This window comes from Stegodyphus dumicola, chromosome 11 (genome assembly GCF_044657685.1).
Source record: "Stegodyphus dumicola isolate Sdum_Otavi_A_Nest chromosome 11, ASM4465768v1".
NCBI lineage: Eukaryota > Metazoa > Arthropoda > Arachnida > Araneae > Eresidae > Stegodyphus > Stegodyphus dumicola.
Window position 1 is genome coordinate 95,602,827 of NC_140778.1, and position 72,089 is coordinate 95,674,915.

At 34.7% G+C, this 72,089-nt stretch overlaps 1 protein-coding gene across 1 annotated transcript; it reads left to right on the forward strand.

Moving 5' to 3' along the window:
- Nucleotides 1-33,961: 33,961 nt before the first annotated feature.
- Nucleotides 33,962-35,248, forward strand: LOC118192945 (uncharacterized protein F54H12.2-like). Its single transcript, XM_035363963.2, has one exon. It carries the CDS (start codon nt 33,962-33,964, stop codon nt 35,246-35,248), a length of 1,287 nt encoding a protein of 428 aa, XP_035219854.2.
- Nucleotides 35,249-72,089: the final 36,841 nt, after the last annotated feature.

The following is a 72,089-nucleotide window of genomic DNA, read 5'->3' on the forward strand; positions in this document are numbered from 1 at the left end:
TATATATATATATATATAATCTTTATATATATATATATATATATATATAATAGTTATATATATATATATATATATAAATAGGTTGAAAGGAGAGGAGTATATGTACACGCTGTCATTGCAAAAGGCAGTGTTCCACAAATAAATGCTGTTGTAAAAGCAAGCGCCTCTTGTGCAATTGAAAGTGTCATAAGAGTTTAAGTTTTTGCAATAAATAAGATTTGAATCAAGTAATTTAGTAAGTTTTAAACTTCTATTATTTTCCTTTCTCATTTTGAATGTACAGTGTGTTTTAAGTTCTTATATTCCTAAGTTCTTAATTTAAGTGCGTTTTTTCATGACCGAATTACGGAGAAAATATTTCGGACATACAACAAGCGACTATGTGAATGTTGACATTCACCGGTGAAAGTCGACATTCTCCAGATTTTCACCATAACATATATACGATAAACGTATATATATAGATATATATGTATATGTGTGTGTGTGTGAATTAATGTTAGGAATTCTGATCGCACATATTGATCTATAATACAGAGCAAATTTGGCAGATGAATAATATAAAATATTCAGATTTATTTCAGTTCACATTTGCGGCTCCAATTCATTTGAAATTCTAAACCTACCTATTTCTAGAATATTTATATTTCTCATATTGTTGAAATAGAAAGAAAGTAGCACGACGTCGTGTCAGACGTGACAGAGATAGAAAAAATGTGCATAGTTCGACAATATTGTTGCTTAGTAAGAGAAATATTTGATTCAGGAAATTTTATATTCCCAGTTAGCTAGGTCATCATCTTTATGTAAAAATCACGTGATGGGTATATATATATTTACATAAATATATTTTAATTAATTAATTTTTGTTTTTTAATTTTCTATTAATTCAAAATTATTTAATATTATACATTAAAAAATAATTGCATGAAAAGTTGGAATCTCGAAATTTTTATTATGTTTGATAAGTACATTCTCAAAACTCGAGCTAAATAATATTATAAATATCTGTAAATCTAGAAATATATAGTCTAACAGAAACAGATGAAGAGAACAATTTATATTAGATTTGTTCCGAATAGAGTATAGGATGGATTTCAGTGTTTACTTAATTTGTTTTACATACATATATATTATTATTTATAAACATAAAGTCCTTTTTGTCTTTGTTACTCTAATTATATCAACTATTTGACATTCAACAACTAACTTCATAACAACTTCTCATTCACAAATTTTACAAACTGGCCGTTTAAACACGTGTATTTTGTATATTAGCTTTCTGTTTAGATATTTCATTAGTTAATGCAATAACGTTTCCTCATAATCAAAAGGTATGACAATAAATTTGAATTCTTCACAATATGATTTTCCAACTTAAACATTTATAATATATTTTTGTAATGAAGGAATGAAAAAAACATTAAGCATTATAAATCTGAAAACGTATTATTTTCCAGACCAGCGTTTTTGTCAAAAAATTATTAAATGTATAATTAAACTGGACCTGAAACATTATGTTTTGTTTTATTATTTTTTCCGAAAAGACTTACGTCTCCGACACGTATTGCAATCTTAAACATTGGGGATCCAATTCTTCTAGTAGTTGTTCGCTGTAGTATATTTCTGCTTCTCCTTCTTCTTCTTCAAATAGACGTCGATAATTATTTGCGCTGAAATATTTTTATTTTATAAAATATATATGTTCATATGTTTGAATTCATTAATTTAATAAATGATTACTTATACGTTTTTTGTCAAAAGTAGTAAGTTACAGTTTGCGAGCATTTTTACAGATTGTCAAAGATTTTTAAACGCTCAATGTTCCACGAAGAAAATATCTTTACTTATTCAAAATCTTTTAAAAACAATAAATATGGAAATGAATATTCCTCTTATTAGCCTAAATTCCATTATTAGAATATACAGGTATAAAAGGAAATGAAGCTGCTGGCACCAACAGCTCAGGATGCCATATTAAAAGGTCTGATTGACATCTATCATCTCAAATCAAACCATGCAATCAGGAAAAAATTTTCCATACACGTTTTAATAAAATAACAAACAGGATGGAACGAGACAGATACAAGAAGATTGCTCGACGGTTACCTCCCGCAAGTATCCCTATAAAGAATAAATTTTTTTCTCCAATTAGATTGGCAACAAGTCATGGAAAGTTCCCATTTTATTACCAGAGATTCTTAAGAAGCACGTAAAATGCGAGCGCGAAAAACCTGCAAATCTAGAAAACCTAAGCTTTAAAAATGGCACTCTTCCTTACTTTCCCTTCTTAGAAAAAATAACCTGGATTTGCATCAAAAATTCCAGAGAAACGTGTTTCTACAATATAAAGTGTGTTGGAATGATTCTTAAATGATTTCGACCTACGGCTCCTAATGACGCCGAGGAAAACTTGCGCAACTGTGACAAAAAGAAGATTTTAAAATACAATAAAAGCTTGAAAGCTAGGAAAAATGTCTGAATTTAATTTCCTTTTGTTTAAATGAAGCTTAATGTTTTTAAAGGAAACTGAATATAACGTCATTGTATGTCGAAAATCTTTCGTTAATATCAGTATTTTAAATGAATAGCTGCTTTTGGCAACTTTTATGTTTCACCTTTGGATACGTGACACGATATGCTATCGCTACGTTAATTCCTTTATTGAGATTTTGAAATTTTGTTATATTGAAATAAATTTAAATCATAAACTCTAATGTATTACCTGAAGTGTCAAAGGTTTTTGTTTCCTGAGTTGGCAAGAAAAATTTATTTACGAATCGCTGGTTGCTTGGAAAGAATGAATACATTTTCTTCATAATGAAATGTTTCTATGCAGTTTATGCTATTCTAATTTTATTTATAAAAATTTAATTTCTTTTATTGTATAGTTCCTTTCTGAGTAGAAGTTTAAACTTCTGTAGGTATTTAACGTAATTTAGATGCAATGTTACTTTACTACAGTTACATAATTTTTTTTTCAATTTACTAAAATGCCTGAACGCAAGAAGACAGCACAAATGTTACAGCGAGCTACATAAAAATGAAGTAAGAAACACTAGGAAACTCAGCAGGCAAGTACAAGAAAACTTGCGAGCTTCAAAAATGAATGAAGATACAACTAGAAACTCAGCAGGCAAGCATAGTGACAAGAAAGCTTACACATTCAAGAAAGTGAAAAAGAAACGGATAGGAGTTCCAGCAGACAAGCAGCAACTCAAGAAACATCGCGTGCTAAAACTGTATCAGAAACTAGTAGAACACACAAAAGACATTCAGAAAACCAAGAAACACTGCGTGCTCCGGAAAGGGAAGCCGAAGCGAAACGGAGGCCCATTAGATAAGTAGAACGTGAACAGAATATGCGCGATGAAGAGAAGCGATGAAGATAAGTTGCGCGATGAAGATACGTTGCAAGTAAACGAAGGATACAAGACTCTCCGCGTCACCGTAAGATTCGACAGGAAATACCAGAACAGCTCAAGAACCTGCATAAACAACTCAAGACGCTGCAGATTACGAACAATTTCGGTTCGAAGAGGCAGAGCTTGTACGAGAAAACCAGCTTCGCAAGAACGCATTAAGACATACACGTAGTACTCTTCACAATGCAGGAAGTTTACTTTGAGCAACACACTGTATACATAGAACTGGTAGACATATATAGTAAAGATTTTGCTTTGGCAACAGCCCCCTAGTAAAATGTATGATGTTTATATTGGTATCTCACAATACCTGAACGAAATTTTTCTATTTACTTCTTCATTTACTATTTTCTTAAATTTTTTATCAGTAATCCTGTCTATATATTATAGATATCAAAATCAGAAAAATTTAATTAATTATCTTTAAATATATCTAAGTAATGAAAACTTCGCCCCTGTTCATACCGAAACAACACGATGTAATTGTAGATAGCTAGAAAGTAAAATGTATTCAGCAGGCTGTACAGCAAGCGACATGTATAAATGGTGATAACACAAGAATGGTATTTAATGTTATATACTGGCAGAGTTTTAAAATAAGAACATATACATCAGTGTTTTAAAAATACGAATTTTGCATCAAATTGCAAAACAAATATCTTAAAATCTGCCTTTTCATGCATAAGAGTTCAGCATTCGGAAAATTATATTTTCGTAAACGGTTTAGCAAAAATAACAAAAATTATTGCCTTGAGAAATGGATAATCTTGGTATGAATCCGAATTACGCCAAGACTACCCGTCAATGGTTGTTTTGAACACGCCCTTAATGTATATATATATAACCCTTAGAAAACGTAAAGTGAGTGAACCTACTATCCGAGTGTGTAATAGTATGATAATGCTATGTCGTATGAACATAACTTCTTGCATTGTAAATAATCTGTAATAGTATGATAATGGTATGTCCTATGAACATAACTTCTTGCATTGTAAATAATCTGTAATAGTATGATAATGCTATGTCCTATGTGTTGAAGTATGTTGTAACAGTATGTTGCGCTATGTCCTAAACGTTGTTAGTGCTGTGTCCTATGTTTACTGTAATCAGGTCCCCTGTGTCCAGAGAGCTAGTACATGGGGGCTATACCATTTTTGTCAATGGCGATGGCGTGGTGCCCCCTGTACTTGTTCCTGTCCTGTCCTGTCCTATCCGAGTGTGTCTTTATGTCTTGAGAATTTAAGAAATAAGAAATGCATTTATCAATCTGCATAAAGCTAACGCTATTTCCCGAATAGCAACGTTTATTTAACACTTGATATAACCAATTTCATATACATCTTGAAAGAAAAACATAAAGTTCCTAATCAGATTCTACCAATTGCAGAAAAAAGACAGAAATAATGGAATTTCTAGTAACACTACAAGTAACATACCGAGGAATAAATTGCGCGGCAAAACTGATGCAATCTACAATATGTAAACCAAAAAATTTAGGTTCCGCTATAGAAATGCAATAGAATGAGAAATGAAACTATGATGAGATTTATAATGAAAAATTTACCATAAAGTATTAATATATGATATTAGTAAATATATACTTTTAATACTACTGATTTAAATATGCTGAAACTTTCATAATATTCATTACTTACAAACGCTTTTTCATCCATCGAAGCATAGCACAAGCCATTCTCAATTCAGTGCTGGTCCACGTCAATAAAATAAGGATAAATCCAAATTTTTACAAAACATCAATCGCTTTGACTCGTTTCTCAAAAACGTTTACCTACAAATGCAGTATTAATATATCACATCAATATAATTCTGGATCATAAAATCTCCAAACAACGCATTAAACGCAAAAAATCGCATTAAGGCAGAATGAAGAATTTTCACTCTTACAATGGCTTTTACAACAATATACAATAGAATCTAATTTCTAAACTAAGTGTTCATTGTTACACCATATTTCATTTTTGAGGAATCTTTCATGGTTGTTCAGTAATTCTAACTGTTAACTGGTTTAAATCGAATTATGATTTCATATATATGCACAGACTTATATATGTATATATTAATACGTATCTGTAGTAACATACATCATCTTATTATATGTAGGCGCATAATTCTAAATTAATTATACTAGTCAACATAATTTATATATTGATAGCATCAGAATTTAAAAATTATTTATTACTATCTGCTTGCTAACTATTATATAATTACGTACAGTGGTACCTCGACATACGAGTTTAATTCGTTTCGTAACCTTGCTCGTATCTCAAAGCAATTTTCCCCATTGAAATAATTCGAAATGCCATTAATCTGTGCCAGCTCTCAAATCAGGACCTCAGTTGTTTTTGTTAAGTGTTTTCGAATAAGGAAAATGTATTTTCTTATTCAAAAACAAGAATAAGAAATATGTATTTTCTTATTCAAAAACAAGAAGAAGCAATTATTTATAAATAACAAATACATAATCTATAAAAACATAATTAAAAGAAAACGTGAAGTGCCTACGGAAGCGCTTAATTTTTGTCTCTGGTCTTCGCTTTTTTCGTCATGCTCTGCTCATTTTCACCCGCAGATCGTTTAAAAAACTGTCGAAGGAGGTTTGTTTCTTCCTCCGTGTCAAGGATGCACGACTAGTTGCAACGTTTTCGCGTTGATTTTTATCCACGCACTCTACAACTTTCTCCCACATTCCCAAGACCTAAGATCACACTCTCTAGAAGAATTTCGGCTCGACAGCAGTTGTCGCCCAACAGTGGCGGAGGGGTAAAATCGCTGAGCACTGGTAGTTTCAAACTGGTTTCGATTCTAGGCGAATAGGTTGACTGAATGGGACGTTTCGGAGTTTTTCCTATGTGTAACGTGTATATTAGCCAGATTCCCTTAGAATGTTCTCCACGAAGGCATCCTTCATCCTAGGCAGATAGCGCAAGTGTGCTTCGTTATAATCAACTAAATCAAACCAAACACCAGAATTGCCTGTGTGGCACAGACAGACTAAACACTTGTCGAGCACCGAAGCTAGAATCCTAAGATTCGAGGACGAATACGAAGGTTGTGGAAACCGGCTTTCCTATCTCCATGCCAGAAAACCGCTAAGCGGAAAATATTTTCAAGTTTTTTGTGGTGAGTAGGCGAAATAAAGCAGGATTACGATTATCGTAGGAATTACGTTATAATCATGATGGTAAAGTGATGTAATTATACTAAAATCATGACCAGTATATGAAATTATTGGTCAAAGTTTTGGACTGATTTTGGTATATATGGTTCGAAGGTAGCATTTATGACATTGAAGCATCCTTTTTGAATATTTATATAAATATGTCGCGAGACTGCTCAACTAAGGTGAGATCGTTATAGTCAAGGTCGATTATGCTGACATTTTCTCAAGTCAGTAAATTGACCAAAGTATTATACTTTGGTACTTTAGATTTACACTAATGTTGAGAGGAAATAAATGTTTCTTTGCTCTTATCTGTTCCGTAATAGAGTTCCAGGTAGAGTGTGATATATGTAGGGATTATAGCGATGTTCAAAGTAAAAGGTATACAGGAAAGAAAAGTGACAAAAAGAAAAATGTGCCTTAAGTTATAGTTGATTTCTTTCTTTCAGCAAATCATGTATATTCTAAACGCGATCGTCTAATACTATAACCAAAATTTATCAAAACATCGCGGCATAAAAATACATAGCAACGAATTTTCAAGCATAATTTTTTTTTATAAACTGACTAACATATTTACATTTTTGTGAAGTAGCATATTTACATGTATACGAAATGAAAAAGAGATATGAGGTAATAATAAAAAACTAAATAAAATATGCTCCCAAATAAAGACGTTAAGGCAATAATTGCTACACAAAGACAGAAAGTTGGTAACTAAACTGAGAACTTTTACGGCGAAGACATTTATTAGTTCAAAAATCTATAAATATGTCAAAATAGAATAAATTCTATGTAGAAATGTTAGCAAAGATACTGTTACGAATTTGGTATTTAAAAAGCTAATGTTAGTTCAATTATAAATTAAATGGTTTTATTTCTCGCGCAGTGCAGCGCGTGACGAATATTAAAAGAAAGCTAAGCAGGAAAATTGAAAATACAAGAGCGCGTGCATTAAATAAATAAATATCTCTTTTTGATTTCGAGAAAGTACTGGAAAATTCTAGCGCGTGATTTTAAAATCTTTTAAAAGGAGGAAAACATCTCAGTTCGCAGTAGTTGCTTAGTTTGTTGTTGTTTAGAAAACTGCTCTTGTTGATTGTAGCGAATTCGCGGATTAGCGTTCTTTAGCTGTTTTGAATTACGTTCTATTGGACATTTGAGTAGTTAAAAGATAACTACTGTGAGATATTGTAATACTGCATGATAATTTGAGAAAATTTAAGCATTTTTGTTGTGAAAAAAATAAATTTTTGTTCATTTTTCATCGGACTTGTGCATTCCTTTCATAACGAACTCGTACGCACGCAACAATTTTTGGTGTCAGAAGTGGGATTTGAATGCCAATAACAAGAGCGATGGAAGAGCAATTAAGGCAGTTGATCTCAGCCTTTACCTCGTTGAAAGAAGATATGAAATCTAATCAGGAAAGGATTGAAGCGGGACAAGAATCCGTTAAGGAAGAGATAAAGGCCATTCAAGCTGGTCAATTAACTTTTAAAGACGAAATAAAAGCCGTACAAGTAAAGATTGAAGAAAGTCAATACGAAATGAAAAGAGAAATTGCCTGCATAATGGAAACCGAATTCGATGCTATGGAAGGCAGAATAGATGTGGTTGAAAATAAAGTTGGGCAAATTGAAGAAAAAGTTTCTTCCGTAAAAGGTCAAATTGAAGAAAGAGTTTCTTCGGTGAAAGAAGAAATAGAAGAAAGAGTTTCTTCTGTAAAAGACCATATAGAAGAGCGTGTTTCTGCCGTCGAGCAACAAATTGATGATAGGGTTTCAGCCGTTGCGAAAAAAGTTGACACTTTAAAGAAGAGCATAGCGAACGAAAGAAGCAATTCTGAGGGTTTTAAATTCTTACCGATGCCTGCTCATCCATCTCTGAAGATATCCACATATGATGGGAAGACATCCTGGCAAGCGTATAAAACACAATTTTCTATCGTTTAGGATGCGAATGGATGGGATTCCCAAACTAAGGCCTGCCATCTCGCCGCTTCTCTGAGAGCAGACGCTGCGGATATCCTGCAGACGCTTCCAGAAAACCAAAGACTTGACTTCGAAGCTTTACCCAGCGCATTGGAACTGCGCTTTGGCGAGAAATGTTTAAAAGACTACAGCAGGCTTCAATTAAAATCCCGTCAACAGAAGCCCACCGAATCACTCAAGGAACTCGCCACAAATTTTGAAAAGCTGTCCCACCTCGCCTTTACGGAGTGCCCGAGAGAAACGAGGGAAATTCTGTCCCTGCAGTACTTTATCGATGACATCCGGGATCCCGAAATACAGAAGGCTCTACGAATGGCGGATGTTAAAGATTTGAAAAGCGCTTTAGTGTACGCCATGAAATTCGAGGCAGCCCAGCAAGCCACTCGTCGAGACCGCCACCCCGTGAGAGCTGCTCAAGTCCAGCAGCCAGAGAATCAAGTCACTGCTCGTCTAGACGATTTAACTAGACAACTCAACGCCTTGAGACGGAATATTGGTGATAAGAAACCGACCGTTAAGTGCTGGAACTGCGGTGCTGAAGGACACATACGACGAAACTTCAGAACACCCCAGGGCACGGATGTTAAGACCGCTCCTAGCAAGCAGCAGGGAAACTAATTAGTGGCCATCTCGTGGGGCGGAGGTTGCCAGATAATGAAAATCCCCAGTTTAAAGCGCTTCAGATTTCTGCAGTGAGAGGCGGCAGTAATGGACTTTTTGTAATAGGACATATTAATGGAGTTCCCTGCAATATGACAATAGATACAGGAGCCAACGTTACCATCATCCGAAAAGATTTGGCTCAACAATTGGGAAGCAAACTTATCTGGACGCCGCCCTGCGTTACCCTCCAGACTGTGTCCGGTGAGAAGATCGATATCGCGGGGAAAGTGAACGTTAATATCAGGTTTGGAAGTGCCGCTTACCATCACATAGCATATGTAGCAGACGTTACAGATCCTTGCATACTCGGATTAGACTTTTTAAGGAAATATAATTTTTCCTTGGACTTTAAAAATAATGAATTGCATTCTGCGTCTGAGGACATAACGTTATTTGGAATTAATAATGCAGAAGTTAAATCTGTCCACAGAATCATAGCACAAGACAATATCACAATACCGGCAAGAACAGAAATTTTACTCCCTGGATCTATAGCCGAAAACAGAGATTTTCGCTACGGCATCATAGAATATCCCAATAACTGTAATACCCCGAAAGGAGTACTAGTAGCTTCAACACTCGTCGACTTATCGAGAATGGTTATTCCTGTGAGAGTTGCCAATGTAACTGAGAAGGCGAGAGTTATTAAGAAAGGCGACGTGGTTGCAGCATGTACTCCAGTAACCAGCGTTGAAAGAAAGAGCAACATCCCAGAACCCGTGTCCTCAGAGAGCATTACATCGGAGTTATTGCAGAATGCGCAATTAAACGATGAAGAGAAGAATGCTGCCGATCGCGTCATTAAAGATCTTCAAGTTGCTTTCTCCCACTCGTCTTCTGACGTGGGTCGAACTAGTTTGACGCAACATAGAATCGATACAGGCGATCATCATCCGATCAAGCAACATCCAAGACGCCTACCGTTTGCTAAACAGGAAGAGGTACGAACACTTTTAAAGGATATGGAAGAAAGCGATGTTATCGAGCCTTTAGCAAGTCCATGGGCATCTCCCATCGTTCTTGTCAGAAAGAAAGACGGCTCAACAAGATTTTGCGTTGACTATCGCCGGTTGAATGAGGTTACGAAGAAAGACAGTTACCCTCTTCCTAGAATTGACGACATTTTGGACACTCTTTCTGGAAGCAAGTGGTTCTCAACACTTGATTTAAAGAGTGGGTATTGGCAGGTAGAAATACACCCTGATGACCGAGAAAAGACGGCATTTACTACGGGACAAGGGCTTTGGCGATTCAAGGTGATGCCGTTTGGACTGTGTAATGCGCCGGGAAAATTCGAACGTTTTATGGAGACTGTTTTGAAAGGCCTTTCCTACGAAGCCTGCCTGATATACCTGGACGACATCATCATCGTCGGAAGGAGTTTTGAAGAACATTTAGAAAATTTTAGGAAGGTGCTTCAGAAACTGAAAGAAGCCAATCTGAAGCTGAGTCCCGCTAAATGCAAATTGTTCCGAAAGGAAGTGACTTATCTGGGACATGTCATCTCTGCAGAAGGTGTACGCACGGATCCTGAAAAGGTATCAGCGGTTAAATCCTGGACACGTCCCGAAAATATCCATCAGCTGAGAAGCTTCCTAGGGCTTTGCACCTACTATAGGAGATACGTGAAGGACTTTTCTTCCATCGCAAGACCCCTTCACAAGCTGACAGAGAGCAAGCAAACGTTCTTGTGGACAAAAGAATGCGAGGATGCATTTAACAACTTAAAGCAAGCTTTAACATCTGCTCCAATCCTGACGTATCCTCAGCTCGACAGACCATTTATTCTCGACACGGACGCGAGCAATGAAAGTGTCGGTGCGGTTTTGTCCCAAGAAATAGACGGCCAAGAACGTGTAGTAGCGTACTGGAGCAAGTGCCTGTCTAAACCGGAGAGGAATTACTGTGTCACCAGGAAAGAGTTGCTCGCCATAGTCAAAGCTGTAGAACATTTCCATCATTATCTATACGGCAGAAAATTCCTCCTCCGCACGGACCATGCCTCATTAGCCTGGCTTTTAAATTTCAAGAATCTTGAGGGTCAAATAGCCAGGTGGATACAGAGACTCCGAGAATATGACATCACTATCCGTCATCGAAAGGGATCATCACACGGGAACGCCGACGCCCTTTCTAGAAGACCTTGCCCAGAAAGCTGCCGATATTGTTCCAGGGTGGAAGCGAAATACGAGCTGCTGACTCCGGTCGCAAGACAAATTACAACATCAACATCGGCTCATCGAGACTCGTGGAGTGATGATGAAGTCAGGAAAGACCAGCTGGAAGACCGTGACATTAAACCCATACTTGATTTAATAGAGTCATCAAACAGAAAACCTACATGGCAGGACATTTCTCTCTGTAGTCCTACAACAAAAAAATACTGGGCACTCTGGGATTCACTTCACATTCACTATTCCCCATCACAGATGCTCTTCGGTTGTGACCTTCCTCTGCCTTGTGATCTATTGTTTGGTCGCCCTCCGGATTCTCCTTCATCGTCTGAGGAATATATTCAAGATCTCCAGGCCCGGTTTGAAGTGATGCACAACTTTGCACGAGAGAGAGTCAAATTGGCGACAGAGAAAATTAAGACCCGCTACGACACAAGAGCTACTGAACATCAATTCCACGAAGGAGACAAGGTGTGGTTGTGGAATCCGACTCGACGGAAAGGACTTTGTCCGAAATTACAGTTGGGATGGCCCGTACACAGTCCTAAATAGGTTGAATGACGTCGTGGTTCGGATTCGTAAGTCTTCGAACTCTAAACCTAAAAAACCTTCGAACTCTAAAGTCGTTCATTACGACAGGTTAGCTCATTACTATGGCCATAGTACGTAATGTAAATAATTGTAATTAGTATAAGACCATGATCCTTTTTGTTTTTAAATGTATATTTGATTTGATTTGTATTTAGTATTTGATTTGCATTTAGTATTTGATTTGTATTTGATAGCATTTGATTTGTTTTATTTATTGCATTTATTGTTCATGTTGTTCATTATTGTAATGTAATGCTTATTAAGGCATGTATGCCACAGTTGTAAGTTTAGCTTCCTGTCCAGGGATTGTACTGCCCGGGACGTGCAGTCCTTGGGAAGGGGGCAGTGTTACGAATTTGGTATTTAAAAAGCTAATGTTAGTTCAATTATAAATTAAATGGTTTTATTTCTCGCGCAGTGCAGCGCGTGACGAATATTAAAAGAAAGCTAAGCAGGAAAATTGAAAACACGAGAGCGCGTGCATTAAATAAATAAATATCTCTTTTTGATTTCGAGAAAGTACTGGAAAATTCTAGCGCGTGATTTTAAAATCTTATAAAAGGAGGAAAACATCTCAGTTCTCAGTAGTTGCTTAGTTTGTTGTTGTTTAGAAAACTGCTCTTGTTGATTGTAGCGAATTCGCGGATTAGCGTTCTTTAGCTGTTTTGAATTACGTTCTATTGGACATTTGAGTAGTTAAAAGATAACTACTGTGAGATATTGTAATACTGCTTGATAATTTGAGAAAATTTAAGCATTTTTGTTGTGATAATAATAAATTTTTGTTCATTTTTCATCGGACTTGTGCATTCATTTCACAACGAACTCGTACGCACGCAACAATACATTACTGAGAGCCTGCAAACACAAATTGTAAAACAAGTTTTCGAAACAGTACAGTGGTTGGCTTGTTTACACTTAGATGTCCATTGCAATGAAATGTTTCCATGGCGTATTTGAAGGGCTCGATTTGCAATAGCAAGAACTTGGCATCCAAAACATATCCTCAGCAATCATTCCGCTAATGTCAATGGCAAGCAACTTAATAAGAGAATAAAACTGTGTGCATAACATTTGGCCCATTTCACTTTGGCTGCAAAGAAAGAAAAATTAAATGTTTACCTAACAAACCTAACGGTTTTTATAATTGCATGACAAATAAATATTCACTAAAACTCGAAAACTGTTTTAATGTTTGGCTCTGAAACCGCCGTTCGTTGACAATACGCTCGATTTTTTAATATATGTTGCGGTCACTTTAAATTAATATCTGTATGAGTTAAAGAAATGTAGAAAGCAACGAGCGAATGAAGGACAAGAATCGAAAGATAACTTCTTTGTAACCATTTACAGAAAATGTAATAACTGGTTTAATTCGACTGGGTGATGAAAAATCTTCCATCATTTTCATATTTTGGTATATTGGCTTTAGAGCATGAAATAAAGCAAGCTCAAAATATGACCTAAACGTATTTACTCATGTCATCAACAGTAGCAGTTAGATACTCACCTCTCGGAAGTTATATCAGAGCGTGAAATAAATGAAGCTGGATGTATATAAATTGGCAAGATATAATATCGTTGAAACAAACGTAATTTTCCGGGAAACTTTTATTACAGATCAGGTGGCATGGCCAATCCAATGTAATTCTGAACCCAAATGGCTGTCTGAAAATGGAAATTGTCAGATTCTCGGAAAGAAGAAAAAACTGAAGTCAATCATTAAATCAAGAGCTAATTTTTTCTACATCAAAGAAAACTTTTGACCTAATCTGTAAACGATAGAATATAATCTGTTAGATATAGTCACTTTGTCGACATGGGATTCGGTAAAATAGATGAAAGTTGTCAAATATTTATTCATTTTAATTTACCAGGTATTTTATGGTTACGCATCTTTACTGTGAGTTCTCTCGTACCTCTGCCCTGTCAAAATGTAAACCTTAGTTCGTGCGTATTTAAATGAGGTACAAAAAGGTAGTATTAAGGGAGGTTTTAGACTAGAACGTGTACGGCTTGCTGAAGGACACATTACCAGTTCAAATTCTACGATAGCAGTCTGTCTTTATTGTTGTATATTCTTGGCAATAGTACTTGTCCTCCTCGTATATGATTCAGTGAACTTCGCGTTAATAATTTCTCTGCAGCCTTTGGGCTAGCTTAATATTTAGCTAATTTTTTAATAGAAATACCTTACTTTTAAATTGCAAAAAAAAAAAAAAAAAAATATAAAAACATGCGTTTAAAAATCGCGATGCAGTCTTAACTGGTGGCATATATATATATATATATATTTTTTTTTTCATTTTTCTATTCAGTCGTTTTTCAGCTAATCACCTCAACGCTCAGTTTTCTTACTAAGATGGCTTTAAAAACTTATTTTGCCTTCTTAATATTAACACTCTGTGCGTTTACTTTATTTATTAAATATGATACTTTTTGCCCCTTAAACCACCTAAAATTGGATTCAACTACAAAATTACAATATATTTCACAGCAGCATAAATTTAGAATATCCGATAAACGGTCTCGCGTGCTGGAAATAAAAATGTTTTATTCGGTACAGTGTTGCCACTGCTCGCTGGGTTTGTTAATAAAAAATTTGTTTTACAAAATATGAAATAGGTAATAATTCCAAATTCGGCTTTCCATGGGGCCTTGCTGGGGTGAAGGGCAGCGCTACTCTAAATCTGATGGTTATCGGAACAGTTGTTTCTTCACAGTGCGGAAAACCTACGTACATCCACGCAGATTCTTCTTATTGAATTCCTTTAAATAAAATACAGTGCGATAATATTTGGTGGGAATAATCTGAAAACTGATACAGCGCATTTAAATGTTTCGAATCAAACTGTCGTTTCGAGACTGATATCCCGTTCAAGATAAACGTCCATTTTGGGGTAATAAGTACAATATGCGAAACAACTGCAAAATTAACAAAAAAAAGCTATTGTAGAGAATTCAATCGCAAAAAGAGAATGATTCAATCGCAAAAAGAGATGACACCAAATTACGTGTAATTACGGAGGAGGTGATTAGGCTACAGGCGAGGTTGAGAATGTTTTGACTTTTATATTTGAAATGGTAAATTTCCTTTATTAACTGTTATTAGCTATTGTTGTATGTATAATATCCAATCTGTACAAGCAGAATTCGTAAACAGTGCAAGAATGCATTTAATCATTTAAACAGTCCCTTGTGTCAAACGACTCGCAAACATTTTACCAATAAGTTAAGTAATTTCGGAAATATACGAAAAGATTTTTGGTATGAAAGTGTTTCTTCAGGAAAGGGCTCTTTCAGTTTCACAAGAGTATTTCTTGACTTGCAAGTCTGATATCCAAATTAATATGGGTTTCGTAATACTTAATAAATATTTTTAGAGCCACAGCGCATTTAGAGAGGGGCCTTGCAAAGATCAACATTAGAATTATACGTATCGAGTGCTCTTGGAAAAATTAGTAGCCTTCAGAGATGCTATTTTATAAATGTTTGTAGCAAAGGGGAATTAATATTTGTTAAATTCATTTTATGGTTTAGGCTACTAAGTCGATATTTTAACTTTTTCCGTTTATTAAGGTACTGTTAAATAGTTTAAATTTTTTTTCATTTTTCATACTAAGCCGCATCATGAAAGAAAGAGATTGCTTACCAGTCGACAATGCATGTTTTTAATTATTTTTCCTTTAATGATCTTTTTTAAAACTTTTGTATGGGAACTTATATTATTTCATTAAAATTTTTTGAAATAGATTTGATAAGATCGAATGAAGTGTCAAGAATTTAAGAAAATGCTAAACACTTCTCTGACTCCGATAAAATTAACATTTAATTTTCATTTCTCATATCGAAATTCACAAATAGGAAACCAGGCATTGTTCTTTTTCATTTCATGGTGTTCTAATTTTTCCACTTCAACTGAACTTTATCAGAAACTAGATGATGATGCAATAAATCGATGTCATCGAAACGACACTACTATATTAGTAGTGTTCCTTTATAGGAAATTATCAATATTATAGGTTTTTATAAACAAGATTTTATGCCTCTGTTTACATCAACATCCACACGTTTGATATTTTAATATAAATATTTAATTTTCCTTTGCAGTTAATAACAAAACTTTTGCCTTAGTATATGGCTCTACAATTGCATTGCTCTTATTTCTGAGAATGGATATTTTTATAGTTATTATATCCAGGCTCACCCCAAACCCAAATATGGTAATTTAAGTAAAGTGTCCGTGAATATCTGTAGGTTGATGTCGAAGAATATAAAGCCGTAGTTTGCAACACAGGGAATTTCTGAAGACAGCGTAGACGCATTGTATTTTAATATTAAATAAACAAATCTTGTACTCTATATATAGAAAGTATTGCCCGCTTATTGCATACCAGTTTTCTCGTCCGCCTATACGGTATAAAAGTTTGTCTCTTTCTTGCTCAGGACACATTGAGTTTCTAAGTTTAGTTGTTTTACTTTTTTGAATGAAACTGCATTGCTTCTTAGATGTAAAGCGGTGGTTTTGTAATGTCTTGGTGTGGAGAAAATGTTTTTCCGTGATTACTAATTTTAAGTAACATATATCCGAACTTGTTGGAAAGGTGAGTGCCGACATTTCTCCTGTTAGTGTTACATGTGTGAACTTATAAGAAACTTCCGAAATTCTTATCTAAGGAAATTTTTCTCAAAAATATGGGTAAACCAGACCGGCTTCATGAAGTAAAAATTTCAGCAATTTGAACGTTTTATTGCGAAACGTTCTTTCCCGGAGGACATTGCACCAAGCTCCAGTTTTTTATTGTTCCATTTACGGGGATTAAGAAGGCTAATGAGCACGTAACCCAGTGAACCAGCTGTTGTGTCGATGGCGAAAAGGAAGAAGGCAGACAATAAATTGCTATAAAAGTTGCTTAATTTTGAACTCTCCACTCCCACGATTTAGACTCCGTGCTTGTTCTTCCTTGCTTATTGACGCTGAAAAATTAAACTGTGTAGATTAGAGATGATGGAATGAACATAAATCTGAATAAAATTACATGAAAGAGGGAAGCCGAATAAACAGTGAAAGATTCCTTGGGAGATGTGTTGCAAACGGCCTACTTCCGTTTACTAGCGTATTTTTGACATCTTCGCTGACATTGAATTTACAGATGAAACTCCTACTAAATTTCTTTAAGAATGCTTTACTATTCCCAAATTCAGGATCCCGGTGCAGTTATTTATTGCATAATTCAGCAAACCTGAATTTTTTATGCAAAATTCTAAGTGGGAGAGCGAGCAGGAATTGTGCAGAAAATTGATGTAGTTTTATTCCGGGATAAAATTTTCTTACAAAGTGAAATAGCTAGTACTATTACACTTTCCAGTTTCCTCCTCTCGTATTGCAGTTTTAAAGCATTATTTTTATTCCTTCCCATTTCAACTAAAACTGTCAGTGAAATTCAGTCACTTAACATTGTGGTCGAGCGGAAACAAATAAGAAAAGCTACCTTCAATATCGATGCAGTGGTGAATAGGAAAAATTTGACAGAAGCAAAGATTTAGAAATAAAATATTTAGGAATGAGATTACTATGAACGAGTGCTACTTCAACGAGTGTTTCGTAAAGTTAATTTAAAATAAAAACTCGGATGCAAATTTAAAGGTTCAAATCCCGCGAACGGGCTGGCTTCATGGGCGTTTTCGTGGTTTTCCCTATGTGTAACGTGCATACGAGCCAGTTTCCCTTAGAAAGTCCTCCACGAAGGCATCCCTCCCTTTAGGCAGATAGCTCTCGTGTGCTTTGCCATAATTGAATAATCCAATCCAATCCAATCTGAGAGCAAATTTGAGAGCAAAATGTTGGAAACGGCTGCTTCGGACAGACAATTACGGATGATCTGCTCGGAGGATTCGACAGAAGGAGAGAGGCTTGTGACTCGATTAGTTTTCATTATTATCATTTTTTTCTTTTCTGCGAACAAAACGGGGAAATCCCTTTTTATGTCTATGTATAAATTAGAGTAATGTAACATTTCCACTTGTGTGAAATATCGAAAAAGATCTCGACATTGAATGATCCGTGCTCCGATTATTTCAACAGTAACGTGCACTTTGTAACCTAGTGGGTTGCAATATATTGAATCTCGAGAACATAGAGTCCGCGATTTTATTTTTCGTTAAGTACGGATACCAAAATTTTGAAAGCAAAACGAAAGTCGCATTTAGGGTACAGAAATAGCTCAGTCGTATTTAGGGTGCAGATTTAGAATAAAATCGCATTTAGGTTACAGATATTAGTCGCCCAGATATAGCTCAGAAGATTGAAAACGAAAGTTTTAAAAGTGACGAAGTCAGTACGTTGTTTAAAAATTTCAGGACAAAATTCGCACGTTTAACAAACAACTCAAGAATAAATTTCGAATTCGTTGCTAAATGATAATACGCTTCAAGATGAATATTCCGAAGAACTTTCGAAAGTGGAAGAATACCGAGACAAATTCTGTTTAATTCGGTTCGCTGTTGAAAAAATGCAAAGAAGGGAAATTCGGCTACGGAAGGAACAAAAAGCGAGCAAAAAGGGAAATTCAAACTTCCGAAACTAGAATTGAGGAAATTTAGTGGAGAACCGAAAGACATTCTTGCCTTTTAATCCAAGTTTGAAACAATTTCACAAAGATGATGCTATTGTGGATTAAGACCAATCTCAATATCTGTTACAATGTGTGGTAGTAGATCTTAAAACGGCAAGATTGGTGACAAGTTTTCCGCCAACTAATGAAAACTATTCAAAGATAATTGCACAACTTAGAGATGGCTTAGAGAGAGATTAACTTTTGGTTCAGATTTATGTACGGGATCCATTTTCCATGGTAACGAAAAATGCTGCTGGTCGGATTAAATGAGATTTAGCTGAACTTTATGATTTACTTGAGAGCAAGCTCATGGCCCTCGAAAGCTCAAAGTTAGAACTAAGGAAGAATTTGCTGAATTTTTGGAGCCACTTGTTGAGTCCTGCTTACCAGAAACTGTTCAATGGATGATACTTCGTCCCAGCAAGATAGTGCGGGCTCTTTGGATAAACGTTTGTGCTTTCTTCGAAACCAAGTGCAAAGGGAGGAAAGGAATAAGCTCGCACGTAACCGGGTCGGGAGCTTCCCTTTCTGCTCATTCACGTCCACATTCTGAAGTTCCCTATTGATCTACAGCTGCTGCCTTCGTAAATTTCCAAGGCAATACAGGTCGGCATAATTTAGGTTGTATTTTTTGTTAGAAATCCCACAATTCACGAGGTGGACATAGCTCACAGGCCTTCAGAAAAAAAGTAAAATGTTTAACATGTGTATAAATTTCGCTATACCAATATGTGCTCTAATAGCGAAACTGTAAAGCGAAATGAAACTGAAAGTGCTGTTTTTTCAAGTAATGCATTGTCTAATCAGCCAACTGTTAATAAAAATGTGTATTTGCAAACATTTGATTTAAAAATAGTTTTCGAATGTACACAACTTACAGTTCGTACGATTTTCGACAGTAGTTCACATAATCTTATCTTTCAGAAAGGGTCATCACGTTTTTGCAACTGCGTCCCAAATCGAAACAAACCATTCTTGGGGAGAGAGAGACAAGTCCTAATTGCCATTTAGTGTCTGATGTTAATTTAAGAAATTTTGAGGGAACGTATGAACATAACTTTGAAGTACTTACTCATAAGAAAATATGCGAATCTGTTCCAAAAATAGTTGATCACAATACCCTAAATTAAAAGGTAGAAATATCACCTTGTCTGATTTGCAAGCTAAGGAATATAACATTGAATTACTCGTACTTTTAGGAACAGATGCCACCATCCTTTAAATTTGAAATTCTGTTACCTAACAATAAGTCTATGACCTTTAAAAGTCACAAAAGAATGTGTCGACGAATTAATGAGAAAATCAGTTAGGTGAATATAAGGTAGTTTTTGAAGCAACGGGAAGATCTAAAAGTAATAGAAAAGAATTTAGTATGCTTGATTTTTTCGCCATTTATTTTAACAGAAAGTTGCTTAGTAAGATTTTGTCCAGATTTATTATTTGTCATGATTCTAGATTTAGAGGATGAAATTTCAAGTTTAATTTTCTTGCATTCTTGCTGGAATATGGCTATTATTTCTTGACAATTTCTTCGAAGGATTAAATGGGACCTTCCACTCATAACAAATGCGACATCATCGGCGAAAGCAGTAATTTTAGCAAAAGGAAGCCAAGCACTTTTTATAATTTTATTAAATGTAATATTCCATAATTCTGCGCTTATACATGCGCCTTGTGAACATGCACGAACTTTTTTTCTTCTGATTAAAGTATTATTATATAAAATGAGACTATGCCGATTATCAAGGAAATTATTGATAATTTAATAGATATTATAAGTACATTCAATATTTCTAAGTGCTTCTTTAATTGAGGCCGCCATAATGAATCAAAGGCTGATTTGAGACCTAAGCTGATTATTGCGGAGTGTAGGTTATTGATTTTATTAACATGGATTTGGTTTAGGACTGCACTGGTTGCATGAATGGTAGATTTTTGCTGCCTAAATCCACACTGATTTTCATTAATGAATTTATGATGGTGAAAATGGTATTCAAGTCTTTCTATAATACAAATTTTAGATTTTCTCCAAGGGCTGGTAGAAGGTTAATTGGCCGATAGGAATTAGGATTTTCATGAGCTTTGTTCTTTTTGAGGAAGAGTATGATTTGTCTTGTTTTATAGCAGTCTTGAAAAATACCAAGTTGGAGACATTTATTGCAGATTAGAATTAGCTTAGGATTACTTTCATGTATAATTTGATAGCAGATTCTATCTGGTCCAGGAGCATTTTCGTTATTGAGTTTTTTAATAAATAGATTGAGTTCCATGGCTGTAAATGTGTTATCATTTTCTTGGAAGTAGATTACAACGAATTAATCTTTGTTCAGTTAAATCATCATATATGTTTTCTTTTGGTAGAATAACATCTAGAATGTTTTCTAAAGTGATCTTCGTAACATTTTTATCATTATTTCCCCTATTAGTGACTGTAAGTTGCGTTGGGTGGAAGATTTTGTTGGTTTCAATTTTGTACAATGAGCCATACGTATACTGGTTGTTTGAACAATAGTTGCACCATGCTTAAAGCTTTGCAGACATTATTTGCTTTTTATATGAGGCTTTTCGTTTTTTGTGTTTTTGAAGTATGTTGAGTCGTTCTTCATCAGTTTGCGATGATTTCAGTTTTCTTCGTAATGCTCGTGTTTTGTGTTTGACTTAGCGGAGTTCTTTCGTCACCAGTTGATTTTTATAATGGGTATTGATGATCTTTTGAAGAAGGTACGTTCGTAGGTATCTTGAAACTTTCTGATAATTTCCTTGGTAATATTATTAAGTTCTGTTTTGGTTGTACACAGAGTAATAGCATATAGAAAGTCATTTGAAATTGGATTGAACTTTTGTTGAAATTTCTTTTCTTTGTTATTATTGATTTTAAATCTGGTAAGTGCAGTAAAGGACGTATATTCAGTTATATCAAAAGAGATATATTTGTTATAAGATTCGGTATGTTCATCTAGTATTGATCTGTTGTTAATTTTATTATCAAGATGTGTTGTAGAAATAAGAAGATCAGTCCAATATTTATTGTAGGTATTATCAAAGGTAGGTCGGTCAGTAAAATGATTATGTAGAATGAGATTGTTTGCATTTAAAAATTCTTCAATTATTCCACCTCTGTGATCGGTTTGTAAGTATCCCCATTAAGTACTTTGCGAGTTAAAGTCTCCACTAATAACATGCGGACTATTATTATTGTTGTAAGATTTCATTTAGTATGGATAAGGTTTGATTTGGATTTTTGACGGAGATATATAGATACTAGTAATAAGAAGCTGAGATGCATTAGTATTGATTGAAATTGTGATTATATCTCGAGTATTAATAATTATTGTAGAATTCCATTTATTGTTTGGAATGAATATGGCTGTACGAGGAGATAAAACACCCGTTGAAGCATGACGTTGAATAATTGCCCAGTTATTTGGACTTCTTCCTAATTTGCCAGTGATGCAATAATGTTCTTGTTTTATAATAAAACATGCCAGATAATCTACTTGATACTGACATAGTTGGTCGGTGGCGGTCTTTGCTCTTTGAAGATTTATTTTGAGAAAGCGGATGCCATTGTTATTCTTTTTATTGATGGAAAGGGTCTATAGATAGTCTGCAGGATCTTGCATTATTGTTGATATAATGTATTGGATTTTACTCGTCTAACTTCTGTTTGATATGTGGACCAGGAAATAGCTAAAGCTGGATGTTTACAGTCAAATTTTGCTTCATACTTTTCATTGTTAATCCAACAGTTTTTGCAGTACGGAGTTTGGGAATAACAGCAAGAAACATGATATTTTCCGCCGTAGAATGAGCATTTTGGTTGGTTTGTCTTATGAGAGAAATCCTGACAGACTTGACATATGCGTACACCGATAAACTCGGTTATTTTATTGGTGCGCCATCCAATATATATTTGTTTTTTACTCATAAAATTTTGGAAAGTTTGACCGTGACATTTTATGATCCATTTATCAATATTATTTTGATAATTCAGTTTAAATAAAGGCCTTAGGTGGGAAATATTTGATTATGTTTCTTGGGCTATAATTTGAATCAGTTCATCAGAGTTGAAATTTTTTGGAGTATTATGAATTGTGCATTTTGGTATTGTGGCTTCCGGAAGTTTTACGTTAACTATATCTTTTGCAACTGTTTTGGCAATGAGGTTATAGCAGATTTTTTCTATACCTTCTGGGTTATGACAGTGTATTGCAAGGCTTCCTTGAAGAAAGGTGTTTATTCTTTTGACGTTGATATTTAATGCTTGCAGTGGTATTATTTGCAGTGGTATATGATTTATTTGTTCTATTTTTCTTTTTCGGGTCTTGCTTCGTTTGGTCATTAAATCAATCGTTCTACAGTCGTTATCCAGTTCTGGCTCTTTTCGCAGTTCATCCGGTTTCCTTTTCGGGTTTGACAGTTCTTTTCCGGTTCCTGCTGGTTTTGCAGATTTGGATTCTTTTCCGTTCTTTGCTTCTTTTCCAGGTATTGCGTCTTTTCTGACTCATCTATCTTTCCAGTTCTGGCATCTTTTCCGGCTCTTGCTTCTTTTCCATTTTTTGCATTTTTTCCAGTTTCTTCTTCTTTTTCAGTTCTTCTTTGTTTTTTAGTTTTTGCATTTTTTCCAGTTTCTTCTGCCTTTTCAGTTCTTCTTTGTTCACTTGTTTTTGTATCTCTTCCAGTTTTTTCTTGTTTTTCAGTTCTTCTTTCTTTTCTAGTTTTTGAATCTATTCCAGTGTTTGCTTCTTTTTCAGTTCTTGCTTCTTTTCTAGTTTCTGTTGCTTCTCCAGTTTTTGTTTGTTTTTCAGTTCTTCCTTCTTTTCCAGTTTTTGCTTCTTTTTCTGCTTTTTCAGTTCTTCTTTGTTTCTTAGTTTTTGCATTTTTTCCAGTTCCTTCTGCCTATTCAGTTCTTCTTTGTTCACTTGTTTTTGTATCTCTTCCTGTAGTTTCTCCATTTTCAGTTCTTCTTTCTTTTCTAGTTTTTGTATCTCTTCCAGTTTTTTCTTGTTCTTCAGTTCTTCTTTCTTTTCTAGTTTTTGAATCCATTCCAGTGTTTGCTTCTTTTTCAGTTCTTGCTTCTTTTCTAGTTTCTGTTGCTTCTCCAGTTTTTGTTTGTTTTTCAGTTCTTCCTTGTTTTCCAGTTTTTGCTTCTTTTTCTGCTCTTGTTTCATTTTCAGTTCTTGCTTCTTTTCCAGTGTTTGCTTCGCTTCCTGCTCCTGCTTCTTTTTCAGTTCTTGCTTTTTTTCCAGTTCTTGTATCTTCTCCGGTTCTTGCTTCTTTTCTAGTTTTTGTATCTTTTCCAGCTTTTGCTTCTTTTTCATTTCTTGCTTCTTTTCTAGTTTTTGTGTCAATTCCAGTTTTTCTTGTTTTTCAGTTCCTGCTTCTTTTCCAGTTTCTCCTTCTTTTCCAGTTTCTCCTTCTTTTCCGGTTCTTCCTTTTTATTCAGTTCTTGTTTCTTTTCCAGTTCTTGCATCTTTTCCGGTTCTCGCTTCTTTTCTAGTTCTCTCTCGTTTTCCAGTTTTTGCTCCTTTTCATGATCACAAGGAGGGTTTTACAATCTACAAAATAATCAGTATATCTTTATTTCAGTAGTAAAAAATTGAAAGTAATGCAACGACGATCACGTTTAACATGTACAACACTTTAATATTTAGATACTATACAACACTTTGGGCTCAGTTTCATAGGGAAAAATCTCCCCGTAGATTTATTGCCTGACAGAAAATTTTTCTACAAAGGGCGAATTTGTTGTTTTCGTTATAAGGATCTAAAGCCAAGCAGAGAAGTTAAAGAATTTGGCATGATTTGTATGCAATAAGCGACCACCATGAATCTCACGTAGAGTGTGATAATTTGCAAAGTTTCAGTGCCTTACGTTTCCTTACTTAATTTTTACATAAGTTGTAATAATAATAATAGTAATAATAAACAGGTGGCTTAAAAACAGAGGGAAACAATGGGGAAAATTGCAAAATAGGAGAAAAAAATGAAACTGAAATCAAAAATGAAACAACTACAAGAAAAGGATGGAAAAAGCATCTTAGAAGATATACACGTAACGTTCTTTCTGAATCAGAAAAACCTGTATTTAAACGAGTATAAGTTTGAGAGCTTTAGATTCATTTAGTTTTTGAATCAATTACTATTTCTTACGCTTGCTAGATATTTTAAATTTCTTCAATTTTTGTATAATTTACTTACGTATTTTGTATTTTAACCTTTTCTTATTATTATCCCAGTAGAGGTAACCTTACACATCATTACATTATCTCCGAGTTTCCTCATTTAAGTCATCTTTCTCTCAGAACAATCCCTTTGCATCGCTAGCTGCACAGGTTTCAAATTTTCTCTCGTTATTCCAAATTCGGAAAATATTTCTGGTCTATTTTGTCGTCCAGCAGAGCAGCACTAGGAGTTTTGCCACCATTTGTTTTCAATTAAAAATTTTATTCTCATTCTTCAGTTACATTCTTTAAGTTTTAATTATTTATACAGGAAGAAAGAAAGAAATCAAACACAGTAAAACAAATTAGGAAACGAAATATCTGTTTTCTCCTATATTTATTGTTCCCTGTAATTTCTTTTGCCTGTTCCATTAAATTTATTGAAGGAAAATTTGCTAAGTTTTTCAAAATGTATTTCCTAAATCCTTATGCGAATTAAGCCTTTCTTCGGCTAATGGCCGAAATCACTTTAATGGCTTTCACAATGTAATGTTTGAATATTGACAGCTGCCTATACTGAAATATTTTCTCCATTGTCCTCGAAAAAAGAAGTATTAAAGTTCCAGGAGATTTTACAATGAAGGACACACATTTCTTATTTGAAGGGCAAGAGGAAAAAAAAAGATATTTTCGGATGGGAATATGTAGCATTGTAAACACCGTGTTTGTAAATTTCATCATATAGTAGCAACACTTGAGTCATAAGTAATTATGCACATATATGAGAGAGACGACATCGAGGAAAAATGAAATGGCAAAACAGGGCCGAAACAACTTTCCTGGCCGGTACAAACAACACAAAACACAAGAAAGAACGGACACCAATTATGCTTAGCACAAGAGAAATTAAAAAATAGGAACAAAATTAGACACTTATGGACCTCAAAGAAGGTGTTCGAAATTACGACCTGCACCCTGATGCAGGTATCACATCTCTCGCACATCGACCATAAGATGTTCTGGAAAATACTGTGCATCCTCAGGACTTTCCCAGCAGCTGCCACGATATGTGCCACAAGTTCCTGTTGGAACTCTAACAGGGGTTTCGTGCACGAATGTGTTGAATTACCCCGAGCGGAAGTGATAATGCAAGTGAGGTCTCGTGATCTTGCTGAACAATGCACTGGACTACCCCTACCAAACCCATGTTTAGGATACCTTCCTAAGGAACTTTCGAATACTTTCTTTGATGACAATCCAGTGTTTCTGTTCTTATTTCTTAGTTTTCGCTGCGCTAAGAATAATAAAGAAATATCTTTACACTGTTCGTACCCTATTTTTCTTGTGTTGTCTCTCGTCACTATAGCGCCAGGAAAGCGTTTCCGACCATGCATTGCAATAAACGATTATATATATATATATATAACTTATTTCCTAAACAATATTGATTAATTGATTATATTATCTCCTATGTTTAATTAAAGTAGAATTATTTTAAAAGAGGGAATCCATACTGGTAAGTTATATTTCGAAAGATGTTTTGAAGTAATTTGAAAGCAAAATGTTAATAATGTTTTTGGTTAATAATGTTAATAATGTTTAGCAAAATGCAAAATGTTAATAATGGGGACTAGAGTTAAATCATCATGAAGAATAAAATTTCAATTGTAAAAGGAAAATTAAAAACATGTAATCATTGTCATTGATCGGAAATTAATTGACTTTTCAAGGGGAACAAACCAACTCCCATTGAACGAAAAATAATTGATAAAAATACGTAAATACGAAGGTGTTTCGTCTTTACTCGAGTTATAAGTTAAAGCCGAACCGGCAATTCTAGTCAGGCCAAATATCTCCGCGAATAGAAGGGATTATGATCCAATGCTTATACTCAAAGAACTTATTCTTATGAAGCAATTTAGTCAATTCAATTTGGAGTAAAAAGCAAAATCTGTAGAGAAATCCGATATAACCCGAGTAACCGTCCCCGACACCTTCATGTTTATGCACTTGAGTTCTATATTATTTTTAAAAAATAAACATTGGAAATTCAATTTGGAGTAAAAAGCAAAATCTGTAGAGAAAGCCGATATAATCCGAGTAACCGTCCCCGACTCCTTCAGGTTTATGCTTTTCAGTTCTATATTATTTGTAAAAATTAAACATTGGAAATTGTTATTATGAAATCGAATTCAAAGTAAAGTTGAAATAAACATAGAAGATTACAAAATAAGATAAATAATGCAAAGTTTGTAAAAACAAATCAAAGACAATATAAAGTAATATAAAAAAATGTAAAAAATAATATATAATAAGAACAGTGAATGTACATGAAGATATAAAGGCCAGAAAAGGTATTAAGTAACTTACATTCTTTCTAGTGGGGGAGTTGGCAAAGTATTCTCTTCATGTCTGACTCATAAGTGTTGGGTGTCCGAAAATTCTTAGCGGCAGTGGGGGCTTTGAATAATATCAGTCGGTAAGACTTGGGTGAAGTAATTTATGGTAGTGGGTTGGACTCGGAATTCTTGAGGGATGTATTATGTGGAGTTCTTAGTTGAGAGAGACTGTCTGTTAAGATTTTTTTGAAAATACTAGTAAATGGAAATTAATTAATTTCTGGCTAATTGTCGTGTCGCAATGATTAAGAATTTAAGAAAGAAAAAAAGGAATTTTCACTGTCCAAGAGCTATTAGACAGACTAAAGTCATGAAATAGGCCCATTTTTTTAGTAACAGTATAGTAACAGCGTGAGTCTGAAGACAATTAGGTTTTTACAATATATACAATTGAGTAATTACACTATATACAAATCCTTCAACTGATAGTCATCCAACTTATACCGCCTTCTCAGGTTTAGGAACAAATTATCATATCCCTATCAGTTACATGATTTAGAGTGAGTATTTAACGCCTGCTCTTTTAAGGCAATGGTTGATAAATTGAATGGGTATTATTAGTGAATTATTAGTTTTAATAAATGTAAGACAATTCGGATAAATCTCGGAGTGTTCAATTTTATCAAAATTATTAATTGTAATAAGGTCATCAATATATCTGTAGGTGTGTTTGTAGTAATTTAACTCTTGTGGTTGTAGATTTTTTTGGAAGTTAAAGTCTTTGACAAATAAAAAGATATTACAGATCGAGGTGCTGGAATGTAAGCCCATTGGCAATCATCTGACTTGTTTAAAAATTTGATTTTGAAACTTGATGTTATGAAAAAGTGTGCATTTTAGGTAGGTTTCCCATTTGTCAAGAGTCATGATATTGAGCATATCAGGGAAGAGTTTAGTTAGATCAAGTAGACTGGTATAGATTTCTTCTAGAGGAAGTGAGGTATATAAGTTTTCAAAGTCATAGCAATTAATGTTTTGGATGTTAATGGTTTGAATAGTATTAATGACAGGAGTGTTATTATGAATGATCCAGGATTGTTATGATTAGTGTTACAATCATTGAAAATAAATTTACAGATTTTATTAAGTTGAATTGAAAAATAATAGTCTACATTTTTCTTGTAATTTATTAGTTCCAGTAGCAATAAATCTGAATTTTAATTGTGTTTTATGGAATTTGGGAATCCCATAAAAGTAGTTAGGATTTGAGTATCCCTGCACCCCGGAAGTGCCGTCGTCCTTCAAAAGTACTTGGATGTAGTAGTAGGCGGTAATGTAGGCGAGACTGTTTGTCATATACCATGTTTTTCTAAAATGGGATTGCTTTAGTTAGAGACTGACCTCTCGGTTGTTGACTTTTGGAACATGTTTGTTGTCGATCGGTAGGTTTCTTTTGTTTGATAGCCTCCAGCTGTGAGTGCTTTTTTGTAGTATTTTTAACGTTTTTTGGATGGTGTAAGTGAAGGACAGCAGCGACGTTGTGAATGCTTGTCCCCCTCGTACACCATTCATAAAACGCCTTCGATTTTCTTAAAAGTAGTATCTTCTTTTCTTTTTGGTAGTTTTTTTAACCTTCTTTGGACGGCGGGGGGTCGGAGACGACCAGCAGTAACCCATAAAACGTCAGGTCATTCATTGGGTTCGTTGTCTTGAGTTCGCTTGTGCATTTTCGTTTTTCTTTTTCATTTTTTTTTTTTTTTTTCTTTTTGGAAATATTTAGTATAAAAAGGGAGTTGAAAGTGAGAATTAAGAGTAGTAGATGCAAGATGAGTGCAACAAAATGGAGTATTTTTATTATAAATTTCGTTTTATTTTTGGCAATAACAATAGTTGTCGTAGGAATATTTTTCGGAGAATTAATGAGGAATTGTGAATGGGGTGAAGGGAAAGTGGATTTAAGAAATTCTACTTGTAAGGAATCAGTTTATATTGGTCGAAAATTGTTTTTGCATGTATGTGTAAAAGAGAATAAAACAGTTTATGATATACGTTATTTTTGGAAAGATATCGATATGTTGAAAAATGATATAATTGGCGTACAAATGATGAGGGGGGAATTTATGAAACTATGCAGTTTTTGCAGACAAAATGTATAGACATTTGAGTCCTCGGATATCGGAAACGGTTGGATGAATGTAAATATATTTTTGTTAAAGAAAAAAAAGGAATTTATCAGCGATGTTAAAATTCAAACATCCAAGTTCCTGTTTGGTTATTAGCCCGAGTCAATCAGGTTGTTATTCGTATGGTGTTATTCGTATTCCGCACCTTGGTTTTGGGAAGAACCAGACATTGAATTCATTCAAGGTCTTCCGGATAGATACGAAAAAGGGGATTTGATAGTGGTCGATGACTTGATGCATCGACTAAATGAGAAAATTGCCGATCTTTTTACTGCCGCCTCACACCATTGTGAAGTCAGCGTTATAGTGATATTACAAAACTTATTCCCTCGTTTAAAGGTTATGCGCGACATTAGTCTTAATGCGCATTATATCATTTTGTTTAAAAATGCAAGAGATGTCTCCCAAGTTAGTTGCTTAGGACGACAGTTATATCCTCAGAACTGGCATTTTTTGACGGATGCTTATATAAAAGCAACTACGAAACCCTTTGGTTATTTAGTTATTGACTTACACCCTCAAACATCGGAGGAGTATCGGATGCGCGAAAATCTGTTTCCAGATAAAGACGGAATACTGTGGTTATTTCGTCCGAAATGACGAAGAAGAATTTGAAAAGCAGTATCATTTCTTGCGAATATTAGCTCATTCCCACCCATCGCAGAAACGTGCTTTGTTACAGACTGCAAATAAGGATCAAATTTTATCTCTCTGCGAAGTTTGTTTAAATATTTTGAATGGAAATATTCCCGTTAATGTACGTAAGCTGAAAAAATATAAGAATCTATTAAGGTTGCTATCTAAAAAACACGAAAGCATACAAAACAAAAAAAAAAATTTTAGTCAACCAATCGGGAGGCTTTTTACCATTGATTGCTCCGGCAATAATATCTGCCTTGGGTGGTATTTTAGGACCAGTTATTAGCAAACGACTGTAAAAAAATTCTTAATCCCAATTTTGGGCTACGATGGCCAAAAGAGTGGCTCTCATACCCGAAGAATTGGTATCGTCTTATCATCTTCAGAAGCCAGAATTGAGATTGGAAGATGACATAGACAAGTTATTAGAAAGAGCAAAATTACCCGACGACATGAAAGCAAAGTTGTTGGGGCAACTAATCACGCGGTATCACAGAACAGTGCACGCACCACCAGAACCTATACGTGTGAGCCTTGCGAATGAAGCGAAAGAAACCAAAGAAGAGAAGGGATTCCAGCAAGTGGAAGATCCTGTTATTAGGGATATTATTCTATCAACACCCCAGAAATTTTCTAGATTGGTGCCTCTGGTCGCCGAAAAATTAAAATCGAGGCTTTATTCATGGAACGATCGCGGAGAAATGATTCTTGACGGTAAAACGATTCAGGGATCCAGTATGGTGGATTTCTTTAATTACCTAATGAGAAATATAAAAAATGCTCAAGAGCCAAGGCATTTCGATGTATTTCTAAAGGCTATCGAAGAAATTAATATACCGCGCTCATGGATAGGGAATCAGAATGTGTTGTCTCGCATGAGAGATACCTCATCGCACTACCCCCTCACAGAAAATAAATCCTCGAGCGGGGAGGAAAATGTCTTTCGATGGCCCCCATCAAATGTGAAAGACTTCGATCATCAAACAAAAGGAAAACAGCAGAGATATAAAGTACAGCAGGAAAGAAGAGGGAGATCCCAAAGTCAAGCACCTTATAAAGAGAAATGGGAGGAGCTTTAAACGATGCCGACGCAATTTTAGAAAATATCTATTACGATGTAGAAAACCCCGCTTCGTATGGCGGAGTGGTAAGATTGGCTCGTGCCGCACAACTTCCGTTGAAAACGACGCGTCGATGGTTAATGAAACAGGATGCTTATACGTTACATAAACCAGTTCGCTTTAATTTCAAACGACGGAAGGTGTTGTCTTTCGGCATTGGAGAATTAATGCAATGCGATTTGATTGATTTGTCTAAGCTCTCTAAATATAACGATGGTGTAAAATATTTATTAACAGCAATTGATGTGTTTTCTAAACGCGGGTATGCCATTCCTTTAAAATCGAAGAGTGCAGATTCTGTACTCGAAAGATTTAAGAAGCTATTTAAGGAGACAAATTTTGGGGTGAATTTACAAACAGATGAGGGAAAAGAATTTTTTAATAAAAAAGTTCGTGACTATTTTAGAAGACATGGAATACATCATTATGCCTCTAACAGCGAATACAAGGCGAGTGTTGTAGAGCGATTTAATCGAACGCTAAAATCTAAACTCTATCCAATATTTACTTACACCAATTCCTACAGGTATGTGCATGTCTTGAAATCAGTTTTGAAAAGCTATAATTTGAGTATTCATCGTAGTACTGGTTATGCACCTGCCGACGTGAAGCCGGAACTAGAAAGTGAAATTTTTGAAAAACTGTATGGCTATAGCATAAAACCGAGTAACAAATTTGAGGTAAATGACCAGGTGAGGATTTCTAAAACAAGGCGAGCATTTCGCAAAGGTTATTTGCCCAGTTGGACGGATGAGGTTATTGTCATATATAAGAGATATCCTTCGAGTCCTCCGACATATCTGCTTAAAGATTTAAAAGGAACAGTTCTGAAAGGAAGGTTTTACGAACAAGAGTTACAAAAAGTATTAAAGAGTTCTCACGATTTCTGGAGAGTGGAAAAAATTCTGCAAACGAGAGGTGTCGGTGCTAAGAAAGAATATTTCGTCAAGTGGAAAGGCTTTGATCGACGGTTTAATTCGTGGGTGAAAGCGTCATGGATGAAATGACAGACGAATTCTACGTTACTCTACCCAGCAATGCGAGCATGCAGTATTTCCCTCTAAACAATCAATCATCTTATCGAACAAAACTCGCCTCTCCTCTGTTATTGAACGATTCTTGGGAAGTAGGTCTAACTGAAATTTTTATTCCACGAAATTGGTATAATGTGGGAGAGTATAATAATGACTATGTAATAACTAGGAATGTGGAGAAAAGCATTCCTATTAAATTTTTACGCCATACTTTATCATTTAATTATGGCGTTTTAGTTTCGGTAAACGCAGATGTTTCTCTAGAGGAATTTTTATCAAAACTGAATGATAAAATTAGTACCATTCTCGGTAGAGAGGACGCTGTGAAATTCGTTCTAGAACATGAAGGGAGGAGTATTCGCTGGGTTCTCGCAAATGGTTTCGAAGTACACATTTCTAAAAGAAAAGCTCCTAAAATGTTACAGATGTTTTACTTACCAGATGAAGATACTATTATTAAAAAATCTCAAGTGATGAGATTCAGATCAATAGCTGAAAATAAAGATCAGTTATTTTCAATCATAAATAGGAGCCCTTCTAGCACGAAACTGCATTTGATTCCGTTAACCTTAATAAAAGCAGATGTATCTAGGGGTCTCTTTGGCGACGTAGCAAAAAATATCCAAGATCTTAAATTGGAAAATTTTGTCACTTTCACCTACGATCAGACGAAGTCCCAACTAGAAATAAAGGTGTCAGAAAACACGGAGCTGCATATTACTCAAGAAAGAGCATCCTCCCTTTTAAGGATACTCGGCGTCCGCGAAAACCTTATAATTTCGCAAACGCGAAAGTTTCCTGTGCTTTTGCCCCTAACTGTGGAGGAGGGGGAAGCTGTGGAACTTATAATTAAAGGATATCCCGAAGTAACTATGACTGAAAAAGAAACTTTACATTTGCATGTCAGCGCAGGCGTATATAAATCACCGGAAACTTTATTTCGCGAATTTCAACACGTACATTTAAGACAATTAGCGAATTCAAAAGTGTTTTTAGAAGTTCCTCCAGAATCGGAGCTGGCATTTGGGAAAGGGCTGGCAGACATGCTGGGATTCGTCAACACCCATTTCATAAGCGGAAAATATATAAGCGACTATCCTTTAGAACTGGACGGGGGCATTACAGAACTTTTTGTGTACAGCGATATAATCGAATCACATCACGTTGGAGATGTGCATGTTCCGCTGCTAAGGGTTATTCCCTGCGTGAATGAAAAAAATGATCAAATTGTGAAGCATTATGAAAAAACTATATATTTTCCTTTGCGAAAGCACTATGTGGAAACGATAGAAATAGAACTGAGAATGAGTAGCGGGAAAAAAATTACCTTTACGGGAGGAAAAACATTTGTAGTCCTGTCTTTTCGCCGTAAGAAAACTATATAAATTGAAGATTTTTCAAGCTTTCCTCTCACTTTCTTAAAACATCCTTAGAGAAATGCACTTAAATCAGAAAGAGTGCGAATCCTATTATTGTGCTCAAGTTGGTGGTGGCGGTGGTGTTTACTTTCAAGGTATACCTCACCAACGAGGTTATGGGTTTTTTGGAGATTTGCGTCGATACATTACGCCGTTGGCACTTAGAGCTGGTCGTTATTTGGGCAAACAGTTGATGCAAACAGGAAAGAACGTCTTGTCAGATGTTGCAGCGGGATCGTCATTTAAGGACTCTGCTCGGAGCAGGTTACGTGAGACCTCTAATAAAATAAAAAGTGATATTTTTGAAAAATTACAGAGGGGAGAAGGTATAAAAAGAAAGCCCAAGAGGAAAAATCGTCAATCAAAGAGCAAGCGTTGTAAGACAAAAGCAGATATTTTTACATAAAGATTAATAGTAATGGAAACTCAGGGGGTTATATGCCTTAAGAGCGAATTGGATCTCTTTAATGGTGTCGCCGTACAACTGGGCATCGATTCCTCTTCCTTCGTGGAAATTCACCCCGTATCTTCATTGTCTGATAAGACGCCCATAGAATTTTACATTAGCGGTAATGGTGAACACTATTTGGATTTGGCGCATACGATACTACACACACGACTTAAAATAACGAAAAAAAACGATACCAATCTCACCGACGCCGACGGGGTGGCACCTGTTAATTATATTTTAAACACATTGTTTTCCGAGTGTTCAATATTTTTAAATGATAAACAGGTTTCGTCACAAGTGAATTATTCTTATAGAGCCCTTTTGGAAAGTTTGTTGTTCTATTCCAAATCAGGTCAAGATAATCTACTGAGTGCTGGCTTATTTGCAAAAGATACTGCATCTAAACATGATGTTGTGGGAGACGAAAACGAAGGTTATACAACGCGTGCAAATCGTTGCAAGCTTAGCCAAAGCCTCGACCTCGTGGGACCATTGCACTTCGATTTGGCCACTCAACCGAAATTGTTAGTCAACGGGGTTAATGTACGCATTAAACTGGAAAGGCATAAAGATGTTTTCACTTTGATGTCGGCAAACGACAATTATAAAATTAGAATTCAGTTAGCAAAACTATACGTGAGAAAAGTCAGCGTGGCTCCCTCCATCCTAATAGCACACGAAAAGGCTTTAGAAAAAGGAGTTATTAAGATGCCCATTCGTAGGATTGACATAAAAAGTTTTGCAATATCGAGCGGTTTGCAATCGACAACTATAGCAAACGCTTTTATTGGTCAGCTACCCACACGTCTCATTCTAGGTTTTGTATCTGATGCCGCCTATAATGGAAGCATCAACAGAAATCCTTTTAAATTTCATCACTATAACCTAAACTACCTATGCATATTAAATGGGGGACAGATGATACCTTCCAAACCCTATCAGCCCAATTTCGAAAAAACATTTTATGGGCGAAGTTATTTAAGCATCTTTACAGATTTAAATCGATATCATTCAAGCCCCAACATTAATATCTCCTTTGATGAATACAAAGATGGGTATACATTATATGCCGTTGATTTGACTCCAGATACGGCATCTAATGAAAGCCACGTAAGCATAAATAAGAGCGGAAACATAGCCATTGATATCAAATTTGCAGCGGCCTTGCCAGAAACAGTTACCCTGATAGTCTATGCTGAATACAGGAACATAATTGAAATAGACAAGTCACGCGGAGTCACGACAGATTATTAAAAATCATGGACGAAGTTTTGCAAATATACGGAAATGAAATTATCGAACTAGCTAAGGAGGCGGGTGCAGGAGAGGAGGTAATTCGAAGTATAGGCGATATGATGTTTTCCAATAAAATAGCGAACCTGCGCATTGCATTCTTTCTCGCTTTTGCCGAAAAAATTATTGAAATTTTCCCATCAAAGAAACATCAAGTGTACGAAGAAGTGTTTAAAAGCATATACAGAAATATTCATTTCGAACAAAGGCGGTAATGGATACTTTAACTCTGTGTCAATATGCCTGTGGCGACAGTCGAATCAAAAAAACATTTGGAGGTGTATATCCTTCCGATTTCATACCCTTACCAAAGAGACATTACTCCTCATTTATAGTGAATTCGGATCCGCATACGTTACCTGGGAGCCACTGGATTTCGATATATTTTAAGAAAAACAGCACGGCATATTACTTCGACAGTTATGGTCTTGCTCCATCTAACAAAAATATTTTAAACCTTTTAATGACCAACGCTAACAAAACATTTTATAATAAAATATGCTTTCAAGATGAAACCAGTACATCCTGCGGAAAATTTGCTCTTTATTTTTTATTTTGTATGGTAAGAGGGTACTCTTTGAAGGACCTCTGCACGAAAGATAAGAAAAAAAATGAAATTTTTATTAGGGAATTTTTTTAAAAAAAATTCAAACGTCGCCGCTGTTGTCATGCTTTTCATGCCAAGAAACAAAATTGTGTGTCTTTGATAAATATGCGTGTTATTCCTGCGAAACATCACTAACGCTTCAGAAGTCGACGATGGAACGTTAAGGCTATTTGCACACTGGAAACTCCGAAAACAGTCCTGTTGAAGAAGTACACGTTGAAAAAATTAATCATTTTTTCTTTAAAAACCTAAGCGACTGCATTCGTAATGCTCTTTACGATGAAAACACTAGCGGGAAAGGAAATCGTCATTACCTGAAAATTTTGAAGAATGCCGAAGTGGTCAAGCATATTATTCATAAAGCTGACCATCAACCACAACAACAATATGGATATTGCTACTTATACATTCAAAATGAACAAATAGATCTTTTTTCGGCATGTAGTAAATTATATAATAGCATGTTGAATTGTGTTTCTTCGAAAAAAACTGAATATGAAAGTGAATGTATAAGAGATGAAAGCTATGTAATTAAAATTGCTTACTTTGTTATTCTGAATGATGATGCTATTGTGCGAGAATTACATCGCACTTGTGTGTAACACAAACAATTTGATCAATAAAAAGGATTTTTTTTCTTTCAAATGCAATTTTTTTTTGTCTCTGAAAAAAAAAAATATCAGATATATAGATAAATAATACATTTTTACACTTATTTATGAGCTGCCTTTTTCTATTCCACTGTTTTGTTTTCCGGTAAAAGCATCTGCCTTGAAGAAATTAATAAAATGTAAATTCCTCCAATAAGATACTAAAACCGGACCTCTTGGATAAGGTCCATTTTTTTATTTTTTTTCTGAAGGATTACAGAAGCTTAATACAAAATAATCATTCTTGTATGCATGATACAATGAAAAAATCAAATGAAACAAAAAAACATATTACTGTTGTAAAATATACAAAGGTATCAAAAATTAAAATGAACATTTAAAAAAAATCAAAACGATTTTTCGATGTAAATCCAATATGGGAACTAACCCATTATTTTCATTATACCATGTGAGATGTTATATTGATAATACAATAAGTAATCAAATGAAACAAAAAGTACATTCCACATTATTACAAACATAAATGGAATCATTAAATATCAACAAAAATTTCTTTCCCTCCCCCCTCTTTTTCGTCGAAACATACATGGAGGGGGTGTTTATAAAATAAAAATGATAAATCAGAATATTGCCTTAATGTGTCAGTATTTTTATTCATATTCGACAGTTAAAAGAAAAGTTTTCTACATAACCTCCATAACAATTATTATAACAGTCATCATGGTTAATTCGCGAGACATTCGTGTATCAAGTTTACAAAAGAAATACAACATAAATTCCTGTCGCAAATCAAATACAGAGAACTTTGCTTACATATCTCACACCAATTATCTTCATTTCGCATATAAGTATCAGAAATTAAAATGAACATTTAAAGAAATCAAAACGATTTTTCGTTGTAAATTTATATAGAAACTAACCCATTATCTTCATTACACCATGTGAGATGTTATATTGATAATACAATAAGTAATCAAATAAAACAAAAAGTACATTTCACATTCTTACAAACATAAAAGGAATCATTACATATCAACAAAAATTTCAGGGTGTTTATAAAATAAAAATGATTAATCAGAATATTGCCATAATGTATCAGTATTTTTGTTCATATTTGACAGTTAAAAGAAAGGTTTTCTACACAACCTCCATAGCAATTATTATAACAGTGATCATGGTTAATTCGGGGACATTCGTGTATCAAGTTTCCAAAAGAAATGCAACATGAATTCTCGTCGCAAATGAAATACAGAGGACTTTGCTTACATATCTCACACCAGTTATCTTCATTTCGCATATAAGAAAGGGTATCTCTTTCATTATAACATAAGAAATGATTGAATTTTCTGAAAATTTTACATTTCTTTCTGGTAGTGTCTGTTTGACATCGTAACCACAATTCTAAACATTTGTTGCAGCTTTTCAAATAAATATTAGACTCATTATTTTGAACAATTACATGTTTTACAAATGTGATATGTGCAATCGTTAGGTGTAAAAGAAATATAACATCATCATCAAAGAAAAACCAGGAAATAAATTGTTTAGAAAACCACTTATTCAATCGAATTCTTTCATAGAGAGTTAAACTTTCATCCCAAAATACATCTCTGTTCTCTAAGGAGAAACTACTTTCAAAATCAATCCAGAATCGACCTTTCTCTATTATATCTCTTAAAATCATACGAGGAATATTCAGTTCTACATTATACAGTTCAGCTATACATAATATCGAAGATAAAAAAGTTTGAATACACATATCTTGCAAAGAAATTGGTTGAAATAAAGCCATATCTTCTGGGTATTCTATGGGAGGGAAACACATTTTTGTTTTTTGTCGATCATTAGCATAAAAAAATATAAGTTGCAAAAATACAAAGTCACACTCTACAATAAAATGTTACAAAAAAGTTCCATCATTTTTTTTTAATTCATGTCTTCTTCACGCGTGTTCTAGTGACCATAAGACAATGATTGAATTCCATCATCTAACAAATATTTTTTGTCATAATATCCCGAGAGGCTAGCTTTATTTTGAAAAATCTTTTGCAGTTCGTGCTTTTTTGAAATGATTGAATATTGAGAATTCCTAATCAGGGAAGCATTTTCGAAAACGTTTTTATACGTTTCAAATCCAATGTTTTTGAGCGCGCTCCTTTTGATTCCTTTCGCGGTCTTTTTAACAGTATCACCGAAACGAAATGCGTACATTTTGCATTTCAAACCCACAAATTCCGATATGGGGGTGAGTGTCTCACTTTTTAGAAATCCCAGTTTTCCACGGTTCTCTTCATTAAACATTATATGATTGGGTTCGAAATTACTGCAATCCAAAATATTTAAAAAATTCGTTTTAAATCACTATATACATCTTTAGTTGTTATATAGAGATACAAAGAATCTGTATCTGTGTGTAACAACTCGCATTTTTCTTTGTAAAAGTGTTTAAAATGGGAATAGAATAATTTATACATGTGCAACTTCGCTAATTCTAAAACGCTGAAGCCTATATAAATCGGTTTATCTAGACACAAATTTGGATTTTTCATTTTGAAAACTAAAAAATTTTCATTAATTATTTCAAAATATTCCAGCAGAGGACTGTTTAATTTTTTTTGGCATTGTTCCTCACTAAAAACGTCCTGTACGCGAATACGTTTCCTAACATTTTGACAGGTTTTTCCATAGAAAGCGTTATTCATCTTTTTAAAGAAAGATTTTTCAAATTCGCTAGACGCATTTTGTCTTTTCATATTATTGAAAGCAATGTATTCTTTAAGCCACGCTCGTTGTTTGAAAGCTAAAATTCTATGAATTTTCTTAATTATTAAACCCTGTTCTACGTAAAACTTTAGATTTAAATAATGAGCGATGTAATTTTTTTTTTCAAAAAAATTGGGTAATAATTTTTTGCATGGAAGTGTCGTCTCTAACTGAAATTTTTTGCTCAGGGTTTTGGCATAAGGCGATAGCATGTCAAAAGTGAGTTCAAAATGTTCCGGTGCTAGCGGTAAATCATTGTGTTGGTGATGCAGATGGGAGGGATATAACAGATCGGATTCGATAATATACCCCACATCACCGTCTTTAACACAAGACAAAATATCAAACGCCTCCACCTCATTTTCCTTTAACCAGTAAAAACCTCCCAATGGCAGGTGCTGGCTCATTACACACCCGTATAGATTATTTGCGTCTAAGGCTAAGATATAGGTGTGTGGTAAATCGGGTTTATAACTCTCGGGGATATAAGGATTATTTGCAAGAGCATAACGTCTACCCAGAAAACAAATACCTCCTCGCATTTGGTTTTCAAACCAAATGTATTGATTCACATCTCCTAGAAGCTCTAATTCAATTTTAGACACTTTCAGTCCGGCATTCCACGTTAATTCGGCAGCCGTTATAAAATGTACAGGATCCAACTGGTAATATTTTAGAGCGGTGCGTCTGAAGGATAAAAATACTTCGGCTAGCAAAATAACATCTGTATTTTGATATAACTCTAAGTAATCGGCAAAAGTGTTACATCCAAACGAATGAAACACGTGTGTGGCATGTACATAATCTTCGTCGGAAACTGCTTCTCCTTGTAATACATTATTAAACGCGCTCTGCGGTGGAAGCGAAATTTCATCCAACACCGATGTTGACGCAAAATATGAGTAAGGAAATACGCCTTTCCGCAATAACAATTCTCGTTGGGGATTTTTCTCAAAAAATGCATTAAACAATTTAAATTTCATGTTGTGACGTTTTCAAATTCGACACCAAAGTGTCCAAAGACGCATCTAAAAATTGAAACGAATCAATAAATTTCATTTCATCTAGTGTAAACATGGTGAATTTTTCCAAATTCACCGGAATAATGTTAACTTTATTTGCATACATTTTCGGCATGTGTTTTAGTAACAGGTGACTATCATAATTCCTGAAATTATGAATTACCACCGGAATGTAGTTTGACACTTTAAAATTCAAATTACAGGAGCGATGTGCAAGACCTCTCACATGCCCATCACTCCAGTGGCAGTGATCTATGACCCGAACATCGCCTTCTAAGAAAGGATTCAAACATATATGACATATATTTGAATCGTAACTTTTTTCCGAAGTCTCCTGCATCGGTAAACACTCTTTCATCTTTTGCAAAATTTTAGATTTGATTTCGCTCAACGTTGTGAAAAAATGTTCCATTACATTCTCTCCGCAAAAATATTCATGAAAAATAATCTTGTCTTCCACGTCAGTAACTATTAGGGTATAACTAATAGGAATATGCTGTTCAATTGGGGTAGTATGACTCTGTTGCGGAGAAGGAAACGCAGTTTGAATCTTGCGCGTGAGGCATTCAAAATCGGTAAAGACACAAAAAGGATGATAATGCATTTTCATTAAATTTGTAAATTTAAGAAGTGTGTTTTTAGGAATGCTAACTTTCTGCGGTTTGTTTTCATTGCAAAGAGTTTTGTGATACTCTAACGTTTCCCTTCTCTGAAACCCACTTAAACAAGTTTTACAAAAAAAATTTACTCGTTTTTCGTTTGCGTGTAATAGACGATTAAAATTTCGAATACAAAAGAAATGTTTTTGAAAATATAGCAAATCTACTGTTTTTGTCGCATTTCGCTTTTCACTTAATTGCAAAGGTAATATTTCATTTTCCTCATATCCATACACGTTTATGGATACATCGTTCAGGTTTTCAAACATTTTTACATCGCCTAACGCTAAGGGAAATTTGAGGGATCCTAATTTAAAACGTGATATATCCTTTTTATACAAGTAAGCCTTCTGAGGATTTCTAGTGGATTTCGGAAAAACACTTGCGGCAACAGAATATAAAAAACAATTGTCGTCACCACATTTGATATTTAACAATGCTTTTCTATTTTTTAATCCCGTCGGTAAAGCGATGTTATTACAACCACCGCGATTTTCCCGATAGTTTCCAACGTGTAAGTCAAGGTACTCTAACTTTTTTATTTTCCACCCGCTTCCATTACGCACAAAATTATCTATCAAATTTAAAATCTTTTTAAAGCATCTGTCAATGCTTTCGTAGATTTGGTTAGAGGATAAAATCCTTTCGCAATGAGAACAAAAATAAAAACACTGATTAATTTCTTTTTCATCTTTCCCCAGTTTCTCAAAACATATTTTCAAACATATTAAAATCCTGAGTCTTAAACTCGATCTAGTATTTAAAATGTTGTATATGGCAGGGCGTGCCGTTCTGAATATCTCATACGGATCTTTCTGAGAAGCATCGAATGTTGTTCTTAAAGTGCGCAAATAGTCTCGGTGGGCTTGCGCTAACTGAATAAAATTCATCATTTGAAAAAAATAATAAATAAATAATGGAACTTTTTTGTTTACAATATTATATAAAATTCATATTAATTTACTAACTTCCACTACCGCTTTCCAGCAAAATCAGCATTTTGAAATCTTTTTTTTTTTAATTTTACATACAGTGGCTCTTAATCACCCCCAAAGCTTCGATTATACGATCAATACAATTCATATTTATATTAAATATTTTGGGGGTGGCGGCGGTTTCGGGATACACCCTTACAAATGAAACATAATTGACATTTTTGAAGTCACAAGTTTCTATTGAAACATTTTTTCCAATGTATATTTTAATTTTTTTAAGTTTTTTGCGGGAGGTTTCGCCTTCCTCGGGAGCAAGGTTTAAAATAAGATCTTCCGACTGCTGCACATCCCCCAACGTGTCAACACATCTACGTTTGCGTTCTAAAATAAACTAATTTTAATTATAATTTTATGCTTAACATTTATCGCAGAAAGTATTTAACAATAAAAGAACAATAACACACAAAAAAAACCTTACGTTTCACTCACCATTACGAGCTTCCATTGTAATCCTTATGGAGGATGATAGCACCAACCTCACCGCTTCGAAATGTAATGATCAAGTGAAAGTTTCACAAGTCTCGCCTTGTGCGCTTACAGGATGTTTACGCTTTCAAAACACGTATTTCATCAAATACTACTTTCACCTCCCCCTCAAAATCTTAACCTTGATCTAACCTTTCTCAAGGAAAAGCGACCATCTCGTTCCTAATTTAGCAATGCAGAATATTATCCCAGCCCACTCAACTGAAACCAACCCTTTCAAATGCGCATATTACATTCGACTCGTGAATTTTAATTAAATCATTTCCCCCCCTTTTCTTTTTTTTTACAAGCCTCTCATCCTTCATTTAACGCGCTATTTTAGAAAAACATAGTATATGACAAACAGTCTCGCCTACATTACCGCCTACTACTACATCCAAGTACTTTTGAAGGACGACGGCACTTCCGGGGTGCAGGGATACTCAAATCCTAACTACTCATAAAGATTAGTAAATCTGTTGTAGTTTGCATTGAAAGTAATATTGAGTTTCTTATGAAAAGTTTTAAACCTGTTTATTATAGATGTTTCTGTAAGGTTGGCTAATTGATAAGTAGTTGCATTGAGAAGTTCTTTATGAATAATTTCTGCGTAGAATTGTTTTCATATAATGCTAAAGTTATTAGTTGTTTAACTATTTTTGTAATAGTAAAAAGCTGTTTTAATTTTTTAATATCTGATGTAAGTTGCGACCAATTCAGTGTACTTTTAAACTTGAGGTGACTGATTTCGGTGGATATGCGTTGAAGAATTTTGGCTTTCCATTTTTAGAAGGTATCTATGGGTAAATTCAGTTGATAGCTTGCTTTAACTATAACTTTGTTGATGTTGTTTTCGAAAGTCTTGTAACAGAAATTTGTAGTCATGTTTCTGGCTGGTCTAAATTTTGTACCATAACACATTAGTGTTTTAAGTTGATGGTTTTGTATGATATTCAGGTTGCCAGTAATTATGTGCTGGTGATGAGAATCCACGTAATTGCTGTAAATTGGTGTCTTACATAGTCATTCTGCTGTTTCATCTATTTCATGGTGGTTAGTCAGCAAGTTGCTTAAGGTCCTTTGATATTTAAATGCAACCTAGTTAATGTATCAACTGCGGGGAAGTAATCTTTACAATCTCTGATGATTCTTGAGAAATGAATATTGTCAAACTGCGGATGTAGAAAATTGACTTTAAAATAAATTTTGCGTTGAGTGAGACTATTAGAGAGTCCGAAAAACCTAAAATCGAGAATCATGTCTTTAATGATTTGTATGTCGTCGTAGCTTTATTGAATGAATTTTTTTAGTTTGATAAGGAATTTATTAGTACAGGAGTGTAACAGTTGAGAAGTTTCTTGGGAAAGTTGTCTGAGTCAAAGAAACATTTCAATTGTTTTTTTCAATGCAAATGTATCCAAAGTGGATAAAAATCTCGCATTATTTTTTATTTTGCTTCCTCTTATTCCTCTCTGCGTTTTGTTGCTGTAGTGCTTAAATTGGCTGAAAATAGACTTCTTAGAAGTATCTCTATGACTATGTATATAAGTGTTAAGTCCATATGGATAAAGTGAACGTTGTTTTAGTATATAGAGAGATTCCTGAAAAATTCGTGTTTTGTGATTGGGTATTATATCTAGTATCTGAAGTTGAACAGAGTTTAAGTCATGGTGTTTAAAGTGCTCTAATTCTGCTGTATTGAGTTGTGATGGTGTACTTATTTTAATGCTATATTTTGTGCGTTGAATTTTTTGATTTAAGCTCTATAGTTATTGATTCGAAAGTTAAGATTGTTTTTAGTCTGTCCTATATATTTTATATGTCAAGTGCCGCATGTAATCATGTAAATACAGTTAAATGTTTTTCATAAATATTGTATTTTGGGTTTATCTGTAGCAGGCATGGCGTTAAATTTTCAAGTTTTTCATCTAGTGGAATGACATTTAATGAATTCAATTTCAGATAAACTAGCAAGATATAAAAGTAAGGAGGCTGCTAACCTTCAATACAGTAAAGTTTTTGTATAAGAACTTTATAAAACTTAAAAATTAAAATATTAAAAAAGAAGAATGGAGGTAATATATAAAGTGGGTACATTAGGCAGGAGATAAATAGCGCTAATAGCTGCTATTTAGCATATCCAATGTTGTATGATCTTAAATTCATTAAGTGCGAAAAGAAGTTACAATTACTTGCGCAATTGCTGCAAAGTTAGTTAATAATAATTTATTTCCTAAACAATATTGATTAATTGATTATATTATCTCCTAAGTTTAATTAAAGTAGAATTATTTTAAAAGAGTGAATCCATACTGTTAAGTTATATTTCGAAAGATGTTTCGAAGTAATTTGAAAGCAAAATGTTAATAATGTTTTAACGGGGACTAGAGTTAAATCATCATGAAGAATAAAATTTCAATTGTAAAAGGAAAATCATATATATATATATATATACATATATTTATATATATAATAGTTATATAAATATATATACATATATATATATATATATATATAAAATCTTTATATATATATATATATATATAATAGTTATATATATATATATATATATATATATATATATATATATATAAATAGGTTGAAAGGAGAGGAGTATATGTACACGCTGTCATTGCAAAAGGAAGTGTTCCACAAATAAATGCTGTTGTAAAAGCAAGCGCCTCTTGTGCAATTGAAAGTGTCATAAGAGTTTAAGTTTTTGCAATAAATAAGATTTGAATCAAGTAATTTAGTAAGTTTTAAACTTCTATTATTTTCCTTTCTCATTTTGAATGTACAGTGTGTTTTAAGTTCTTATATTCCTAAGTTCTTAATTTAAGTGCGTTTTTTCATGACCGAATTACGGAGAAAATATTTCGGACATACAACAAGCGACTATGTGAATGTTGACATTCACCGGTGAAAGTCGACATTCTCCAGATTTTCACCATAACATATATACGATAAACGTATATATATAGATATATATGTATATGTGTGTGAATTAATGTTAGGAATTCTGATCGCACATATTGATCTATAATACAGAGCAAATTTGGCAGATGGATAAGATAAAATATTCAGATTTATTTCAGTTCACATTTGCGGCTCCAATTCATTTGAAATTCTAAACCTACCTATTTCTAGAATATTTATATTTCTCATATTGTTGAAATAGAAAGAAAGTAGCACGACGTCGTGTCAGACGTGACAGAGATAGAAAAAATGTGCATAGTTCGACAATATTGTTGCTTAGTAAGAGAAATATTTGATTCAGGAAATTTTATATTCCCAGTTAGCTAGGTCATCATCTTTATGTAAAAATCATGTGATGGGTATATATATATATCTACATAAATATATTTTAATTAATTAATTTTTGTTTTTTAATTTTCTATTAATTCAAAATTATTTAATATTATACATTAAAAAATAATTGCATGAAAAGTTGGAATCTCGAAATTTTTATTATGTTTGATAAGTACATTCTCAAAACTCGAGCTAAATAATATTATAAATCTCTGTAAATCTAGAAATATATAGTCTAACAGAAACAGATGAAGAGAACAATTTATATTAGATTTGTTCCGAATAGAGTATAGGATGGATTTCAGTGTTTACTTAATTTGTTTTACATACATATATATTATTATTTATAAACATAAAGTCCTTTTTGTCTTTGTTACTCTAATTATATCAACTATTTGACTTTCAACAACTAACTTCATAACAACTTCTCATTCACAAATTTTACAGACTGGCCGTTTAAACACGTGAATTTTGTATATTAGCTTTCTGTTTAGATATTTCATTAGTTAATGCAATAACGTTTCCTCATAATCAAAAGGTATGACAATAAATTTGAATTCTTCACAATATGATTTTCCAACTTAAACATTTATAATATATTTTTGTAATGAAGGAATGAAAAAAACATTAAGCTTTATAAATCTGAAAACGTATTATTTTCCAGACCAGCGTTTTTGTCAAAAAAGTATTAAATGTATAATTAAACTGGACCTGAAACATTATGTTTTGTTTTATTATTTTTTCCGAAAAGACTTACGTCTCCGACACGTATTGCAATCTTAAACATTGGGGATCCAATTCTTCTAGTAGTTGTTCGCTGTAGTATATTTCTGCTTCTCCTTCTTCTTCTTCAAATAGACGTCGATAATTATTTGCGCTGAAATATTTTTATTTTATTAAATATATATGTTCATATGTTTGAATTCATTAATTTAATAAACGATTACTTATACTTTTTTTGTCAAAAGTAGTAAGTTACAGTTTGCGAGCATTTTTACAGATTGTCAAAGATTTGTAAACGCTGAATGTTCCACGAAGAAAATATCTTTACTTATTCAAAATCTTTTAAAAACAATAAATATGGAAATGAATATTCCTCTTATTAGCCTAAATTCCATTATGAGAATATACAGGTATAATAGGAAATGAAGCTGCTGGCACCAACAGCTCAGGATGCCATATTAAAAGGTCTGATTGACATCTATCATCTCAAATCAAACCATGCAATCAGGAAAAAATTTTCCAAACACGTTTTAATAAAATAACAAACAGGATGGGACGAGACAGATACAAGAAGATTGCTCGACGGTTACCTCCCGCAAGTATCCCTATAAAGAATAAATTTTTTTCTCCAATTAGATTGGCAACAAGTCATGGAAAGTTCCCATTTTATTACCAGAGATTCTTAAGAAGCACGTAAAATGCGAGCGCGAAAACCCTGCAAATCTAGAAAACCTAAGCTTTATAATGGCACTCTCCCTTACTTTCCCTTCTTAGAAAAAATAACCAGGATTTGCATCAAAAATTCCAGAGAAACGTGTTTCTACAATATGAAGTGTGTGTCTGCACTTCAACAATTTATGAAATATATTATTGAAAGTGAAGGAACTGTGATTATAGGTATCTAATCATATTACAAAAGTGAAAAAGCATATATTTAAGAACAAGAAAATTTTTAAACATTGGCTTCCGTTGACCATGCTGATGAAATTTCCAGTCGAGCGCAATTAATCAATGTTTGGGATCTCATCCTGATGGCTGCGTATGCTGAGTCGATGACTGATCATTCATTTGGACAATTTCCGCACAGGATTAAAAATTGCCTTCCTACAGACTTCTTCACTTAACGGGTCATGTGTTCAAAACACAGATTTACACGTTAACTGAAATGTATAAAAAATTAGCGAAAACAAAAAAAGTATTTAAACGCACAATATATCTTCGGATCTTCTTATGTTCGTGATTATTACATCTGCTGAAAACAATTTAATACGTTTAAATGCAATTACATTTCATTGAAGTGATCTATTAATTGTTTAACAGTTTTCTGCTGTTGATTTCAATAAATTTAATGATGTTTGGTATTTCATTTGTTTCCAGCAACACCTAGTCTCATTTGCAAAGAAAATTAGTATTAACTTTTGTAATTAGGAAATGATTTAGATGAAAAATTAAATTGGACTGGAGATAATGTCCCGGTTGTTTTCGTTAAAAGAAGTTGGTGCTTTCCTAATTCAAAAAATATCTCCATATATATACACAACATACATGTAATTAATTTACACACTTAAAAAAAGTATTCTTCACATGGTATCTTCAAATGGGTAGATACGATAGCTGAAAAACAAGTGTCGGACTAAAGCGGAGCTGCAAAGAGCGATTTGTTGTACTGATACTTCCGTTTATATAATTCTTGTTATTCGATGCATGTAGTTTTGTTGAAATTCGTGTTACAAATTGCTTTATTCTCTGATGTAAAATGAATTATCCCAAATTTTATTCAGAAGACTTAAATAACCGTTTCGATCACAATACACTGCAGTTACTAGTAAAATATCTGGATCAGTGACATTTTGACGTCATTTAAAATGCTTGATTACAGGACCGTAGTACAATTCCCAACCGGCCCCAAACCCAGGGGTATAGCGATATACAATAGTGACATGATCGAAGATTCTTAGGAAATAATCGCTGTCATCGAACGACATGCATATTCTTTTTAAGTAATCATAGTCATCAGCTTTTAATATTCGTTGCAAATAATCTTTGTCATCGAATAATCATTGTAAAGAATTATTCTCATCGGATAATCATTGAAAATAATTTTTGTCGTTACATAAAGGGGCATAATAGCTGATGTATAAAGAATTGTACTCAAATTCTATATAAAACAATCGAATATGTATTGCAATTTATCATATGATCATTATTTACAGGAATGATTCTTAAATGATTTCGACCTACGGCTCCTAATGACGCCGAGGAAAACTTGCGCAACTGCGACAAAAAGAAGATTTTAAAATACAATAAAAGCTTGAAAGCTAGGAAAAATGTCTGAATTTAATTTCCTTTTGTTTAAATGAAGCTTAATGTTTTTAAAGGAAACTGAATATAACGTCATTGTATGTCGAAAATCTTTCGTTAATATCAGTATTTTAAATGAATAGCTGCTTTTGGCAACTTTTATGTTTCACCTTTGGATACGTGACACGATATGCTATCGCTAAGTTAATTCCTTTATTGAGATTTTCAAATTTTGTTATATTGAAATAAATTTAAATCAAAAACTCTAATGTATTACCTGAAGTGTCAAAGGTCTTTGTTTCCTGAGTTGGCAAGAAAAATTTATTTACGAATCGCTGGTTGCTTGGAAAGAATGAATACATTTTCTTCATAATGAAATGTTTCTATGCAGTTTATGCTATTCTAATTTTATTTATAAAAATTTAATTTCTTTTATTGTATAGTTCATTTCTGAGTAGAAGTTTAAACTTCTGTAGGTATTTAACGTAATTTAGATTCAATGTTACTTTACTACAGTTACATAATTTTTTTTTCAATTTACTAAAATGCCTGAACGCAAGAAGACAGCACAAATGTTACAGCGAGCTACATAAAAATGAAGTAAGAAACATTAGGAAACTCAGCAGGCAAGTACATAAAACTTGCGAGCTTCAAAAATGAATGAAGATACAACTAGAAACTCAGCAGGCAAGCATAGTGACAAGAAAGCTTACACATTCAAGAAAGTGAAGAAGAAACGAATAGGAGTTCCAGCAGACAAGCAGCAACTCAAGAAACTTCGCGTGCTAAAACTGTATCAGAAACTAGTAGAACACACAAAAGACATTCAGAAAACCAAGAAACACTGCGTGCTCTGGAAAGGGAAGCCGAAGCGAAACGGAGGCCCATTAGATAAGTGGAACGTCAACAGAATATGCGCGATGAAGAGAAGCGATGAAGATAAGTTGCGCGATGAAGATACATTGCAAGTAAACGAAGGATACAAGACTCTCCGCGTCACCGTAATATTCGACAGGAAATACCAGAACAGCTCAAGAACCTGCATAAACAACTCAAGACGCTGCAGATTACGAACAATTTCGGTTCGAAGAGGCAGAGCTTGTACGAGAAAGCAAGCTTCGCAAGAACGCATTAAGTACTCTTCACAATGCAGGAAGTTTACTTTGAGCAACACACTGTATACATAGAAATGGTAGACATATATAGTAAAGATTTTGCTTTGGCAACAGCCCCCTAGTAAAATGTATGAAGTTTATATTGGCATCTCACAATACCTGAACGAAATTTTTCCATTTACTTCTTCATTTATTATTTTCTTAAATTTTTTTTCAGTAATCCTGTCTATATATTATAGATATCAAAATCAGAAAAATTTAAATAATTACCTTTAAATTTATCTAAGTAATGAAAACTTCGCCCCTGTTCATACCGAAACAACACGATGTAATTGTAGATAGCTAGAAAGTAAAATGTATTCAGCAGGCTGTACAGCAAGCGACATGTATAAATGGTGATAACACAAGAATGCTATTTAATGTTATATACTGGCAGAGTTTTAAAATAAGAACATATACATCAGTGTTTTAAAAATACGAATTTTGCATCAAATTGCAAAACAAATATCTTAAAATCTGCCTTTTCATGCATAAGAGTTCAGCATTCGGAAAATTATATTTTCGTAAACGGTTTAGCAAAAATAACAAAAATTATTGCCTTGAGAAATGGATAATCTTGGTATGAATCCGAATTACGCCAAGACTACCCGTCAATGGTTGTTTTGAACACGCCCTTAATGTATATAACCCTTAAAAAACGTAAAGTGAGTGAATCTACTATCCGAGTGTGTAATAGTATGATAATGCTATGTCGTATGAACATAACTTCTTGCATTGTAAATAATCTGTAATATTATGATAATGCTATGTCGTATGAACATAACGTTTTGCATTGTAAATAATCTGTAATAGTATGATAATGGTATGTCCTATGAACATAACTTCTTGCATTGTAAATAATCTGTGATAGAATGATAATGCTATGTCCTATGTGTTGAAGTATGTTGTAACAGTATGTTGCGCTATGTCCTAAACGTTGTTAGTGCTATGTCCTATGTTTACTGTAATCAGGTCCCCTGTGTCCAGAGAGCTAGTACATGTTGGCTGTTGGCTATACCATTTTTGTCAATGGCGATGGCGTGGTGCCCCCTGTACTTGTTCCTGTCCTGTGTTGTCTTATCCGAGTGTGTCTTTATGTCTTGAGAATTTAGGAAATAAGAAATGCATTTATCAATTTGGATAAAGCTAACGCTATTGCCCGAATAACAACGTTTATTTAACACTTGATATAACCAATTTCATATACATCTTGAAAGAAAAACATAAATTTCCTAATCAGATTCTACCAATTGCAGAAAAAAGACAGAAATAATGGAATTTCTAATAACACTACAAGTAACATACCGAGGAATAAATTGCGCGGCAAAACTGATGCAATCTACAATATGTAAACCAAAAAATTTAGGTTCCGCAAAAAAATGCAATAGAATGAGAAATGAAACTATGATGAGATTTATAATGAAAAATTTACCATAAAGTATTAATATATGATATTAGTAAATATATACTTTTAATACTACTGATTTAAATATGCTGAAACTTTCATAATATTCATTACTTACAAACGCTTTTTCATCCATCGAAGCATAGCACAAGCCATTCTCAATTCAGTGCTGGTGCACGTCAATAAAATAAGGATAAATCCAAATTTTCACAAAAAATCAATCGCTTTGACTCGTTTCTCAAAAACGTTTACCTACAAATGCAGTAATAATATATCACATCAATATAATTCTGGATCATAAAATCTCCAAACAACGCATTAAACGCAAAAAATCGCATTAAGGCAGAATGAAGAATTTTCACTCTTACAATGGCTTTTACAACAATATACAATAGAATCTAATTTCTAAACTAAGTGTTCATTGTTACACCATATTTCATTCTTGAGGAATCTTTCATGGTTGTTCAGTAATTCTAACTGTTAACTGGTTTAAATCGAATTATGATTTCATATATATGCACAGACTTATATATGTATATATTAATACGTATCTGTAGTAACATACATCATCTTATTATATGTAGGCGCATAATTCTAAATTAATTATACTAGTCAACATAATTTATATATTGATAGCATCAGACTTTAAAATTATTTATCACTATCTGCTTGCTAACTATTATATAATTACGTACAGTGGTACCTCGACATACGAGTTTAATTCGTTTCGTAACCTTGCTCGTATCTCAATGCAATTTTCCCCATTGAAATAATTCGAAATGCCATTAATCTGTGCCAGCTCTCAAATCACGACCTCAGTTGTTTTTGTTAAGTGTTTTCGAATAAGGAAAATGTATTTTCTTATTCAAAAACAAGAATATGAAATATGTATTTTCTTATTCAAAAACAAGAAGAAACAATTATTTATAAATAACAAATACATATTCTATAAAAACATAATTAAAAGAAAACGTGAAGTGCCTACGGAAGCGCTTAATTTTTGTCTCTGGTCTTCGCTTTTTTCGTCATGCTCTGCTCATTTTCACCCGCAGATCGTTTAAAAAACTGTCGAAGGAGGTTTGTTTCTTCCTCCGTGTCAAGGATGCACGACTAGTTGGAACTTTTTCGCGTTGATTTTTATCCACGCACTCTACAACTTTCTCCCACATTCCCAAGGCCTAAGATCACGCTCTCTAGAAGAATTTCGGCTCGACAGCAGTTCTCGCCCAACAGTGGCGGAGGGGTAAAATCGCTGAGCACTCGTAGTTTCAAACTGGTTTCGATTCTAGGCGAATAGGTTGACTGCATGGGAGGTTTCGGAGATTTGCTTATGTGTAACGTGTATATTAGCCAGATTTCCTTAGAATGTTCTCCACGAAGGCATCCTTCATCCTAGGCAGATAGCGCAAGTGTGCTTCGTTATATTTAACTAAATCAAACCAAACACCAGAATTGCCTGTGTGGCACAGACAGACTAAACACTTGTCGAGCACCGAAGCTAGAATCCTAAGATTCGAGGACGAATACGAAGGTTGTGGAAACCGGCTTTCCTATCTCCATGCCAGAAAACCGCTAAGCGGAAAATATTTTCAAGTTTTTTGTGGTGAGTAGGCGAAATAAAGCAGGATTACGATTATCGTAGGATTTACGTTATAATCATGATGGTAAAGTGATGTAATTATATTAAAATCATGACCAGTATATGAAATTATTGGTCAAAGTTTTGGACTGATTTTGGTATATATGGTTCGAAGGTAGCATTTATGACATTGAAGCATCCTTTTTGAATATTTATATAAATATGTCGCGAGACTGCTCAACTAAGGTGAGATCGTTATAGTCAAGGTCGATTATGCTGACATTTTCTCAAGTCAGTAAATTGACCAAAGTATTATACTTTGGTACTTTAGATTTACACTAATGTTGAGAGGAAATAAATGTTTCTTTGCTCTTATCTGTTCCGTAATAGAGTTCCAGGTAGAGTGTGATATATGTAGGGATTATAGCGATGTTCAAAGTAAAAGGTATACAGGAAAGAAAAGTGACAAAAAGAAAAATGTGCCATAAGTTATAGTTGATTTCTTTCTTTCAGCAAATCATGTATATTCTAAACGCGATCGTCTAATACTATAACCAAAATTTATCAAAACATCGCGGCATAAAAATACATAGCAACGAATTTTCAAGCATAATTTTTTTTTTATAAACTGACTAACATATTTACATTTTTGTGAAGTAGCATATTTACATGTATACGAAATGTAAAATAGATATGAGGTAATAATAAAAAACTAAATAAAATATGCTCCCAAATAAAGACGTTAAGGCAATAATTGCTACACAAAGACAGAAAGTTGGTAACTAAATTGAGAACTTTTGCGGCGAAGACATTTATTACTTCAGAAATCTATAAATATGTCAAAATAGAATAAATTCTATGTAGAAATGTCAGCAAAGATACTGTTACGAATTTGGTATTTAAAAAGCTAATGTTAGTTCAATTATAAATTAAATGGTTTTATTTCTCGCGCAGTGCAGCGCGTGACGAATATTAAAAGAAAGCTAAGCAGGCAAATTGAAAATACAAGAGCGCGTGCATTAAATAAATAAATATCTCTTTTTGATTTCGAGAAAGTACTGGAAAATTCTAGCGCGTGATTTTCAAATCTTATAAAAGGAGGAAAACATCTCAGTTCGCAGTAGTTGCTTAGTTTGTTGTTGTTTAGAAAACTGCTCTTGTTGATTGTAGCGAATTCGCGTATTAGCGTTCTTTAGCTGTTTTGAATTATGTTCTATTGGACATTTGAGTAGTTAAAAGATAACTACTGTGAGATATTGTAGTACTGCATTATAATTTGAGAAAATGTAAGCATTTTTTTGTGATAATAATAAATTTTTGTTCATTTTTCATCGGACTTGTGCATTCATTTCATAACGAACTCGTACGCACGCAACAATCTTTGGTGTCAGAAGTGGGATTTGAATGCCAATAACAAGAGCGATGGAAGAGCAATTAAGGCAGTTGATCTCAGCCTTTACCTCGTTGAAAGAAGATATGAAATCTAATCAGGAAAGGATTGAAGCGGGACAAGAATCCGTTAAGGAAGAGATAAAGGCCATTCAAGCTGATCAATTAACTTTTAAAGACGAAATAAAAGCCGTACAAGTAAAGATTGAAGAAAGTCAATACGAAATGAAAAGAGAAATTGCCTGCATAATGGAAACCGAATTCGATGCTATGGAAGGCAGAATAGATGTGGTTGAAAATAAAGTTGGGCAAATTGAAGAAAAAGTTTCTTCCGTAAAAGGTCAAATTGAAGAAAGAGTTTCTTCGGTGAAAGAAGAAATAGAAGAAAGAGTTTCTTCTGTAAAAGACCATATAGAAGAGCGTGTTTCTGCCGTCGAGCAACAAATTGATGATAGGGTTTCAGCCGTTGCGAAAAAAGTTGACACTTTAAAGAAGAGCATAGCGAACGAAAGAAGCAATTCTGAGGGTTTTAAATTCTTACCGATGCCTGCTCATCCATCTCTGAAGATATCCACATATGATGGGAAGACATCCTGGCAAGCGTATAAAACACAATTTTCTATCGTTTAGGATGCGAATGGATGGGATTCCCAAACTAAGGCCTGCCATCTCGCCGCTTCTCTGAGAGCAGACGCTGCGGATATCCTGCAGACGCTTCCAGAAAACCAAAGACTTGACTTCGAAGCTTTATCCGGCGCATTGGAACTGCGCTTTGGCGAGAAATGTTTAAAAGACTACAGCAGGCTTCAATTAAAATCCCGTCAACAGAAGCCCACCGAATCACTCCAGGAACTCGCCACAGATGTTGAAAAGCTGTCCCACCTCGCCTTTACGGAGTGCCCGAGAGAAACGAGGGAAATCCTGTCCCTGCAATACTTTATCGATGTCATCCGGGATCCCGAAATACAGAAGGCTCTACGAATGGCGGATGTTAAAGATTTGAAAAGCGCTTTAGTGTACGCCATGAAATTCGAGGCAGCCCAGCAAGCAACTCGTCGAGACCGCCACCCCGTGAGAGCTGCTCAACTCCAGCAGCCAGAGAATCAAGTCACTGCTCGTCTAGACGATTTAACTAGACAACTCAACGCTTTGAGACAGAATATTGGTGATAAGAAACCGACCGTTAAGTGCTGCAACTGCGGTGCTGAAGGACACATACGACGAAACTTCAGAACACCCCAGGGCACGGATGATAAGACCGCTCCTAGCAAGCAGCAGGGAAACTAATTAGTGGCCATCTCGTGGGGCGGAGGTTGCCAGATAATGAAAAGCCCCAGTTTAAAGCGCTTCAGATTTCTGCAGTGGGAGGCGGCAGTAATGGACTTTTTGTAATAGGACATATTAATGGAGTTCCCTGCAATATGACAATAGATACAGGAGCCAACGTTACCATCATCCGAAAAGATTTGGCTCAAGAATTGGGAAGCAAACTTATCTGGACGCCGCCCTGCGTTACCCTCCAGACTGTGTCCGGTGAGAAGATCGATATCGCGGGGAAAGTGAACGTTAATATCAGGTTTGGAAGTGCCGCTTACCATCACATCGCATATGTAGCAGACGTTACAGATCCTTGCATACTCGGATTAGACTTTTTAAGGAAATATAATTTTTCCTTGGACTTTAAAAATAATGAATTGCATTCTGCGTCTGAGGACATAACGTTATTTGGAATTAATAATGCAGAAGTTAAATCTGTCCACAGAATCATAGCACAAGACAATATCACAATACCGGCAAGAACAGAAATTTTACTCCCTGGATCTATAGCCGAAAACAGAGATTTTCGCTACGGCATCATAGAATATCCCAATAACTGTAATACCCCGAAAGGAGTACTAGTAGCCTCAACACTCGTCGACTTATCGAGAATGGTTATTCCTGTGAGAGTTGCCAATGTAACTGAGAAGGCGAGAGTTATTAAGAAAGGCGACGTGGTTGCAGCATGTACTCCAGTAACCAGCGTTGAAAGAAAGAGCAACATCCCAGAACCCGTGTCCTCAGAGAGCATTACATCGGAGTTATTGCAGAATGCGCAATTAAACGATGAAGAGAAGAATGCTGCCGATCGCGTCATTAAAGATCTTCAAGTTGTTTTCTTACGCTCGTCCTCTGACGTGGGTCGAACTAGTTTGACGAAACATAGAATCGATACAGGCGATCATCACCCGATCAAGGAACATCCAAGACGCCTACCGTTTGCTAAACAGGAAGAGGTACGAGCACTTTTAAAGGATATGGAAGAAAGCGATGTTATCGAGCCTTCAGCAAGTCCATGGGCATCTCCCATCGTTCTTGTCAGAAAGAAAGACGGCTCAAAAAGATTTTGCGTTGACTATCGCCGGTTGAATGAGGTTACGAAGAAAGACAGTTACCCTCTTCCTAGAATTGACGACATTTTGGACACTCTTTCTGGAAGCAAGTGGTTCTCAACACTTGATTTAAAGAGTGGGTATTGGCAGGTAGAAATACACCCTGATGACCGAGAAAAGACGGCATTTACTACGGGACAAGGGCTTTGGCAATTCAAGGTGATGCCGTTTGGACTGTGTAATGCGCCGGCAACATTCGAACGTCCTATGGAGACTGTTTTGAAAGGCCTTTCCTACGAAGCCTGCCTGATATACTTGGACGACATCATCATCGTCGGAAAGAGTTTTGAAGAACATTTAGAAAATTTTAGGAAGGTGCTTCAGAAACTGAAAGAAGCCAAACCGAAGCTGAGTCCCGCTAAATGCAAATTGTTCCGAAAGGAAGTGACTTATCTGGGACATGTCATCTCTGCAGAAGGTGTACGCACGGATCCTGAAAAGGTATCAGCGGTTAAATCCTGGACACGTCCCGAAAATGTCCATCAGCTGAGAAGCTTCCTAGGGCTTTGCACCTACTATAGGAGATTTGTGAAGGACTTTTCTTCCATCGCAAGACCCCTTCACAAGCTGACAGACAGCAAGCAAACGTTCTTGTGGACAAAAGAATGCGAGGATGCATTTAACAACTTAAAGGAAACTTTAACATTTGCTCCAATCCTGACGTATCCTCAGCTCGACAGATCATTTATTCTCGACACGGACGCGAGCAATGAAAGTGTCGGTGCGGTTTTGTCCTAAGAAATAGGCGCCCAAGAACGTGTAGTAGCGTACTGGAGCAAGTGCCTGTCTAAACCGGAGAGGAATTACTGTGTCACCAGGAAAGATTTGCTCGCCATAGTCAAAGCTGTAGAACATTTCCATCATCATCTATACGGCAGAAAATTCCTCCTCCGCACGGACCATGACTCATTAGCCTGGCTTTTAAATTTCAAGAATCTTGAGGGTCAAATAGCCAGGTGGATACAGAGACTCCAAGAATATGACATGACTATCCGTCATCGAAAGGTATCATCACACGGGAACGCCGACGCCCTGTCTAGAAGACCTTGCCCAGAAAGCTGCCGATATTTTTCCAGGGTGGAAGCGAAATACGAGCTGCTGACTCCGGTCGCAAGACAAATTGCAACATCAACATCGGCTCATCGAGACTCGTGGAGTGATGAGAAGACCAGCTAGAAGACCGTGACATTAAACCCATACTTGATTTAATAGAGTCATCAAACAGAAAACCTACATGGCAGGACATTTCTATCTGTAGTCCTACAACAAATCAATACTGGGCACTCTGGGATTCACTTCACATTCGAAACGGCGTCTTGTACCGGAAATTCGAGTCGGATGATGGGAAGACGCTCCGATGGCAACTGATACTTCCAAGATCCCGGATTCCTGATGTCCTCAAAGAACTACATAACAGCCCTACAGGAGGTCACTTTGGAATTATGAAGACCTTACAGAGAGTTCGTGAGCGCTTTTACTGGAATAATGCAAAAAATGACGTGCAAAAGTGGAGCCGATCTTGCGATGCCTGTGCAGGTCGGAAAGGACCTTTCTTTCTTTCCACCGACAGCGAGGCAGCCGGTCCACTGGGTAGTTAGCATATCGGCCAGGTAGCCCCGCTGACGGAAATAACTTGAACAATAGACACACTTATAAATACATATTGTGCTCAAGACGACTGCTGGGGGCAGTGCAAACAAATGCTGGACGAAGACGATAGTGCATGATGGAAGAAGGGTGCATTGCGGGCGTGAAGAACAATTCCAGTTACATATTTACAGAGTAATGGATAGGTGGTTACAAATACTAAAAAAAAATAAGAACAGCCCTACAGGAGGTCACTTTGGAATTATGAAGACCTTACAGAGAGTTCGTGAGCGCTTTTACTGGAATAATGCAAAGGATGACGTGCAAAAGTGGTGCCGATCTTGCGATGCCTGTGCAGGTCGGAAAGGACCAAGGAAACGCAGCCGAGGCAAGCTGCAACGTTACAACGTAGGTGCGCCGTTTGAACGTATCGCCTTTGACATCTTGGGACCTCTGCCACGAACTGCTGATGGTAACAAATACATACTCGTTGTCATTGATTACTTCACCAAGTGGCCTGAAGCGTATCCTATTCCTGATCAAGAGGCTGTTACAGTAGCTGAGGTGACGATACAGCACTGGATTTCCAGGTTCGGGTTGCCTCTTCAGTTACATTCCGATCAGGGAAGGAATTTTACCTCGGTAGTAATCAAAGAACTATGCAAACTACTCGGCATTGACAAAACCCAAACGACGCCATTACATCCCCAGTCGGACGGCATGGTAGAGAGGTTCAACCGAACCATCCTTAATAACCTGTCATTAGTGGTTTCCAGAAACCAGCAGGACTGGGACAAGAAATTACCACTCTTTTTACTGGCTTACCGCAGTGCTGTTCACGAGACTACCGGCTATTCCCCATCACAGATGCTCTTCGGTCGTGACCTTCGTCTGCCTTGTGATCTATTGTTTGGTCGCCCTCCGGATTCTCCTTCATCGTCTGGGGAATATATTCAAGATCTCCAGGCCCGGTTTGAAGTGATGCACAACTTTGCACGAGAGAGAGTCAAATTGGCGACAGAGAAGATTAAGACCCGATACGACAAAAGAGCTACTGAACATCAGTTCTACGAAGGAGACAAGGTGTGGTTGTGGAATCCGACTCGACGGAAAGGACTTTGTCCGAAATTACAGTCACCTTGGGATGGCCCGTACACAGTCCTAAATAGGCTGAATGATGTCGTGGTTCGGATTCGTAAGTCTTCGAACTATAAATCTAAAGAACCTTCGAACTCTAAAGTCGTTCATTACGACAGGTTAGCTCATTACTATGGCCATAGTACGTAATGTTAATAATTGTAAATAGTATAAGACCATGGTCCTTTTTGTTTTTAAATGTATATTTGATTTGATTTGTATTTAGTATTTGATTTGCATTTAGTATTTGATTTGTATTTGATAGCATTTGATTTGTTTTATTTATTGCATTTATTGTTCATGTTGTTCATTATTGTAATGTAATGCTTATTAATGCATGTATGCCACAGTTGTAAGTTTAGTTTCCTGTCCAGGGATTGTACTGCCCGGGACGTGCAGTCCTTGGGAAGGGGGCAGTGTTACGAATTTGGTATTTAAAAAGCTAATGTTAGTTTAATTATAAATTAAATGGTTTTATTTCTCGCGCAGTGGAGCGCGTGACGAATATTAAAAGAAAGCTAAGCAGGAAAATTGAAAATACAAGAGCGCGTGCATTAAATAAATAAATATCTCTTTTTGATTTCGAGAAAGTACTGGAAAATTCTAGCGCGTGATTTTAAAATCTTATAAAAGGAGGAAAACATCTCAGTTCGCAGTAGTTGCTTAGTTTGTTGTTGTTTAGAAAACTGCTCTTGTTGATTGTAGCGAATTCGCGGATTAGCGTTCTTTAGCTGTTTTGAATTACATTCTATTGGACATTTGAGTAGTTAAAAGATAACTACTGTGAGATATTGTAATGCTGCATGATAATTTGAGAAAATTTAAGCATTTTTGTTGTGATAATAATAAATTTTTGTTCATTTTTCATTGGACTTGTGCATTCATTTCATAACGAACTCGTACGCACGCAACAATACATTACTGAGAGCCTGCAAACACAAATTGTAAAACAAGTTTTCGAAACAGTACAGTGGTTGGCTTGTTTACACTTAGATGTCCATTGCAATGAAATGTTTCCATGGCGTATTTGAAGGGCTCGATTTGCAATAGCAAGAACTTGGCATCCAAAACATATCCTCAGCAATCATTCCGCTAATGTCAATGGCAAGCAACTTAATAAGAGAATAAAACTGTGTGCATAACATTTGGCCCATTTCACTTTGGCTGCAAAGAAACAAAATTTAAATGTTTACCTAACAAACCTAACGGTTTTGGTAATTGCATGACAACTAAATATTCACTAAAACTCGAAAACTGTTTTAATGTTTGGCTCTGAAACCGCCGTACCTTCCACAACGGCGTGGAAAAGACAGTGATCATTGTTAAAAAATACCGCTAGTACTTTTTGGCAGGTTCTTACATGATTTACGTGTAAATATGGCTGGCTTTTACATTTATTTTTTTCTTCTAAACATTGGTCATTGTCTGCCCATATTTTAAGATTACACGTTAATATATAAAAGTATCGTTCAAAATATTCATTGACGTATGCGCTCGATTTTTTAATATATGTTGCGGTCACTTTAAATTAATATCTGTATGAGTTAAAGAAATGTAGAAAGCAACGAGCGAATGAAGGACAAGAATCGAAAGATAACTTTTTTGTAACAATTTACAGAAAATGTAATAACTGGTTTAATTGGACTGGGTGATGAAAAATCTTCCATCATTTTCATATTTTGGTATATTGGCTTTAGAGCATGAAATAAAGCAAGCTCAAAATATGACCTAAACGTATTTACTCATGTCATCAACAGTAGCAGTTAGATACTCACCTCTCGGAAGTTATATCAGAGCGTGAAATAAATGAAGCTGGATGTATATAAATTGGCAAGATATAATATCGTTGAAACAAACGTAATTTTCCGGGAAACTTATATTACAGATCAGGTGGCATGGCCAATCCAATGTAATTCTGAACCCAAATGGCTGTCTGAAAATGGAAATTGTCAGATTCTCGGAAAGAAGAAAAAACTGAAGTCAATCATTAAATCAAGAGCTAATTTTTTCTACATCAAAGAAAACTTTTGACCTAATCTGTAAACGATAGAATATAATCTGTTAGATATAGTCACTTTGTCGACATGGGATTCGGTAAAATAGATGAAAGTTGTAAAATATTTATTCATTTTAATTTACCAGGTATTTTATGGTTACGCATCTTTACTGTGAGTTCTCTCTTACCTCTTCCCTGTCAAAATGTAAACCTTAGTTCGTGCGTATTTAAATGAGGTAGAAAAAGGTAGTATTAAGGGAGGTTTTAGACTAGAACGTGTACGGCTTGCTGAAGGACACATTACCAGTTCAAATTCTACGATAGCAGTCTGTCTTTATTGTTGTATATTCTTGGCAATAGTACTTGTCCTCCTCGTATATGATTCAGTGAACTTCGCGTTAATAATTTCTCTGCAGCCTTTGGGCTAGCTTAATATTTAGCTAATTTTTTTAATAGAAATACCTAACTTTTAAATTGCAAAAAAAATATAAAAACATGCGTTTAAAAATCGCGATGCAGTCTTAACTGGTGGAATATAATTTTTTTTTTTTCATTTTTCTTTTCAGTAGTTTTTCAGCTAATCACCTCAACGCTCAGTTTTCTTACTAAGATGGCTTTAAAAACTTATTTTGCCTTCTTAATATTAACACTCTGTGCGTTTACTTTATTTATTAAATATGATACTTTTTGCCCCTTAAACCACCTAAAATTGGATTCAAATACAAAATTACAATATATTTCACAGCAGCATAAATTTAGAATATCCGATAAACGGTCTCGCGTGCTGGAAATAAAAATGTTTTATTCGGTACAGTATTGCCACTGCTCGCTGGGTTTGTTAATAAAAAATTTGTTTTACAAAATATGAAATAGGTAATAATTCCAAATTCGGCTTTCCATGGGGCCTTGCTGGGGTGAAGGGCAGCCCTACTCTAAATCTGATGGTTATCGGAACAGTTGTTTCTTCACAGTGCGGAAAACCTACATACATCGACGCAGATTCTTCTTATTGAATTCCTTTAAATAAAATACAGTGCGATAATATTTGGTGGGAATAATCTGAAAACTGATACAGCGCATTTAAATGTTTCGAATCAAACTGTCGTTTCGAGACTGATATCCCGTTCAAGATAAACGTCCATTTTGGGGTAATAAGTACAATATGCGAAACAACTGCAAAATTAACAAAAAAAAGCTATTGTAGAGAATTCAATCGCAAAAAGAGAATGATTCAATCGCAAAAAGAGATGACACCAAATTACGTGTAATTACGGAGGAGGTGATTAGGCTACAGGCGAGGTTGAGAATGTTTTGACTTTTATATTTGAAATGGTAAATTTCCTTTATTAACTGTTATTAGCTATTGTTGTATGTATAATATCCAATCTGTACAAGCAGAATTCGTAAACAGTGCAAGAATGCATTTAATCATTTAAACAGTCCCTTGTGTCAAACGACTCGCAAACATTTTACCAATAAGTTAAGTAATTTCGGAAATATACGAAAAGATTTTTGGTATGAAAGTGTTTCTTCAGGAAACGGCTCTTTCAGTTTCACAAGAGTATTTCTTGACTTGCAAGTCTGATATCCAAATTAATATGGGTTTCATAATACTTAATAAATATTTTTAGAGCCACAGCGCATTTAGAGAGGGGCCTTGCAATGATCAACATTAGAATTATACGTATCGAGTGCTCTTGGAAAAATTAGTAGCCTTCAGAGATGCTATTTTATAAATGTTTGTAGCAAAGGGGAATTAATATTTGTTAAATTCATTTTATCGTTTAGGCTACTAAGTCGATATTTTAACTTTTTCCGTTTATTAAGGTACTGTTAAATAGTTTAAATTTGTTTTCATTTTTCATACTAAGCCGCATCATGAAAGAAAGAGATTGCTTACCAGTCGACAATGCATGTTTTTAATTATTTTTCCTTTAATGATCTTTTTTAAAACTTTTGTATGGGAACTTATATTATTTCATTAAAATTTTTTGAAATAGATTTGATAAGATCGAATGAAGTGTCAAGAATTTAAGAAAATGCTAAACACTTCTCTGACTCCGATAAAATTAACACTTAATTTTCATTTCTCATATCGAAATTCACAAATAGGAAACCAGGCATTGTTCTTTTTCATTTCACGGTGTTCTAATTTTTCCGCTTCAACTGAACTTTATCAGAAACTAGATGATGATGCAATAAATCGATGTCATCGAAACGACACTACTATATTAGTAGTGTTCCTTTATAGGAAATTATCAATATTATAGGTTTTTATAAAGAAGATTTTATGCCGCTGTTTACATCAACATCCACACGTTTGATATTTTAATATAAATATTTAATTTTCCTTTGCAGTTAATAACAAAACTTTTGCCTTAGTATATGGCTCTACAATTGCATTGCTTTTATTTCTGAGAATGCATATTTTTATAGTTATTATATCCAGGCTCACCCCAAACCCAATACGGTAATTTAAGTAAAGTGTCCGTGAATATCTGTAGGTTGATATCGAAGAATATAAAGCCGTAGATGGCAACACAGGGAATTTCTGAAGACAGCGTAGACGCATTGTATTTTAATATTAAATAAACAAATCTTGTACTCTATATATAGAAAGTATTGCCCGCTTATTGCATACCAGTTTTCTCGTCCGCCTATACGGTATAAAAGTTTGTCTCTTTCTTGCTCAGGACACATTTAGTTTCTAAGTTTAGTTGTTTTACTTTTTTGAATGAAACTGCATTGCTTCTTAGATGTAAAGCGGTGGTTTTGTAATGTCTTGGTGTGGAGAAAATGTTTTTCCGTGATTACTAATTTTATGTAACATATATCCGAACTTGTTGGAAAGGTGAGTGCCGACATTTCTCCTTTTAGTGTTACATGTGTGAACTTATAAGAAACTTCCGAAATTTTTATCTAAGGAAATTTTTCTCAAAAATATGGGTAAACCAGACCGGCTTCATGAAGTAAAAATTTCAGCAATTTGAACGTTTTATTGCGAAACGTTCTTTCCCGGAGGACATTGCACCAAGCTCCAGTTTTTTATTGTTCCATTTACGGGGATTAAGAAGGCTAATGAGCACGTAACCCAGTGAACCAGCTGTTGTGTCAATGGCGAAAAGGAAGAAGGCAGACAATAAATTGCTATAAAAGTTGCTTAATTTTGAACTCTCCACTCCCACGATTTAGACTCCGTGCTTGTTCTTCCTTGCTTATTGACGCTGAAAAATTAAACTGTGTAGATTAGAGATGATGGGATGAACATAAATCTGAATAAAATTACATGAAAGAGGGAAGCCGAATAAACAGTGAAAGATTCCTTGGGAGATGTGTTGCAAACGGCCTACTTCCGTTTACTAGCGTATTTTTGACATTTTCGCTGACATTGAAATTACAGATGAAACTCCTACTAAATTTCTTTAAGAATGCTTTACTATTCCCAAATTCAGGATCCCGGTGCAGTTATTTATTGCATAATTCAGCAAAACTGAATTTTTTATGCAAAATTCTAAGTGGCAGAGCGAGCAGGAATTGTGTAGAAAATTGATGTAGAATTATTCCGGGATAAAATTTTCTTACAAAGTGAAATAGCTAGTACTATTACACTTTCCAGTTTCCTCCTCACGTATTGCAGTTTTAAAGCATTATTTTTATTCCTTCCCATTTCAACTAAAACTGTCAGTGAAATTCAGTCACTAAACATTGTGGTCGAGCGGAAACAAATAAGAAAAGCTACCTTCAATATCGATGCAGTGGTGAATAGGAAAAATTTGACAGAAGCAAAGATTTAGAAATAAAATATTTAGGAATGAGATTACTATGAACGAGTGCTACTTCAACGAGTGTTTCGTAAAGTTAATTTAAAATAAAAACTCGGATGCAAATTTAAAGGTTCAAATCCCGCGAACGGGCTGGCTGCATGGTCGTTTTCGTGGTTTTTCCCATGTGTAACGTGCATACGAGCCAGTTTCCCTTAGAAAGTCCTCTACGAAAGCATCCCTCCCTTTAGGCAGATAGCTCTCGTGTGCTTTGCCATAATTGAATAATCCAATCCAATCCAATTTGAGAGCAAATTTGAGAGGAAAATGTTGGAAACGGCTGCTTCGGACAGACAATTACGGATGATCTGCTCGGAGGATTCGACAGAAGGAGAGAGGCTTGTGACTCGATTAGTTTTCATTATTATCATTTTTTTCTTTTCTGGGAACAAAACGGGGAAATCTCTTTTTATGTCTATGTATAAATTAGATTAATGTAACATTTCCACTTGTGTGAAATATCGAAAAAGATGTCGACATTGAATGATCCGTGCTCCGATTATTTCAACTGTAACGTGCACTTTGTAACCTAGTGGGTTGCAATATATTGAATCTCGAGAACATAGAGTCCGCGAAGTCGCATTTAGGGTACAGAAATAGCTCAGTCGTATTTAGGGTGCAGATTTAGAATAAAATCGCATTTAGGTTACAGATATTAGTCGCCCAGATATAGCTCAGAAGATTGAAAACGAAAGTTTTAAAAGTGACGAAGTCAGTACGTTGTTTAAACAAATTCAGGACAAATTTCGCACGTTTAACAAACAACTCAAGAATAAATTTCGAATTCGTTGCTAAATGATAATACGCTTCAAGCTGAATATTCCGAAGAACTTTCGAAAGTGGAAGAATACCGAGACAAATTCTGTTTAATTTGGTTCGCTGTTGAAAAAATGCAAAGAAGGGAAATTCGGCTACGGAAGGAACAAAAAGCAAGCAAAAAGGGAAATTCAAACTTCCGAAACTAGAATTGAGGAAATTTAGTGGAGAACCGAAAGTAATTCTTGCCTTTTAATCCAAGTTTGAAACAATTTCACAAAGATGATGCTATTGTGGATTAAGACCAATCTCAATATCTGTTACAATGTGTGGTAGTAGATCTTAAAACGGCAAGATTGGTGACAAGTTTTCCGCCAACTAATGAAAACTATTCAAAGATAATTGCACAACTTAAAGATGGCTTAGAGAGAGATTAACTTTTGGTTCAGATTTATGTACGGGATCCATTTTCCATAGTAACGAAAAAGGCTGCTGGTCGGATTAAATGAGATTTAGCTGAACTTTATGATTTACGTGAGAGCAAGCTCATGGCCCTCGAAAGCTCAAAGGTAGAAATAAGGAAGAATTTGCTGAATTTTTGGAGCCACTTGTTGAGTCCGGCTTACCAGAAACTGTTCAATGGATGATACTTCGTGCCAGCAAGATAGTGCGCGCTCTTTGGATAAACGTTTGTGCTTTCTTCGAAACCAAGTGCAAAGGGAGGAAAGGATTAAGCTCGCACGTAACCGGGTCGGGAGCTTCCCTTTCTGCTCATTCACGTCCACATTCTGATGTTCCCTATTGATCTACAGCTGCTGCCTTCGTCAATTTCCAAGGCAATACAGGTAGGCGGAATTTAGGTTGTATTTTTTGTTAGAAATCCCACAATTCTGCCGAATGTTTTTCTGCTCGCAAAATGTGTTTAGAAGATAAACTAAAGCCTTTGGTGCAAACGCCTGTCTATTTTCGCCGCCTACGAGTTGGACATGGCTCACAGGCCTTCAGAAAAAAAGTAAAATGTTTAACATGTGTATAAATTTCACTATACCAATATGTGCTCTAATAGCGAATCTGTAAAGCGAAATGAAACTGAAAGTACTGTTTTTTCAAATAATGCATTGTCTAATCAGCCAACTGTTAATAAAAATGTGTATTTGCAAGCATTTGATTTAAAAATAGTTTTCGAAGGTACACAACTTACAGTTCGTACGATTTTCGACAGTAGTTCACATAATATTATCTTTCAGAAAGGGTCATCACGTTTTTGCAACTGCGTCCCAAATCGAAACAAACCATTCTTGGGGAGAGAGAGACAAGTCCTAATTGCCATTTAGTGTTTGATGTTAATTTAAGAAATTTTGAGGGAACGTATGAACATAACTTCGAAGTACTTACTCATAACAAAATATGCGAATCTGTTCCAAACATAGTTGATCACAATACCCTAAATTAAAAGGTAGAAATATCACCTTGTCTGATTTGCAAGCTAAGGAATATAACATTGAATCACTTTTAGGAGCAGATGCCATCGGGGACATTATTGCTGGCAGCTCTCTGAAACTGAACTCGGGTGTGTTTGTAGTGGCGACTGAATTCGGATACATTGTGATTGCTAAAGTAAACAGCTTATCTGAAGAACCTACTTCAGCTACTATTCTAGCATTACTGGAAAATAATTTGTTCAACAATATAGTGTCGTTGCATTCCTCTAATCTTGTGTAACCGAACTCTGGAATTTAGATGCCATTGGCATAACAGACCCAACCGAAGATGTTAAACTAGAACTTGCTCACACCAACACAGTTAAGCAATTCAAAGAGATATTAAATTTTCTTTCCGATGGCCGATATGAATTGCCACCATCCTTTAAATTTGAAATTCTGTTACCTAACAATAAGTCTATGACCTTTAAAAGTCACAAAAGAATGTGTCGACGAATTAATGAGAAAATCAGTTAGATGAATATAAGGTAGTCTTTGAAGCAACGGGAAGATCTAAAAGTAATAGAAAAGAATTTAGTATGCTTGATTTTTCCATGGCTGTAAATGTGTTATCGTTTTCTTGGAAGTAGATTACAACGAATTAATCTTTGTTCAGTTAAATCATCATATATGTTTTCTTTTGGTAGAATAACATCTAGAATGTTTTCTAAAGTGATCTTCGTAACATTTTTATCATTATTTCCCCTATTAGTGACTGTAAGTTGCGTTTTGTGGAAGATTTTGTTGGTTTCAATTTTGTACAATGAACCATACGTATACTGTTTGTTTGAACAATAGTTGCACCAAGCTTAAAGATTTGCAGACATTATTTGCTTTTTATATGAGGCTTTTCGGTTTTTGTATTTTTTAAGTAGTTTGAGTCGTTCTTCATCCGTTTCCGATGATTGCAGTTTTCTTCGTAATGCTCGTGTTTTGTGTTTGACTTAGCGGAGTTCTTTCGTCACCAGTTGATTTTTATAATGGGTATTGATGATCTTTTGAAGAAGGTACGTTCGTAGGTATCTTGAAACTTTCTGATAAGTTCCTTGGTAATATTATTAAGTTCTCTTTTCGTTGTACATAGAATAATAGCATTTAGAAAGTCATTTGAAATTGGATTGAACTTTTGTTGAAATTTCTTTTCTTTGTTATTATTGATTTTAAATCTGGTAAGTGCAGTAAAGGACGTATGTTCAGTTATATCAAAAGAGATATATTTGTTATAAGATTCGGTATGTTCATCTAGTATTGATCTGTTGTTAATTTTATTATCAAGATGTGTTGTAGAAATAAGAAGATCAGTCAAATATTTATTGTAGGTATTATCAAAGGTAGGTCGGTCAGTAAAATGATTATGTAGAATGAGATTGTTTGCATTTAAAAATTCTTCAAATATTCCTCCTCTGTGATCGGTTTGTAAGTATCCCCATTAAGTACTTTGCGAGTTAAAGTCTCCACTAATAACATGCGGACTATTATTATTGTTGTAAGATTTCATTTAGTATGGATAAGGTTTGATTTGGATTTTTGACGGAGATATATAGATACTAGTAATAAGAAGCTGAGATGCATTAGTATTGATTGAAATTGTGAAATTTTTATTGATGGAAAGGGTCTATAGATAGTCCGCAGGATCTTGCATTATTGTTGATAATATGTATTGGATTTTACTCGTCTAACTTCTGTTTGATATGTGGACCAGGAAATAGCTAAAGCTGGATGTTTACAGTCAAATTTTGTTTCATACTTTTCATTGTTAATCCAACAGTTTATGCAGTACGGAGTTTGGGAATAACAGCAGGAAACATGATATGTTTCGCCGTAGAATGAGCATTTTGGTTGGTTTGTCTTATGAGAGAAATCCTGACAGACTTGACATCTGCGTACACCGATAAACTCGGTTATTTTATTGGTGCGCCATCCAATATATATTTGTTTTTTACTCATAATATTTTGGAAAGTTTGACCGTGACATTTTATGATCCATTTATCAATATTATTTTGATAATTCAGTTTAAATAAAGGCCTTAGGTGGGAAATATTTGATTATGTTTCTTGGGCTATAATTTGAATCAGTTCATCAGAGTTGAAATTTTTTGGAGTATTATGAATTGTGCATTTTGGTATTGTGGCTTCCGGAAGTTTTACGTTAACTATATCTTTTGCAACTGTTTTGGCAATGAGGTTATAGCTGATTTTTTCTATACCTTCTGGGTTATGACAGTGTATTGCAAGGCTTCCTTGAAGAAAGGTGTTTATTCTTTTGACGTTGATATTTAATGCTTGCAGTGGTATTATTTGCAGTGGTATATGATTTATTTGTTCTATTTTTCTTTTTCGGGTCTTGCTTCGTTTGGTCATTAAATCAATGGTTCTACAGTCGTTATCCAGTTCTGGCTCTTTTCGCAGTTCATCCGGTTTCCTTTTCGGGTTTGACAGTTCTTTTCCGGTTCCTGCTGGTTTTGCAGATTTGGATTCTTTTCCGTTTTTTGCTTCTTTTCCATGTATTGCGTTTTTTCTGACTCATCTATCTTTCCAGTTCTGGCATCTTTTCCGGCTCTTGCTTCTTTTCCATTTTTTGCATTTTTTCCAGTTTCTTCTTCTTTTTCAGTTCTTCTTTGTTTTTTAGTTTTTGCATTTTTTCCAGTTTCTTCTGCCTTTTCAGTTCTTCTTTGTTCACTTGTTTTTGTATCTCTTCCAGTTGTTTCTCTATTTTCAGTTCTTCTTTCCTTTCTAGTTTTTGTATCTCTTACAGTTTTTTCTTGTTTTTCAGTTCTTCTTTCTTTTCTAGTTTTTGAATCTATTCCAGTGTTTGCTTCTTTTTCAGTTCTTGCTTCTTTTCTAGTTTCTGTTGCTTCTCCAGTTTTTGTTTGTTTTTCAGTTCTTCCTTCTTTTCCAGGTTTTGCTTCTTTTTCTGCTCTTGTTCATTTTCAGTTCTTGCTTCTTTTCCAGTTATTGCTTCGCTTCCTGCTCTTGCTTCTTTTTCAGTTCTTGCTTCTTTTCCAGTTCTTGTATCTTCTCCGGTTCTTGCTTCTTTTCTAGTTTTTGTATCTTTTCCAGCTTTTGCTTCTTTTTCATTTCTTGCTTCTTTTCTAGTTTTTGTGTCAATTCCAGTTTTTTCTTGTTTTTCAGTTCTTGCTTCTTTTCCAGTTTCTCCTTCTTTTCCAGTTTCTCCTTCTTTTCCGGTTCTTCCTTTTTATTCAGTTCTTGTTTCTTTTCCAGTTCTTGCATCTTTTCCGGTTCTCGCTTCTTTTCTAGTTCTCTCTCGTTTTCCAGTTTTTGCTCCTTTTCATGATGACAAGGAGGTTTTTCCAATCTACAAAATAATCAGTATATCTTTATTTCAGTAGAAAAAAGTCAAAGTAATGCAACGACGATCACGTTTAACATGTACAACACTTTAATATTTAGATACTATATAACATTTTGGGCTCAGTTTCATAGGGAAAAATCTCCCCGTAGATTTATTGCCTGACAGAATATTTTTCTACAAAGGGCGAATTTGTTGTTTTCGTTATAAGGACCTAAAGCCAAGCAGAGAAGTTAAAGAATTTGGCGTGATTTGTATGCAATAAGCGACCAGCATGAATCTCACGTAGAGTGTGATAATTTGCAAAGTTTCAGTGCCTTACTTTTCCTTACTTAATTTTTACATAAGTTGTAATAATAATAATAGTAATAATAAACAGGTGGCTTAAAAACAGAGGGAAACAATGGGGAAAATTGCAAAATAGGAGAAAAAAATGAAACTGAAATCAAAAATGAAACAACTACAAAAAATGGATGGAAAAAGCATCTTAGAAGATATACACGTAACGTTCTTTCTGAATCAGAAAAACCTGTATTTAAACGATTATAAGTTTGAGAGCTTTAGATTCATTTAGTTTTTGAATCAATTACTATTTCTTACGCTTGCTAGATATTTTAAATTTCTTCAATTTTTGTATAATTTACTTACGTATTTTGTATTTTAACCTTTTCTTATTATTATCCCAGTAGAGGTAACATTACACATCATTACATTATCTCCGAGTTTCCTCATTTAAGTCATCTTTCTCTCAGAACAATCCCTTTGCATCGCTGGCTGCACAGGTTTCAAATTTTCTCTCGTTATTCCAAATTCGGAAAATATTGCTGGTCTATTTCGTCGTCCAGCAGAGCAGCACTAGGAGTTTTGCCACCATTTGTTTTCAATTGAAAATTTTATTCTCATTCTTCAGTTACATTCTTTAATTTTTAATTATTTATACAGGAAGAAAGAAAGAAATCAAACACAGTAAAACAAATTAGGAAAAGAAATATCTGTTTTCTCCTATATTTATTGTTCCCTGTAATTTCTTTTGCCTGTTCCATTAAATTTATTGAAGGAAAATTTGCTAAGTTTTTCAAAATGTATTTCCTAAATCCTTATGCGAATTAAGCCTTTCTGAGCGTTTCGGCTAATGGCCGAAATCACTTTAATGGCTTTCACAATGTAATGTTTGAATATTGACAGCTGCCTATACTGAAATATTTTCTCCATTGTCCTCGAAAAAAGAAGTATTAAAGTTCCAGGAGATTTTACAATGAAGGACACACATTTCTTATTTGAAGGGCAAGAGGAAAAAAAAGAT

Excerpts from the sequence above, each read along its gene's own strand:
- LOC118192945 (XM_035363963.2), top strand. The coding sequence starts at position 33,962 with ATGGAAACTCAGGGGGTTATATGCCTTAAGAGCGAATTGGATCTCTTT.